Source organism: Marmota flaviventris, chromosome 3 (genome assembly GCF_047511675.1).
Source record: "Marmota flaviventris isolate mMarFla1 chromosome 3, mMarFla1.hap1, whole genome shotgun sequence".
Taxonomy (NCBI): Eukaryota; Metazoa; Chordata; class Mammalia; order Rodentia; family Sciuridae; genus Marmota; species Marmota flaviventris.
The window spans coordinates 42,513,113-42,585,201 of NC_092500.1; the positions used below are offsets into that span (position 1 = coordinate 42,513,113).

General features: G+C 39.6%; 1 non-coding gene across 1 annotated transcript; it reads right to left on the reverse strand.

Moving 5' to 3' along the window:
- Positions 1-25,198: 25,198 nt before the first annotated feature.
- On the reverse strand, positions 25,199-25,271 carry Trnae-uuc (transfer RNA glutamic acid (anticodon UUC)). The gene has a single exon. It is a non-coding gene; the product is annotated as a tRNA-Glu (tRNA).
- Between the last annotated feature and the right edge of the window lie 46,818 nt (positions 25,272-72,089).

Consider the following 72,089-nt stretch of genomic DNA (forward strand, 5'->3'; position numbering starts at 1 on the left):
AACAATGACGAGATTTGCTAACCACAGTCAGTATTTTAAAGGACCTGTGGGACAGAGTGGATCATTATGTGAATCAGCAGCATCGTATCTTTGTGAGGAATAAAGCCAAGACCAGCCAGGATGCGTGTAACTCTCCCTTTATGCTCTGAGAACATCAAACGCTTGCTGGTATGCTACGAGTAATGTTGCCCCTTGAACTTAAAAAAGAGAAAGGGTCAAACTTTAGTATTTGAGTTTAGCCAATAAAACTGGAAAGGTTAATAATACCCAGGGCCAATGCGAGTTGAAGGAAAGGACATTTTCCTATGCTTCTGATGGATCTCGGATACCACTATTCTACAAGGTAATTTGACAACATGTATTAAAAGTCTTTGAGAATATTCTTGGAGCAATTCCAATTTTAGAAATTTTTCCCCCCTAAAGAAATCATTGTAGATACATGAAAAGATTTAGCTCCAAAAGTGTTTATTGCAATGTAATTTATAATAACCAGACTGGTTAATATGGCTGAATGTTATATGGACATTAAAAAGTGTGATGCTAAATGAGAGGGTTTTTTTTTTTTTTTTTAAGTATTGAGTATTGAACCCAGGGCTTTGTGCATGCCAGGCTAGTATTCTACCACTAAGCTACGTGCCAAGTTCTAAATGAGAGTTTTTAAATGTTTTTAGTCTATATACTCCTTTGGAAATCTTATTGAAGCAGTCAACTCCCTTCTTGGGAAGGCAGCACATATGTATCTACATAAAATTTTGCATATAATTTCAGTGAATTCAAGGATTATAAAGTTTATGTCCACACTTGAGATGAAGACTCTTATTCTGTAGTAAAGAGTGATAGTGACATGGGAGAATAGTTCCAAAAAACACATGTGCATTGGCATCTGAGACTGGAAAGAAATATACCCAAATAGTCATCATCTTACTGGGTACCGTGGTGCACACCTGTAATCTCAGCAACTCAGGAGGCTGAGACAATAGGGTCACAAGTTTGAGGCCAGCTTCTGCAGCTTAGTGAGTCCCTGTCTCAAAAGATAAAAGGGGTTGGGGATGTAGATCAGTGGTAAAGTACCCCTGAGTTCAATCTCCAATTCAAACCTCGCCCTTCAAAATAGTTGTTATCTTTAAATAGGATTATGGGCTTGAAATTTTTCTTCTTTGGGCCTTTCAGTATTTTTCAGTTTTCCCCTGTAATATATCATTTCAATATGATTTTTAAAAGTTATTTTACTATAGAGCAATAAAAAAGAAGCTTGGGGAACTCTCTAGAAATGTAACAAAAATGACACATGATGAAAAGTACAAAGAAATATTTTCCTTGACAATGGTAATAGGTACCACAACGAGGAGGGTCCAGAACAGTTTTCTGAGTTAATGGAAAATTCAAGGCCAATGAATTGAATTTAAACTAAATGTTATGCTTGGACAGAAAATAGGATTTCTTAACTGTTGGTGCTGTAACACACTTAGATGGGGCCCCCAAGGACACGGTGGAACATTTGTCCATGGAAATGCAAAAGATGTAGCAAAAATTATTGATCTTGCTGGTTTCAGCATCTGTCTCCCTGAAGGTGTGAAACTGCATTAGGGGATCTGTCTCAAGGCTTAGGTTTTGCAGCTGGGCACACTGGTCTGCGCAAGGGAAAGACGCTGCCCTGCACAGCAATCCTTCCATCCTCACATGCTTAGTGGCTCGCCCTGCTCACACTCAGCATCAGGATGAGGCGTGGCAAGTGCTATTTCTCTAATAAGGGGATTCGGGTCCTATTAATAAATACTGGCAACCGAGGAAATTTGGATCTAATTTCAATAAAGTTGAAATTAATTTTTGTCCCTTAGTCTAGTCCACAGTACTAAGTGAAGTGTATAATGCACAAAGTCCAGTCAAGAAAATTATCCTCCATGTTCATTATTAGTTGCTCTCTTTGGAGAGAAGTATTGCATTCATTGGGCAGATGGAATCCTTTGGTAACCTGCTGAATTTGTAGGGGAATTTCTCTCATCTATCTGTAGGCCTGGCAATATTTCCACCTTGCCATTTTTTTTAAAAAAATCATGATTACCTTTTTTTTAATGACCCTGAAGTATTGTGTGCTAAAAGTATACATGTAAGGACAACTCAGGTTCTGTGACAAAATGACTGAAGATCATTGTGCCATCCACATGTGCATGTGCACATGCATGCATGCACACACATACATACACACACACAGATACTGTATATACAGATGTATAAATAGGCAATACAATGTCACAGTTAAGAGCAGGGATCTGTGGAAAGACTTTCTAGGCTGTGTGTTCTACCATAGCTTCATGAACTTGGGTAATTGATTTCACCTTGGTAAACTTTGATGTCTTCTTCCACAAAATGGGCATAATAATGGTTTCAGCTTCCTCATAGGATAGTTATGATGATTAAATGTCCTAATTCCAGTATGACTATAACATTATCTGGACTCTAGTGCACATTTGCTAGTTGCATCAAGATTAGAGGGTTTGTGAGGGACTCTGATTTACTGTCTGTCCTACTCCAGGTCATAAAGTCTTAGATGTTCCCAAAACCACCTGATTAGGATCTCCCTTGGATATTGTGCCCTTTCAAGGTACTAGCTTTGCTAGAGCACGTACACCCCCAATTGGCCCTGGATACTAGGTCAGTATATAATCAGGATTAACCAAATGAACAGATGAAGTAGATAGGGCTCCCACAGCTCTGGAGGAGCCTGTGGAATTGGAGTCCTGCTAGTCATCCCTAATTTAACCTATCTGCCAAAGCTACCTGCAGAAGAGGTTTCATCTTAATTCCTTAAATTTCTACTGGGTTCCAAGCTGAGCACCACAGACTCTCTTGGGATTATAGTCTCTTCTGGTCTATAACTTCATAGACTAGTTGATTTATCTCTTTATGTATTCTTTCTTTCCATTATTGGACCTGACTTCCTCTAGGGATCCTTGTTTTCTGAGACCCCAGGTTTACTGACTCTCCTGGATGAGCCAGAGAAACTGATTATATTGACATGTTGACAGGACAGTTCACAGAATTATGTGTGAGTGTATCTCCTTTTACTCTGAAGAAACTTTTTTTGAGTTACAACTCACATATAACCTTAAAGTTGTTGGGACAACTCTTTCTCTGGTAAAGATTCTGCCATTTTCTCAAATAACACATCACATAAACACAGATAACAGTGTTTTCTACTATAAGAACAATCTTATGAGGAAGTTATTAGAGAAGTATAAGTTATATTTGTTTCCATAGAGTCTGTGTTTTAATGAAGGAGTCAGGGAAAAATAAAAATGAGATTGTTTTTCAATGCATATGATCCTGTTTTGATTGCTCTACATTTTGGGGGAATAGAAATAGTCTCTACTGAAATTCACAGAGGCAAATCTGCAATATTTTGACTATTTTGATTTCCTGAAGGCTGCATTTCCTGAATTTTTTTGGAACAGCATCTACCATGTTATTTTATTCTATTCAATAAAAGTAATTTAGTAAATCCATAACCAGTACAGCTTAGCTGTTTAATTGTATACCACTTTCCTTGTAAATTAAAAATAATAATAATAAAACAATGTGCCTTCGATGGAACTTTAGCTATGATATTTGGTTCTGAAATGTGGTCTTTTGGAATCAGACCTCTTTGGGTTTCCTGGCTTCTTAAAAAAGTGTTTCCGAGAATGAGAAGGCAGAAGTTTTTGGGTGTCTGTCAGTTTCCATCGAGGTGAGGACAATGCTTTACAATTTATGCAGGACATCGTGGATTGAACCATGTCATTGGCACAGTTAATCATGGTGCATCGTGACCTCTGTACCACCAATTATTGGCTTGTCAGCCTCTCCATCTGTCAGGGAGGACCAAGAATAAAGTTTCCGTGACCCTGCAATTATTTATCCCTGACTTCTGCCTCTCCTCCTCCCTGCTTTCTGCAGCTGTTTATCATCCTCCACTGGTTTACTTCCTCACCTGGGACACTTGGAAAACTGGAATAGTCCAGAGATGAAGTGAGGCATTACTGTGCACCTGCCCCTGGTCAAAGGCAGATTCTGAAAGGCCTCTGCTCTTTTCTTTTAAAGGAGGTTGAAGGGGGCATTTGTGTGTGGTGTGTCACAATGTGGGTTTGGTCTGCAGTGCCCCCATTGTCTAAACTCGAGAAGCAGAGTGTTCATTGTTTATTTTCTTTGTGTCTTTGGCCTCACAGTTCTTTAGCTGTTTTTGCCTTTTGTCTAGAAAAGTAAATGTTACACACGAAGTTCAAAGGAATTTTCCTGCTTAGTATTTTATAGTGTAAATAATAACTTTAATGTCACATAGAAAAGATAATTTGATGACTGACAGGAAACCTTTAGAGTCAGTCTGATCCCTGGAGTGACAGAAGAAGGAGATGGGGTAGATCCAGTGTTTTAATCTCTTCAGATTGGAGCTCTAGTTTGTGAACGCTCCTATGCTTCATAAGCCATATCTGCTCCAAAACATTTTAGAAATCTTAGCACAAAACATTCTCTACTAGGCTTCAGAGTCATCTCAAAATAATTTCCCTTAATTAGCTCTAATGGATTGTCTGATGAACTGTATGACTCTCCATTCAGTCTGGCAGAGGTAATTAGCCGTGAACAATTGTACTTGGCCATTTTTAATTATACCGGAATGAGAATTATGCTTTTATTTTTACAGCTGCCATTTGAAGAAACCTAAAGACTTTACTAAAGTAAGTATCATATTACTTTCTTTTTCTTTTCTTCTTCTTCTTTTTTTTTTTTTTTGCAGAGCTGGTGATCCAACCCAAGGCCTCATACTTGCTAGGTCAGCACTCTGCCCTGAGCACCATCCCCAACCCTTTCTATTTTTTATTTTGAGACAAGGTCTTGTTAAAATGCCAAGGCTGGTCTCAAACTTGCCATTCTCTTGCCTGAGCCTCCTGATAGCTGGGATTAAAGGTGTGTGCCCAGCACTTTCTTTTCTTTCTTTCTTTTTCTTTTTTTCCCACAGCACCTATTTTAAATCAGAACTCCGACTTTTGATGTCTGCTATGTCCCCCTAACTCCTACCTTCAGCACGATCTTGGAAAATCATTCATACTGTCTGGTTTCTCACTATAAAATATAGTTTATAATGATACAGGAGTAAGTGAAATAGTATCATGATAATGTTTCATAGATAATGCTGTTGTTTATTTTAAAAAAATCTGCCAGAGGCTTGAATAAGCAACATTTTTTTTTCAAACAGTGGATTTTATTAGTGAGTTATAATCTACTATAATCTACTTTCTGTTTAGGATGAGCAGTTTAAAACATGAAATATAATAGTGTAGAAGAGTAGTATAGAAGAGATAATTCTGCTTTACAAGTAGTAATAGGAAGTTTTAGTTCACTGAAGGTTTTAAATGTATATATAAAATTAAGAATAAGAATATAATTTTTGTTTGCTTTTAATCTGCAAATAGAAAATGATGTTTGAGAGCCACTGGAGAAAATGTTGTTTGTAAATGGAAGCAACATTTATTATAGAGCCACTTTAGCCAATAGAAGAAAATAGAAAATTGAATGCAACTTTTCTAGCTGCCCTCCTGTAAGTTTCTATTGAAGATAAAATATCAAATTTTTGTCTTAGACTCACTAAATCTTAATTATACGCATCATTTGAACATTTGAAAGCACAGTATTTTCTCTCTATAGCAGCCAGTGTTGCCCACCTCATTTCTAAACCCTGACATCTTTTTTGTTTTTTTTTCCCCTTGACTATGACTTGTTCCTCCATTAAACTCGGGAAAGAATACCCCTGTATTTTTTTAGTCCCAAGAATTAAACCCGAACAGGTCTAAGCCAATCATAATAGTTTCATTTTCTTAATGGTGATTGGCTTAGGAAAGGACATGTGACATAATTCCAGCTAATGGGATAAGAGGAGAGCTCATTTGACATGCTTCTGGGAATGGTTTCCTTGCTGATAAAAAAACAAGTCACTGGAAAAAAAAAGTCCCCCTTTTTCTTCTTCCACTAGAATGTCAACCAATAATGCCTGGGTCTGTGACAGATGTTTTAACTCAGAGAGTAACTCTGAGAGCTGAACACGTCCCAGTGGATGGTAGAGTTGAAAGAAGGAAATAACCTGGTTCTTAGATAATGATGTCCCAAACTTTTCCTATCCTCCAGCATTCTACTTCAGGACTTTTTGCTACCTGAGATAATTAGAGCATACTCTTTAGGGTTGCAGCTATTCTAAGTCACGATTTTGTGTTACTTGGAGCTGAAAACATTCTCGCTTCTCTTCCCAGAATAACATCTGGATTATGTTCCTTAGTGATATAACCACGGTCACTGCATTTCCTTGGACTATATTGAGCTAAACCACATGGCTATTTCCAACTCCACTTGTGAGTCAGCAGGTTCTATTTCATCTTCTTCTAAATAATCATGTCTCATCCTCTTAGGAGTCAACTGTTTTTGCAACCATAGATAATACCTAACAGACCAGTCACTTTTCTACAGAGGTTGTTGGTATTAGCATGTGGGGGAAAAAGACTTTTACTGCCACATGTCAGTATTTTTACTTTTTGAAATAGTTTCACATCTATTGTTAGTGAGCATTCATTAAAAATTACTTATCAAACATCTACAAATGTCAGAGTGCTAGGCTTTGGCACTATAGTGGTAAATATGACAAAAAGGATTTTGTCTTCACAGGGAAACTAAGGTTATTGTTAATAATTTTGGAAAGTTGAAAAACTTTTATGAAATTTGTTAATTGTGTATTACTCATGAATTCGACTTGATTTTGATGAGATTCTGCTGTGTACCTGGAACTGTGTGAGGGAGTGAATGGTGAACCAGGCAGTCACAACTCTGGCTCACTCCAGGAGGAGCTTAAAGTCTAGCTCTTCATAAAAATCTTCCAAGGTAGATCATTTTGTTAACTTATTGACTTAACATTTACCAAATACCTTTTCTGTGCTAAGTACAGATAAGAAAACTGAAGCCAGAGAAGTGAAATGGCTTACCTACATAATACTATTTGGTGAGAAAGTTCCATCTGGAACACAGAAATCTTTTGTGATCTTAGTAATCTTCTCATGTGATCACATTATCTTTAAGACAGTGCAAGGGATAATTAGAATGACTTCCTAAGCATTCCTTGCTAAGTTTGTAAACTAGTGGGCATCAACATTGTCCTCTCAAAGAAAATGTAGAAAGTTAAGCTGGAAAATGCCTCTGGACTTTCAAAGTAATGTTTACTTTTATATTTAAGGGGGACCAGAACTAGCCCAAGTATTTTTAGCTCAAAATATCAGAACTCAATCTAAATAGAATGTTTGCATATAAATTAAAATGAGTACTAGGGTGCTAAGAGAAAAGTAAAAATCTAGGATTTGTGAAGAAATACAGATTAGTACCTTTGCAGCTATGGACTCTAAATGGATATTTGTCTGCAGTGTACTTCCCCCCAAATCTGAATACTCTATGTGTCTACAGTGGGAGTTCCTCTGATAACATTTGTGCCTTTCTTTACTTCCAGCCTTTTTTAAGATTCCCCCCTTCTCCTGAAGTCCTTTATGACCTCCCTCTATCTCACATCTCTGACTCAGATTATGATTCAGAAGGACACGATAGGATGCTTTAAGGCTATCAAATGTAGAATACTTCAGATTTAATATGATAAATGTTTCTAACTAGCATAAATCTCTAGAATTTAGAGATAGCATAGGAAATTGCCACTTTCTAGAATGGGGTCAAAGCTTACAGTGGAGCCGGGATTCAATTCTGATGCCAGGGCTCTGTGCCTCTGTGCTATGGTTCTTCCAAAAAGGTTCTCATGTTAAGATATCCTTAAGATTGTGCAATTTTAAAATTACATTTTAATTTTGCCTAGCTTCTAGAACATAGATCATCAGTATAATAGCATCACAGAACACAGAACATCAGTGTCGTAGAAATATAGATAAAAGACATCAGAAAAGAAACAGCTATTCATCCTGGCAGCCAGCAGCAAAGGTCTGGGGGGGTGGGGTTCTATGAAATTTCCTATAGGCCAGAGGCTGAAATCTCGATGACTCACATCAGTCCTCAGGCATTGTTGGCTGGCAATGTTGGGGACTGTTGGGTCTGACTAAACACCTGTCGGCAGGAAGGTGTAGCATTCTGGGCTTCATTCTGCTGCAAACGTGGTGGAGGAGCAGACAGGTAAAGCCTAGTCCTTATCTTTTGCAACTGCTCTAGGCTCTAGGATGGCATTTGGGAGTCTGGTCTTGTCTTAGTCTGAGACTTCCTAAGTTATTTACCTATTATTGCTGGTACTTGGTCTTTGGTTCTACCTTCTTTTCTGCAGTTCCAATACCTGCCCCACCTGTCCCATCTTGTTTTAGGGTTTTCTTCCTTTGATGATTTTAGGGAACACTTTCCCATTGTCTAATTTGATTGGATGCTTCCTGGGAGTGAGAGTTGTTAAGCTCCTTTCCTTGTCTTAAGGCCCCTCTGCTGAGTTCCTGATGACCCTGTAAAGGAACAACAATATGTGAAGATGAAAAGTTACTTTTGGAGCATCTGCCACATGCAAGGCATTGGAAAGAAAAACTGATAAATGGAACATAGTCCTTCCATAAGGAGGTGACTTTTTAGACTGAGAAATAAATCAAGCATATAATATTAAAAATATGTTCAATGCAAGATATAGCCCAGTTTTTCTCAAGGTCCCCGTGTCCCATCCCATGCCAGGGGAATCTAGTAGGTTTCAGGGGATTTCCATCTACTCAGGGGCCAGTTTAGTTTATTTAGCTGGCAGCAGGTCAGCATAAGAACAGGAGAATGGCAGTATTGAAGGGATGAGCAGGGGACTGAGCTGACACTACCCTCGTATGATGAGGTTACATCATGGAACATTCATGCCTTCCCATCATAAAGAAAAAGTTTCTTGATACCATTTCCTCTTTTTCTCGCTGTTGAAGAAAGAAGCATTCAAGGACACTTGTTAACCCATTATGTCCCAGCATCCTACATACAGGATACCTATAAAAACTTATATTGAGCAACAGAGTTATTAAAGTATGGTACAAGAGACTTTTTAAGGATCATTTTGATACACAAAGTTATTAAAGTATGGTACAAAAGACTTTTTTAAGGATTATTTTGATATGTATAGGAGCTACTGCAAAGGGATTTTGCAGCAGAGGAGAGAGATTGCACTAAACTCCTAATATATCATGGAAAAATTGAAATTAATAGTCAAGAAGAAGGTCAGTGGATGGAAAGTTGCTAAGAGAAAGGCTCAGAGGTAAGGGGAGATTTCTAACTGGTTTCTTGCTAAGGACAGACCAGTGTGAGCAGGCATTGCCTGGGGTATGGTGGAAGATGAGGAACCCAGTGTACATGGAGAATGATTAGATATTCAGGGAGGGATGTTCTTGCTAAGCTGATTTAGCAGAGCTCTTTGCTAAAACTGGAGTCTACAAGGAAGTATGAAGATGGACGTAAGAAGAAGGTTCAGGAGCCTGACTAAACTTTGAGTAAGCAAAGAATCTTTGTCATCTTCTTATTTTGATTAAAACCGAATGGGTTTGTCTCAAAATGTTTGCAAAGAAAATTTTAGAAGAAAGTGGATGATTTCTTGTCTGGAAGATTATTTTGAAGAAAGGGGATTCCTGGAGCATGGACCCTCAATGCCCAGGGAGACATCTGAGAAGAATGATGTAGGAACAAAAGACATGCCTACCACAGGGTCCATGGACACAGAAATGCTGTGTGGACCTTCCCCACCCAGGGAAGAGCTGATCCCAGGGGAAGATCATTTCACACACAGCAGGAACCCAAACATGGCTCCAACTTTTGGAACCACATTCTTCCCATGTCATCATCCGACCTTTGGTATGTCCTGGGTCTAAATGTCATCTATTATAATGTCTCCATTTATTACAAAGTTGAGAAATGACACAAAGGTAAGAGATGAAGATGTTGGGTAAATATCTTTCACTTTGTGGACTTTGATGAAAAGTAACCAAAAACAATGGTGGATAATAGTGGTTGAGAAGAAGGGAGGTTTTCTTTTCCGTTATTTATGTATTTCCACTCTGGGATAACTTTGAATGGAAGTGATTTTCTGAAATAGACACTTGCAGAAGTCTCCAGAATCCCCAAGGTAGAGGGTTGACTTTTGGAGAAATGTTGGGAGATAGTGGTCTTGGAAAGCCCTTGGGACAAGAGAGATTCTTCCAGGCCAATTTGTGTAAATATGAATCAGTAAAAAAAAAAAGACCACTAGCTGGAGAACAGGCTCTGTTTCTATGTTGTATACCCAAGCATAACTAGAAGAAATTATAATTTAAAATTTTTGGACAGCAGAGTTCCCAACTTGTGATTGTGACATTTCAATTCAATTTATTGGGTATATACCTGGGCCTACCTTGCCCTTGGCACTATGGAGGTACACCCAAACTCTTATAGGACCCTGTATTCATAAAATTAATCAGAACTAACCTGTGAACATTTTTGAGAATCCAGAGCTTGCTTGGTGGCAAATAGAACACATCTCGAGCCTTTAAACCCTGTCTCTGATAAGTTTTTTTTTTTTTTCTCTCTCAAATAAGAACTGAAATTTGGGGATGGATGTGAAAGAGGGTTAGCTGGAAGACATGTAGTAGGGAGAGAGGCCATTTCCAAATGGAGATCTGTTTACTGAATATCTGGCTTTTAACAAGAGTATTTAATCCAAAGTAAAATTGGTATATTTCACAGATGTATTTATCCCTCCCTCTATAATTAAAAGATCAGCCCTGCGGAGTTCTTTTCTTTTGGAGATTATGCTATAATGTGAATAAACCATTCTCTGAAATGACAGCTTCTCCCTTCTGAAACCTTTCATCTCGTCCTCAGCTGATTGAAAGGGCTGCTCATGGTCTTTTTTAGCTGCTTATAAGGAATATAAAGCAAACCAGTGCAGCAGAAAGAGATGAATAAAGATTCCTTTGTTCTCCATCACGTGCCTGCAGAGAGCGCGCCACTGCCCTTGAGGCTCGAGTGGGTTCAGGATCTTCCCCCTTCCTGTAGCAGCCTGGCAGTGCTCTCACAGAGCTGCATGAAAAAGCAGCACTGTTCCCTTGGGGGGAAGCTCCCCGCCAAGGATGCTGCTACCCGCCACCTCCAGTCGCCTTTACCCAGAGGACAGGGAAAAGCTACTAGCAGCTCACAGTGTATTTATTTATTCCCTCTGTCTAGTGGAAACTTATTTCCAAGAAGGTAACAGGGATTTCCTGGTATTGAAAGATCCAAAACATTGAAATACACTTGTAAAGTGATTTGGCTATAGTTTGTGACTATGAGTGGGGTCTGTTTGGGGGAAATTGCAAAAAGATTGTCAGGGAGGGTAGGAGACAGAGGGAAAGATAGATTTTCACACATGACTATAGTTTGTACATCACATCTGAATATCTGTCCAAATGATGTGATGTGTTTGTTTTGATTTCCTAAGCTTATAAAATGTCCTGGAAAAATAGGGCATCTGGTCTTTGGAATCTTTTTTTCCTCTTATAATCTTAAAATCCCAATCTCTACAATGTTTCACTCTTCCTTCTGCTTAGAAAAATCTTCATGATCTAGCTTTCTAGTGAGTTCTTCATATGAATTTTTTGATATGTTAGTGTTTTATTAGCATTTGTAGTCCTGGGCTCTACTGTTGATCCTTATACACACTAGGTGCTCAATACATGTTTTCTGAGGAAAAGGAATAAATAGAAAAATGAGGTTAAAATATTAAATGTTTTTGGTTGAAATTTGGTGAGTTTTTCTCCTTAGAAATATTCTAGTCTTGGTTCCAGGCTCAAATGTGGTTGTTCCTAGGCACGTGTGGGGAATTGCAGATACCCTGCAGATACCCAAATCTTTAGATGCTCAAGTTCCTTTTAGAAAGTGGCATAGTACTTGCAGTTGTTTCTAGATTACTTTTAATACCTAAAAATTGTAAATGCAATTTAAATAGTTGCTATACTGCATTGTATGGGGAATAATGAGAGATAAGTGTGCACGGTTTCATATAGATGCAGTTTTTTTTTCTTTTTCAAGTACTTTCAATCTGTGAGTGGTTGTATCTTTACAGATGTGGAACCTACAGATATGGAGGGCTGACTGTGTTAGGCTTCTCTGAAAGGGGTTCAGATTGTACTTGGGCTGTTGCTGAGCTGAACCCCTGGAACCTAAGCTCTGGAGACATAAGCAGTACAATGGCCACTAGGGTGAGGTTAGGGAGAAGATGACCAGCATAAATTTGGTTCTACTCTTCCTGAGGAATATCTTTAGCTATTTAGCTATCTACCTGAGATTTTTTAAGGATTCTTTGAGTTAAAAAAAAAAAGTAAAGGGAAATACTGAAAATCTAGATTATATTACCAAAGAATGTGCTCTTCTTGTAAAACTCTTAAATCTGTCCACCTCAGTTAGTGGGACTCGGCAGGAGGGTGTGACAATGGAATACCATGGGCCACCTGTATTGATTGTGCTGGACTGAGGCACACTTGCCCCTCTGGCCAGCAGCAGTGAGCATGGAGAACCACAATATCATTTTCTCCTCCAAGTTCATAGTCAAGAGAGAGGCTTTCATTGGTTTTACAGGGCTGCTGTGACAAAGTACCACAGACTGGATAGTTTAGACAGTAGAAATTTATTTTCTCTGGAGACTGGAAATCTGAGACCAAGGTGTCAGCAGGGCTGGTTTCTCCTGAGGCCTTTCTCCCTGGCTTATCGAAGGCTGTCTTTTCCTCTATCCTCAGATGGTTTCCCTCTGTATGTATCTGGGTCCAAATTTCTTCCCCATATCAGGACACCAGCCATCTTGAATAGGGCCCACTTTAGCCACTTCAGTTACCTCATGAATAAGCCTTATCTCCAAATACATTCACATTCTGTGGAGTTCAACATGGGAATTTAAAGGGGACATAACTCAGACTATGACGAGGTCATACCAGTCAGATCCTTGGCTCACCATTGGATGTAAGCTATTTTATGTCTGAAGGAGACTGATGCTGTGAAATAGAGTACCTAACTCCTGATTAGAGGCAAGAAAGACCAGAAAGGCCTGGAGATGTTGAAATGGAAAGCTAATGAGGTGGTAATGAGGCTCGGTGACAGAAGGCAGCTCTGTGATGTGTGTAGGGCTGCATTATAGGTTTTTGGATAACGTCAGCAGAAAGAGTGTTCATTTTTTAACAAATGTCAAAAGGTTTCTTCTGAGAAATTATAAAAGGAATAAGCACTCAAATGAATGGGGCTTTTGATTGATATAGAACTCAAAGGGCTGATTCTCAGGATGCTTTTAGAGAAAGCTTATGATGAATTTTGAGAGTCTTGAATTCAAACACAATAGAGAAATTAGGTTCAAGCCTAAATTCAAGAATAAGAAATCATTGACAATTAAGGCCAGAGGAGATGCCCCAGTCTTCTTTAGGTTTCAACCTGGGTCACTCTGCTTGTACACAGAATTGCTGTCACAAGTCTCATTTTTGTTCTTTTACTAACTTGTTAAATGGTCTTAGGCAAGTTATTTAAATACATAATATTAAATATAGATTGTAGAGCGTATGAACTGCAGGAAGGTATAATGAGAATTTAATGACTTAAAATATTGAGTCCTATGTGATTAAAAATGTACATGAGTCCCACTTGGCTCAAAAATCCTAGCATTTTAAAGAGGATTTTAAAAGAGGTAATTAAAATGAAAATGTGAACATGTGGCACTTTATTTAATGTCCTTTTTGTAGAACCAGAACTCGAGGGAAAAATCTGTGATTTGATTGCTCAGAGCACCCCATGTAATTGTGCTTTTATTGCAGCTATCTGATTTTCTAGTGTGGAAGCAGAAACCATAGCATTATTTATTGCAAAGGGACCTCCTATTGTTTCCTGCTTCTTTTTCTACACAAGTAGTTTTGGTTTTGCCTTTTGGAGAAAGTTTGATAATAAGAAAAATTTCGTGTTCCTTTTTTTTTTAAACACAAAATGGGCAGTATTAAAGCTGTGGAAGAGAAACCTTTGTGGCATACAATTTTGTCTATCTTAATAATTCCTTCTACTTTTGTTCCTTTCTTTTCTCAAATCTTGTTGCTTTTGAACAGTAGGAATCTGTGATCTTCTGTATCTTAAAAATTGTTATTATATTGCTGTAAAATTTGAAAATATACAACATGTTTATAGAATTTTAGACTTTTGAGACAGGATTTAAAGAGTACACTAATTGTCAAGTGTGGTAGCACACGCCTGTAATCCCAGAGCCTTGGGAGGTTGAGGCAGGAGGATTGCAAGTTCAAAGCCAGCCTCAGCAATTTACTGAGTGACTGTCTCAAAAAATATAAAGGGCTGGGATGTGGATCAATGGTTAAGCACCCCTGGATTCAACCCTCCAATAAACCTCCCCCCCTCAAGTACCCTAATTAACTTAGATGTAAGAGACATTTTTAAAAGGCATATACTGCTTTTTGAACTTGTTGATGGGTAAGGATGAAGTTAAGTGGAACAGTGTCCTTTTTTCATCCTGTTTTCTCTTTTGTACCACAAGTGTCCCAAGGGAGACCTAAGGTGGAAGCTCTAGGCTGACCACAAATCTTAGTGACATAGAGACCTGATGGTTGGCCTGAAATTTGGGCACCAGAGCAGTGGGTTCAGGATCGAACCATGATCCAGGCATGGTGGCACACACCTGTAATCCTAGAAGCTTGGGAGGCTGAGGCAGGAGAATCGTGAGTTCGAAGCCAGCCTCAGCAATGAGACGCTGTCTCTATACAAACAAACAAACAAAACACAAAATAGGGCTGAGGATATGGCTCAGTGGTTGAGTGACCTTCCCCCAAAAATCTAACAATGAGGTTTGTCAGCTTCCTGTGAAGTATTCTTCAGAGGCAGGGAATTCAACCTGGGGCAAGAGATTGGAGGAACTCATTCTACACTTTAGGATATTGGTTTCTTATCTTTGATAGTAACTCTATGAGACAGTTTCATTTTTTTTTTCCAAGAGAGGGCTAAGAATGGAGAGAGCAAGGACATCATTTTGTAAGTTTCATAAGAAGTCATAATTCATAAATCATAAAGTAAGTTAGTACTTTAACCTTAGGAATGTTCATTTGTTCATTCATTCACTCACACTATGTGACAGACACGGAGATAATAGATACCCTCAGAAAACAAAACTTGAGCCCTCAGAGAGCTTGCATTCTGATAGGGGAGAAAGAAAAAAAAAGGCATACAGCAAGAAGGGTTATAGACAGAAAAATAAAGCAGACAGTGGGAAGGAAGTGTTGTATTACCTGAGGGCTCAAGGTAATAAGCTATATGATGAGACCTCTATGATAAGATGACCTGACACAGTGTAGGAATGAGCCACACAGGTACCTGGGAAGAGAATACCAGTGAGTGAGAACAGGAATGTGCTTGGTGTGTGCAATGAGCCAGAAAGCCAGTTAAGCTGAGTCATAATGACTAGAGATGATGATGGTGTAGGAGATGATAAAAGAACCAGGGGGTTGTGGGTCAAATCATGAAGGATCTTGTAGCTTCTTGTAAGGAATTCTGCTTTGACTCTGAGTAAGAAGGGAAGCCATTTGAGGCTTTTGATCTGAACAGTGACATCATCTGGCTCTTAAAAGGACCACTCTGATGACTACATGGGAGAATAATTTCAAGAGGGCTGGGGAAGAAAAAGGGAGTTGAGTCCAATTGGGAGGCAATTGCAAGAATCCAAATAAGAGGCAATGACATCTTTCACCAGGGTGAAGATTTGAGAAATGGTGGGACTCTGGTCCCTGGGGAGGTGGTGTCAAAAGAATTTGCCAATAGATTGGATGACTAAGTGTGAAAGGAATAAAAGGGGGAAAGGATGCCTATGACTTTAAGGTTTGGGACTCCCTCCCTGAGATGGGGACACGATTGGAGGAGCAGATTTGTGTTGGTTTTGGGAAACAAAGTCTTAGAGAAGATGCTGACAAAGCAGTTAAATGGATGAGTCGGGGCTGAAAAAATGGTAACTTGAGAGTTATCTGTATATAGGAAAAGTATGAAAGGGAAGAGGAATGAAGAGAGGAACAGGGCATTTGGCAATAGTAAGGAGGTTGCAGGTTGGTACAGGATATAAAGTAGCTACCAGTCAAGGTTTTTGGCAACTGGTGGGGGAGCAAGTTCAATAGCAGCTGAAGGACAAGTGTTGGTGACAATGGAAGAGACTGAGTGGCCTTGCAAAGGGAAAGAAACCAGGCCAATGTAGGAGGGAAGGGGCCCAGTGGCACAGCTTGATGAAGACTTAGATCCAAAGATAACTTTTTGTGACTTTTACCCCAAACATCTGCTTGTTTTTCTTGGCAGCAGTGGCCTGATGAAGTACCAAGTATCTTCACAAACTTTGAGTTACAAAGCTACTTGTGTTTTGAATAGCACCAAGTCTCCGATTTCCTGATTGCAAGTTTCTTAAGAGAAAACTCCAGGTTACAATTCATTTTAATGTTCTGCATGAAGCTTGGAATAGACGACTTAGTATATGGCAGGTATTCAGCAAGGATGTGTCAAATGAATTAATGAAAACATTACCCAACGCTCTGGAAATCTCATAAAGGTGCTTGGAGTAATTCCATTGAGAATTAGCTATCTGGGCTCTGCTGGGCCAGTGACTTGCTCTGCTTGGAAAATGTCTGGGTGTGTCTAGAAGTATGGGGCCTCTTTTGAAATAGATCACTTATGGTGGGGTTGACTTCTTAGGAATGATCTTCATAAGACTAAAAATGATGATTTGTTTGGCAGTTTGTTGTAAAGTATCTGTCCCAAGAAAAAGTTTTTCTGTGTGTTATGACAGAATTATTCAAAAAATACATGCTTAAGTTGAGGTTTCTAAGTAGGCTCTTGTAAAAACAGGCAATTACTTGCTCAAGGGAGTTAATTGCATGCACAGATGGGTACTTGTGCTCCCAATTCCTCATTTGCACTTGCAATTATCCATTTGCGATAATTTGTGAAATCTAGGGGAATTCTTAGGTACAAGGAAAGGGTTTTGGCATTGTAAGAACAGATCACTGCCTTCAGAGGAGACCAGAATGAAACAAATAGCTCAATATAAACCTTATTCCAAATACTATGTATAGGGAACATTTTTTGAAGCTTGTGGTTGTCAGAGGTAAGAGGTTACCTATCTTGCTCAAGATTCCATTGATTTTTCACCTTTCAAAAAAGAAAACAGCATTTCTTACCTTTGTTTTATTGTAGCTTTCTGTTAATGGTAATCTCTGTTAAACTCCCTCTAATTTGATGGTAAGCCTGGTAAGAAGAGCTTTTTCTCCTGAAAGAAATGCACTCAAAATTATTTGAAATAATTTGAAAAATCATTGATCTGGAGGAAAAGTGGGTAAGAATCCCAGATCTCCACGTTTGCACTGAAACATCAAGGAGACCTGTAGTTAGAGGTGGTTATCATGACAACCCAGTGCTGTGATAAGAAACAGTGAGTACAAACAGAAAGTGAAAGGAACTCCTCTGCTCATCAAAATATGAACACTGGTTTTAAAAATACTTTTTTTGTTCAAAATAATTATGGAATAATTGTGAACCACCTGGAATAAAGGTTTTATGAGGAAAATTATCCCATGCCAAGCTGTTCTCATGTAAGTCAATTTTCAGGACTGAAAAGGAAATGAATCTGTCAAACTTCACATCCTGTGAAAGCTACAATTAACTTTTACTCTAAATTCCTTCAGGGGATTTGCATAATTTGCTATTTTATTCTGGCAGTTGAATCTAGTATCTCAAACATTTTGGAAAAGAAGATGAGGAGTAACCCATCCTAGAGGAGCAATTTTCTTGGCAGGACAATTGGTTGAAAGCCCAACAAATTTTGGATGTTCCTTTGGCTTAAGAGTACTGTATAGGTATATGGGGTTGAAGAGCTATGGCAGTCAACCTTAGGCCCTCTGAGAGTCTAGCTATAATCTTTGACTTAGAGAATTCCTAGTGAAAATCAGGTCATAGGGACTGTTGTAGTAATCCATTCTTGTGTGTATTCCTCTTGAACTGAGGAGATCCAAACTTATGGAGCTTTGGATCAGTCAGGATGGGTTAGGTAATGCTGCAATAATAAGTATCCCCAGGTCTTAGCAGCCTAAAACAACAAATGTTTACTTCCTTTGTGTGTATTGTGTGTTCGCACCTGGGAAGTAGACTTTGTTCATCAGAGTCCCTAGGCCATAGATGTAACACTACTCATTGTTAACACTTTTGCCAGGGAAATGAGAGACCTCTTAGAAGGCCTTGCATTATCCATTGAATGCTCTGTTTTGGAAGTGACTGATTTCCCTTCTATTCATAGTCTTTGGTCCTAACCAGTCACATGGATCCACACATCCATAAAGAAGCCAGAAAAAGCAATCTTATCCAGTGCCTGGAAATAACAAGAACCAGAAATATTGGGCAAAAAGCACAAATTATGATTGCAAATGGCTTTAGACTTAAAGGGACCCCATAGGTTGCCTTTCCATTGGTTCCAGGAGTCAGAGAACCATCACCTGGTCTAATAGCCAGACTGGTGCCCATGAAATGCCTGCTTGTTAGGTTTCCTACTACTTTTCTAGTAGGAAAATTGTACTGATGGTACTGAATGCTACATGGGGCACATTTAAAAAACTTTCGTCCCATGATAAAGATTAAGACTATCTCTTAGAAATTCCTGACATTTGAGAAGAAATCTGGTAATTTGGGCTGACATTTGCGATGTCAGATGTGGAAATTCTAGCCCCTACTCTCAACTAAAGCATTCAAAAATTATTGGAAGCCTGGAGCACTTGGGCTGTTTCTCTTTGGCAGGAGGCAGCTTTTCATATTCTGTCCTAATTTTGAGGCATTTGCTCATTTTGTTTTTGGAAAATGTGCTGACTCTGAAGACCCAGAGTAGAATTGAATTGCACAACTTGTCAACTGAACCAACTCACAAAGTAGAAAATTTAAGGTGAAAGTAGTTGGGAAGAATAGGAGAGAGAGATTAATGATTTCTTGTGTTGCAGTCTTGGTGACAATGTTTCTTCAATAAGGTGGATGGATAATGGTGTAAAAAGAAATCTGAACTGATTCCAGTATTGATATGGTTTCTCCCCAATAGTCTATTAGGTCTTCTATTATTAATAGTAACACTACTGGTATGGCCAAGGCAAGGTCTCTATTTTAGTCCAATATGGTCCATTTCTTTTTATTCTTTGTGGCTAAGTCTAAGCAATTCCCTCTGGTTTATGATCTTTATTGATGAGTTTTAATCTTTGCTTAATTATTTGTTTAAGGGCATTTTATATGCTGGGTTTTTCTCAGTTAGTCTCTATGGTAGCCTTCACTCCCTTGGAATGAAAATTACAAATTCTGTGTTTGGATATGCAACCCTGCAGATCACTATTTTCTCAGTCTGAACTCTGTTTTTCACTTTCTACCCCAGCAGTTGCTTGCTCTTTAGGATTTGTGAAAGATTTTTAGGATTTTCCTTTTCCAAAATCTATAGACTCACTCAAATTCTCTGAAATTGAGAACAAAATTTGTAAACTTTGCTTGTGCTAAAACATAACCCTCATGAAACTGTACGTGAGTGGATACTTAAGTTCATGTTTTACTTTTTTTTTTTAATGTTGGAAGTGATTATCTTAAAGGAAACAATCATGCCTGAGCCAATTTCCCATTTTGTACAGTGGTCTGCATTAATGAACACAAGCTCTGCAGGAAATTGAGTCTATAGGCATCGAGAGAAGTCACAGAGTCAGAGAAAGTGAGAATTGGAAAGGATGAAGATGTTTTCTTCAAACTTATAAAGCTATGAAGACCTTTCTCTATGAAAAATCTAAAGTGGAAATCTGAGCTGTAACCAGTTTTAAAAACTGACTTGTTGTGACTGAAGTGTGGTGGGGGGAGTGGGGTTCTACAGGTGCCTGTCTTCTCTATAACTTCATGGTGCACCATTTGAAAACCAGTCATGCTTAGTCCACTTTTTGTAGATGGCAAGCCTGAGTCCAGAGAAGACGTCTTCTCTATGATCATGGCCAAGCCAGTACCATATCCTGATCTTCTCATTTGCTCTCTTTATTCTTATCTATTATACTGTGTGGTATTTTAGCAGTCAGAGGGTGTTTTCATGCAGACAAGGAGGCAGTGAACACTCTGTATTATTACAATTGCTACTCAAAAAAAAAAAAAAAAAAAAATCATGTGAAAGAAACATCTTTTGCTGGGTGGTGGTGCACACCTGTATTTCCAGGGACTCAGGAAGCTGAGGCAGGAGGATCCCAAATTCGAATCCAGCCTCAGCAACTTAGTGAGACTCTGTCTCAAAATTTAAATAAACAAACAAACAAACTAACAAATAAAAGGGCTGGGGATGTATCTCAGTGGTTAAGCACCTCTGGGTTCAATCCCCAGCACCACAAACAAACAGAAAAAAAACATCTTTTGAGATCCTTAAATAACAATTTTATGCTGAGACGTTATCTCAGTCATGAAAGAGAACAAAGTGGGCTTTGGCAAGTCCCTGTATGAGCAAGGAGATGGAGTACTTTCTGTGCAGCCAGCCTTGTGACCTTCCTCTTCTCCCTGAAGCCTTGATTCTGTCTTTCCTCTGATTGTGTGTGACCCAGTGTGAAATAAACAGGAATTTGTCCAAACATGTCGGTGGAGGTTTCCTGCTCAGAAAGGGCTTGTTTCAGTTCTTGGGGAGAAAAGAAAAAAGAAAGAAAAATACAAAGCAAAACAAGCAATACCCCCACCGTTGCCATATCCCAAACAAGAAACCCGAGGCTGTTAATGCATTTTAACAACTCCCAGCATAGAGAAAATTATGTGTATTTCAATTAACACACAAATCAATAGTTGTCCGCTGTGATTGAACTATGCACTGGAGAACTGTACTGTAATTATATTCATGCCAGGCATCAAGGACAAATCTCCTGGGTTTTGAGTAGGTGTGAGACAAGAAAAAATTACCAGCTCAGCTATAGAAGATTAAAAAAATAAAAAAGCACCCACAAAGCCTTTCTTTTGAATGGGTGGGTTTAATTACATCGTCTCCATCTAACAAATAACAGTTCTCAAACTCTTGATCAAGTCTTTTGCATTAAAAAAATACCTGTCTGGGCAAAACAATGCTACGAAATAGTTTCATTTACCTCTCTGTGGAATCTCGGTTGTCTCACCTTTTTCTATTTGGATTAAATGTTTTTCTGCGTCTTAAAATTGATAAACTGTGGATACTAGATTTTAATTTTTCATTTTTCTTCTTTTCCTTCATTATGATAATTTAAAGAAGAACAATAGAGTGTGTGATTCTGATATTGCAACTCACAGCTCTGCCCTGAAGTGTTAAATTTCCCATTGTAGTTTACTGGGGAGGCTTCAAAGCTAGAAATCTATGATTGGCTTGGGAGTTTTCCACTCTCTGTCCTGTGATACACAACTGCTCTGTTTTCACCTGGTGGGGTACCTACTGCATGTCAGGTAGAGTGATCAACTCTAGGAGTACAGAGATGTAGTCCTGTTTTTGAGAGGGCTTACAGTTTACTAAATAATTTGGGCAATAATTAATCTCTCCCATCTTAGTTCAGATTGTGCTTCTTACACACAAATAGGCTGCCCCCTCTCTCCTTCTCTGGCAGCCATAGAGTCCTCCTTTCTTCCCCTGCTGTCCCTGGGAATTTCCCTACCATTTCTCAGTCCTCAGGCTCTACCATTGCAAACTCTTAAGAACACATGGGATCCTGGTAAAGGATAATGAACCTCACCTGGGGCGAAGGGTGGGTTCCCTGCTCGCTCTGCCAAGCAAATTGAGAGATGGAACATGCTCGGGTGGATATGGAGCTTTAAGATGTGAGTACCAAGTGCATATGGCTTAGCTTTCAGAGACGTTTATGAAGATGGTTTTCTGAGGCTGACTGAAGTTTAGTTATATGAGTTTACTTTCTCAGAATTGGGTTTGGTTTTCACCAGCTTGTAAGGGAGTCAGAGGTTCGAGCCCAGGTGAATGTAGTTAGAAGCTGTTTTCTTTGACCTATAGAGTAGGGTGGTGGTGGTGGTGGTTTTTAAAATTTTTGCTTTAGAGGCCAACTTTTTATATTTGAAATCTAAGGTTTGGGTTGTCCTGAAAAATATGATGGTCTGGTAATCTGACAGGGTAAGAGTCAAGTGGTAATGGTTGTCTGGTATAAGGATTCTGTTCTTTCCATTTTGCAGCCAGGGTCTTATTGATTTGCTTTCCCTGTGTGACACCTGAAGCCTTTTCAGAGCCATCCTTTGTGGACTGGGGGTGGGTTCTGTTCTGGTCAGTAATCAAGGAGGAAATTAAGTCACTCCTGGAATTGGTTTTCCCCAAGAGGTTTCACTGGCCCCAGGCATATATGTTTCTGAAGTTAATATTTCTGCATGAATCGGATGTGGTATATTCTAGCTAACATAGAGCACCCAGAGCAAGTGGGAGGGATCGTGGATGACCCAAAGCACCATCCACCTCTCCACCCAACTCGCTTGGCTACAGTTGCTCTTCTGCTCTCATAGGCTGGAATATCCACTAAGAAAGAGCACTGTGTCTGGCAAGACAGACATTTAAGAGCAGAACACACTGGCCTTGGTGTTATGGTGAAGGTAGCTGGAAGTTCTTTTTATATTTTTTGACAACTACTATTTATTGAGTTCATGTGTGTGTGTGTGTGTGTGTATACACACATGACTCTGAAGATAGAGTTGTGAATAAAAAGGATAAAAATATCTGTGTTCCGATATTCTAGAGAGAGAGACAGATGATAAATGACATTTTATTAGATCACCTTAAGTGTATAAGGGATTATGTATAGCATTGAAGTGGCTGGGGAGGACAACTCAGGAAGGGGAAAAAACATATTGAGAGTGAGGAGTTGTTATTTTAGATGAAGTTCCCAGGGAAGGCCACACTTAGAAAGTGACATTTGAATAAAATCAGAAGAAAGTGAGGGAACTTGCCGGGCAGATATCCAGGTTAAGAAGAAATAAACAGCACTCAAAGTCCCAAAGGAGGAGAAGGTCTTGTGGTAGGAGAACTAAAACGTTCATGAAGGGCATCTTCTGGATTTTGGCTTTTGCTCTGGGTATTGGACAGCCATAGTGGCAGTGGGTGGTGGTTAAGCAGGGGGAGACATCTTGTAAATGAAGTTGCTCTGAGGTATCACTTTGGCCATTGTGTTGAGATTAGACCCATGGGCAACGGCGGGGGAAGAAAAGTTAATATGTTGCTGCAGTGATTCAGGGATGACAGTGAGTGGGACCACGGTGGGAGTATGTTTTGGGATATATTTTGAGAGTACAACTGACAAGTGAATTGAATGTGAAATGCTAGAGAGGAAAAATGGAGGAGCCCAGGGTGACCCCAAGTTTTGATCCAAATGATTAGAAGGATGATTGCCTTTAACTGAGTTGGGGAAGACTGGAATGCAGGAGGAGCAGGTTGGGGATGGAGGGTGGAGAATGTCATTTGGCTTTTTTGTTTTTTAACCTCTTGGGCCACTCACTGTCATTGGACCATGAGTTACTGAGATGCTTATCAGGCATCAAGTGGATGTGGAGAAGGCAGTAAATCACAGCTACTTCAACTAAGGTACAACTTCAAATCTTTGCCTACACAAATGTGCTGTAGAAATTCTAAATAGTAATTAAGTGTAATTTTATTCTCATGCAATTAAAGAAAGATATGGAAAAAAAGAAAAGAGATCTTTCCAACATTCAGAAAATTTGAAAGGAGGCCAATGTTAATAACCTTCAATTTAACATTGGATTCTTCTATTATTAATGCAAATTTTTAAAAATCATCATAAAAACTAAATAGTCATTAGAAATCACCTTGGGCTGAGAGCTGGGAGAATAATTTTTTACTTCAATAGACTTTAAATAAATATTTAATGCTCATAATAGAGACATAGAAAGTCAGTGGGAAATTTGCACGATTCACAAAGCAGGCCTGGTTTTTTAATCAAATTGAAACCTTTTATAATAAAAGTTCTTTGAATTTTTCTCTGATTTCTGGAACCAAAGGGTTCCCTAGAAATAATCTCATTAAGCTGTAGTGAGACTAGCCAGGACACATAATATTATTTCTAATTTATAGATCTGGCTGTGGAAGAAGAAAGGATGCACAATAGACTTGCTGTTTCTCCAGGCTCCATGACTAAACAAGGTTCAGAGCCTGCAGTTTTTCGTTTTAGATGACATATTTTCAAGCTTAGCTACATTGTTTTCTTTTCTATAATAAACAAAAAAGTTGCTTGTTTTGCTTCCTTTAATGTCTCCTACCATTTTAGCTCTAAAGAGTCACATGCAAAAAGATTTTCACATTCCTGCTGTCAAATTAGAGCAAGAAAGTGACATAATATCAAGTGTGGACAGAGATGGGATTTGTCTGGACCCAAATTTCAGAATCCCCTTTAGAAATTATGTGTGTCCAAATTGAAGGGATTCATTCAATGAATATTTGTTTAGCACTTACTAAACAGATTACCTCCAGCCAGCGAGGCAGTGGACTTTGATAGACCAAAGCCTAATGTGTTGTAAGAACATAAAAGGGTTCTTTAGTTTTATGATGGAGATTGTGGCTATAAATAACCTCAGTGTCACATCCTTCTACTTTTGTGACTCTAAAGACAGTGGGACCCCTTCCTTGCTACCCTCAGTTAAAACAATCCAAAGCAAGACTCCTTTTTTTTTTTTTTTTTTTGATATGGAGAATTGAACACAGGGCTGCCTTACCACTGAGCTATATCCCCACTCCTTTATTTATTTATTTTGAAACAAGGTCTTGCTGCTTTGCTGAAGCTGACCTTGCATTTGTGATTCTCCTGCTTTAGCTTCCCAAGTTGCTGGGATTACAGGCTGCACCACCATGCAAAGCAAGGACTCTTTTTGGCTAAACTTGAGTCCACCTCTTGGGTCAATTACTGTCATTGGAACATGAGTTACTGATTTGTTAAATCTTGATCATGTAATTGGAGGGCAGCAAACTGTGGTTGAAGACACAGCAGAATCACACAGAATGGGTAATGGGAGGTGAACCATTTCCCAGAAAAGGAGGGGTAAGACTATTCAAAGGGAAGGCCACAGCAGTAGATGCTTGCCAACAAGTGACCATGGCAGTGCACCTAAGGTGGGGGCCATGTCAGACATAAGAAATGGCTTCCTGGAGATATTTAAAATGCAGGGTTTTTTTTGGGGTGGGGGGTGCTGGAGATTGAACCCAGGGCCTTGTGCATGAAAGGCAAGCACTCTACCAACTGAGCTACATCCCCAGCCCAAAATGCAGTATTTAAATCTGATTAGCTTAAAAACATACCCGAGTGTTCAAGAGTGGTCATTTTCCAGGTTTTTATGAGTGTATTTGTATGTAGAAACAGAAGAGGTTGGGGTGGGGGATGGGGGTGCTGGGCATGGAGATATATCCCCAGAGAGAGCTGTGTATATAAAGGCACAAAAGTAAGAAAAAATAAATTTACCTATTCAGGGAAGTAAGGATCTCAGTATGGCTGGAGCAGAAGGGAAGATGATCATGTAGCAAGAAGTGGCTCTGTATCCCATGGGCTGGGGAATCCCTATTGAATTGAATTCAGCTAATATTGATTGAGCACCTCTCAGTGCCACTGCTATTCCGTGCATTTCACATACATTAGCTTATTTCAACCTCATGCCCGCCCTATGAGGTAAGAAGGGTGATGTGAAAATATTTAACAACTAGTATGGCACACTCAAGATTAGTTACCATCAAATCAGAATTGACACCAGATATAAAGTACCTCTGCCCACCACCATGTGTATCAATAACTACCAGCCCTGGATGTGGTCACTCTCACTCTTCTTGTTTTACCAATGGACAAGCACAAGCACAGGGTGGTTAACCTGAGCAAGCATGCGTGGTACAATGGAGGAAATGGGCTGAAAGCCAAGTGTTTCTGGCCCCAGGCCCAGGTACCTAAGGGAGGAATACCAGATTTATTCTTTAGAAAAAGGAGAGAAGAGAGAGTAAGTCCCACAAAGACAGTATTTGTTTCTCATTATAGTCCCAAAACCATTTCTGACACACAGCAGACCCTCAAAAATAGTTATTGAATGAATGGCTAGAAAGCTTGTTGTGGATTTGAGAAGGGCAAATGAAGGGCAAAAGAAGGGCAAAGTCCAGAGGAGTAAACAACAGAGGCTTAAAGTAAGGAACCATATCAAGGGCACCAATAAGAAGATATGTAAGAAATATCAACACATAGAATTTAATTTCCCTATAAGAGTGAGTCCTAATTTTCTCTTTTGAACAACTAGGTGGGTGGTGTTGTCAATTATTGAGATAAAAAATATAAGAATAATTTACTGAGATAGGAAGTACAAGAAGAGCAGTCAGGTATGGTGGTGCGCAACTGTAATCCCAGTTACTCAGGAGGCAGAGGTGGGCGGATCCAAGTTTAAGACCAGCCTAGACAATTTAACAAGACCCTGTCTCAAAATAAAAGAAATAAAATGGGCTGTGAGCGTAGCTCACTGGTAAAGTGCCCCTGGGGTTCGATCCGTAGTTACTAAGACACACACACACACACACACCAACAGGTTGTTAGGGTGTTTAAAGGTGGATAAGAGCTCCTTTTGTGGATGTGGAGTTTGGAGGGTCTGTAGCTGCCTAGGAGACAACTGGATCTGGAATTTAGAGCAGAACCAGCGCTAGTGATGTGGTTCAGTGAGTAATCAGGACAAAAGGGGAAGTGTAAAGTGTGAGGATGCATGAGATCATCCAGAAAGAGTATGTGGAGAGAGGAGGCTGGAGGCCAAACCTTGGGGCCAGGTGGGAAAAGAATTCCAAATAGAGAATGAAAATAAACACAGAGTTAGGGGAAGAGAAACCAGAAAGAGTGTTGTAGGTGAGGTCGACGTCATTAGGAGAATGTGGGGTTTTCTAATTTTCACTAAGAACACTGAACATCTTGGCTCTAAGGTGGAAAAGGTAGGCAGGCAATGGGGTTGGTCCAGAATTTGGATTTTGCTGGGTGAAAGTGGCTAGCTGTGGGCAAGGGAGCTGAGTATAGTGACAAGAGACACTGAACGATGGACCTGGGCCCCTGGCAGGTAGGGCAGGAAGTGGGTAGAGGAGGGCCTTAATTAGAAGTTGGTCAAGAATGGGAGGTCTCAGTGAGTCAAAGACAGGGTGTGGTGGGTGTCAAGGACTCAGGGAGCTGAAGGGATAGGAAGTCATAGTCAGGATGGGGTGATGAGTTTTAGATCCAGGTGATAACGAGGTCCAAAGGTGTGGCCATGGGTCATGGGTGGTGTGAGAGCCTGAAGTGCAAGGGAAATGTACTAGTCAGGATTCTCCAGAGAAATAGAATCCACAGTCACTCATTATGTACTTGTAGATATTTATTGTAAGAAATTGTCTCATGCACTTAGGGAGGGGAGAACACCTAAGCTCTGCAAGAGGAGATATCAGGCTTGAGATCCAGGAAAAGCCCCTGTTTCAGTTTGAGTCCAAGAAGAAGAGAAAAAACAGTGAACACCATTGGAAGTTTTCCTGAAGTTAGTGAAATCTGTACAAGTGGTACCTCCAGCTCCATGTAGTCCATGTCCTATAGACATGGGAAAGGGTCAAAATATAATCAATCTGAAGCAAAATGAGAGAAAAGAGACTGGGAATAATATTACTTGCCTCTCTCAAGCCCTAGTCCCCAAATACCTGTCCAGTTATTTCTAACTTTCTCCTAAGGGTCACTTATATAAAATCACTCATTGGAGGGTCAGAAGACATTTTGGACTTTTTAAACACCTTGTCTTAGAACAGAGAACAAAGAACTCTTATATTTTGAGAACAGAGAACTTTATTACTAATCTTTGTTACATTTTGGGGCAACAAGAATCACTTAACAAAGGTAGGTTTTTTAGTCATGATTCACACATACCTTGAAGCCTCCAGTTTATTACAATATCCATTACTTCTATGAACACTGCTCTGATTGTAATCTTGTCTCTGGGTAGCCCCAATAGGTGAACCCTGTCCCAGCAGCCATCCTGCAGTGAGGGAGTTAGGTTTGTGCTGGATGGAGCTGATAGCATCTGTTATCTGTTCCATTAAGCTCACCTAAAAGGTGACACAGAATAATATACCTGCAAGTCTTGTCTTTGGTCCTCAAATGCTCCAAGGAACCAATCTGGCCTTGATTTTCCCTGTAGGAATGTGTACTGGATACAGACAAAACATTGATATCAAAACTTTTAGATAGCCCTCTTAATAAGTGGCCCCTGCTAACAAGCATTCTTTATGAAATTGGGTTGCAACTCAGGCTCAACCCTCAGGCCTCAACCCTAATGTGCACAGAAACATCTCACCATCATTGTAATGAAGTAGACTTGCTTTTCTAATCAATAGCCAAAGTAGAAGCTGAAGTGGGAACTTGGAGCCAGAAGGTCAAAGCCAGAGCTAGAGCTTGGACTTCTATTTTTTCATTTGTGTGGGATTGAATCCTGGCCTCATCGTTTGCATCTTTTCTTGGGAAAGTTAGTGAACTTTTATGTCTATCAGTTTCCTTATTTTAAAAATGATGATATCAATAGAATCTACCTCTGGGGTTATTGTGGGGATTTAATGACATATATTCTGTGTCAGTCGGGATTCTTTAGAGAAAAGGAACCAATAGGATATACACATGTAAATATAAGAGGGGATTTTTAATGGGAATTAGATCACATGATTAGGGAGGCCGAGAAATCCTTGACATGCTGTCTGCAAGCTGGGTAATTGGAGAATCAAGTAGTGTAATGCATTCTGAGTTTAAAGCTCTAAGAACCAGGGAACCATGGTATAAGCTTCATTCTGAGGTCAATAGCCTGGGAACCTGGAATTCTGGTGTGCAAAGGCAGGAGTAGGTAGGTGTCCCAGGCCCAAAGAGATCAAATTGATCATTCCTCTGCCTTTTTGTTCTTTCTGGGCCCTGTCTTTCTTACTCAGTGACCTGATTCAGATGCTTATCTCTTCTAGAAAAACCCTCACAGGTGCACCCAGAAATAATGTTTTGCCAGCCATCTGGGTATTTTTAACTCAGTCAAACTATCACCTGAAATTAACCATCACGTATTCCATATAACTGGTACAACGCTTGGCAAACAGCAAAATGCTCAAAAGATGTTAGCTCTAATTTTTATTTTGCTATTCTACACCTCACATTCTTTCAGATTGTCTTTATAGGTACATAGGTGATCTACATTTATTGACTCACTAACAATAGAGTGTTTATTTAACTGTGATTCATGTTTTATTTCCTAAAGGTGACTGTTTTATATTTGAAAGTGGAAACAGGAAAGTCTTGCTTTTTATAGTCTGAGTAATCTAACTTCATTTGATTGAGTGCATTTGAGGGGAATGAAGTGGGGGAAGGAACATTTGGGCTGTGAGTCTCAATTCTCAAACCCTATTTCTCAGCTTTCAGCTGTGCAGGAAATCTGTGATTATATTTCTGACCCTGATGACCTTTTTGGTCTTGACTCATCTCCAGTGATGCCATAAGAAAACCATGGATCTGGCAAATGGACATATATTTTTCCTTGGGTTTAATAATGTATGAATTGGATTCTCTGAGTACTAATCTTCCTAATAAGGACAATTCCTGATTGCAAATTATTTAGTCTGTGTACTCTTGGGAAGCTGGAAATGTTTAGATACTCGGCTGTTTCACAAGCTAGACTATTCATGTTCAGAGAATGTTTGCTGAATCCTCTGATTTGGTTCAGATTACATACAAGCTTAGGCAACTCTTTTGTAAAATGTATTGAACAACAAAGCAGTGAATCACATGGGTTGGTCAATTCTGCTGTAGGTCGTTCACTCATTCATCAAACATTTGCTACAGAACTACTGTGTGCCAGCCGTTGAGCTCTGGATTGAGGACATACATACAGATGGTTGTGATCCTGTTTCTGTTCTGTGGTGGCTCAAGGGCAGGTAGTATCTTTATAGGTGATACTTTGTGGTAAGAGCAGGAAACAGCTATTTATCAATCCATTCATTCAACAATGCTCATGAAGCATTATATAAGCCAGGCACCAAGGTAGGTATAGGTGATTCAGCAGTAGACAATACAGATTCTCCCTGTGCTCCTAGACCTGTTACAACTCATCATAGAGATAAACAATTAAAAACAGATTTCTAATATCTTGTGATAAATGTGAGATAAGGGAACCATTTATAGTGTATTGTGGTACTTGCAAATAGTGATGAAGGTTAGATAGATACTCAGTCGAGAGCCGAACTCTGTCTCATCTGTCTGTCTGCCTGATGCTGAAAGAATCTGAAGCTCTGAGCTGGACACAGTTCCATTCATATGGAGTCAGGTAGAGGGCTATACCTTTTGACGTTTCTTTCATTGTGTAGTTTTGCACAAAAACAATTAGGAGTATAGGCAGAAACAGCAATGGAAATATAGTTGGTGACCTAAGTGGAAAAAAAACCCTGTATATTAGGTATTGGATTTTGAGTAATTACAGACACAAAAAGCTGAGAGTTCTTTACATCAGCATATTGGCACTGACAATAGGAATTAGCAGAGTGGGGGCCGGGAGACCTATAAGAATTAAAATGATAAAAGAAGATGCAGATTTGGATACAAATGACCACAGAGTTTCTCTTCCAAGTGGCCCTTCTAAAGCCTTCACCAGTATCTTAAAGAAGAGGACATTTATACCTGTGATTAATATTTTCCTGTATGTATTTCTGCTTATCGTAATTGTAAGTAAGGTATATTTAATTCCTTTCATCATAGGGGACTGTATTCCCTTAACATTGTCTCATTTCCATCATCAGGTCCAGAGTTAAGAACTTCTTCTCCTACTTTGTGAAAATATCTGAATAAATGGAACTAACCAACACTGATGTCCTAGGATCCTGAGCAGGTACCTGGGCAAAAAGCCCTCACTCATTTTAGGCACTGGACACTGAGAGTGTCTACAAAGTCAGAAAGTTCTCAAGTCTACTTACACGTCAGAAACACCTGAAGAACTTTAAAAAGTAGAGACAGCCAGCTCCACCCTGGGAGATTCTGATTTAGTAGGTCTTGGGGAAACATATATTTACAGACTGGTCTGGGAACATATATTTACAGACTTCAAGGTAATGCCCATCTACCTGTTCCACACAGGTTGCTATTTTAGCACCTCTGTGCTAGGCTGACTATGTGATTTCTCATTGGCTCCCACATTAGGTGGACCACTCATATTAAAACGTAAGAACTGACCTCTATCAGTGGCAATTTAAAATTCTTATTCCCATCCTTTGGTTCACCTTCTTCTCTTTGATCTCTCCCACATTGTTTTCACAGAATCTTAAAATTGGTAAGACACATTGGGACCCTGTTGTCCAAAATCTGTTTTTAGATAAGAGGATGAGTAACTGAATCATTTAAAGAAATCATTGACTTAATTAGCCCAGTAAAATTTCCTGGAAAATTGTGGCATTGGGTAACAGTTTACAAGCAGGACTACCTTATAGAGGGCTGGGTGATGGCAAAAGATGGAGTCTGAGTCCTGGGCAGTCTGCTGGCATCAACACAGCTTGCAGCTGGCTTTTCCAGACCGTGCCTTGTAGCCTTGATGTGTTCTTTCAGTAGATTTTGCTCCATCCCATGAATTGACTCAGCTTTCGTGACCTGGCAACCTTGTCTTGTGGCCCCTTGGCTTGGCATTTTGGATTTGGCTTTCCTTCCAGAGCAGGGGGTCAGCTTGGGCCATCTTCTTGTCAATTTGGATTTAGCCTATCAGCCTCCGTTGTCCCCTGACTTCCTCATACCTCAGCTCCCTTGCTAGGAAAATGGCCTTCTGAAGTCACAATACCCAGCTTAGTCTCTTCTGAGATCTCTTTTGTCCTAATATAAACTATTATCTCCTTATCTGGTCCTCTGAGGACCAGTATCCTCATAGAATCAATTTTCTATTTCTTTCATCTTCTCTCCCACTCCTTTCTAAATTTTCACCGCTTTAGTTAAGTGAATGAACACATATAAAGCCCTTTGAACAGTGCCTGACAGTAAGCATTGTGGTGGTATTATCACCATCATCATTATTTTCTTCACATCCTCTTCATGGTGCTGTGAACAGAGGTGGATTTATTTCTCTAATAAGCACATGATTTTCTAATGAGGACTGTGATAAGCATCTGGGTAAGATGGCATCATGTTCCTCTTTCCACACTACAGTAACCTGCCGACTTCCTCTTCCTCCGTCACCTCCTCCAGCCTCAGCCTCACATACCTCTGCTAAATTGCTGACTTCTAATTTGCTTTTAACGACAATGATCTCCATGTTCTTTGCCTCCTTTATTTATCACCCCTGAGCACTTCTTCCTCTTGTTAAATCCTATGTGCTTTGGCAGTAAGTGATTTTCCCTTTTCATTTTCTATAAAAATTTCTTATTGTGCCATAACTTGTTTATGATAGAAAATTATGGTTATGCAAACTCCTATACAAATTTACATTGCCCAGAAGCATTGTTTGCCAAACGGCAGATGTTTCTAGTTTCATTTTCCCTAAGTTGTTCTTTTACTCAGGGGTAGAATTTCCCTCCCTGAGACTCATCACATAAATAAAGTGTGATGAATGAGTTTGCTTTGAAATAATTTTTGTGGTGTGATATTAAACATCCTTTGTTGTCAAGAGTTGTCCTTCTATAAGACTGGGTTGAGTATGAAGATGGAGGAACCATTGTAATTTTGGTCAGTCAGGTAGAGAATAGCTGTTGATTGGTTAATTGATAAAATCTTCTAAAAAGGAGAATTACAAAAAGTGTATGTGTGTATATATATGTGGTACACACACACACACACACACACGTAAAACCTTTTAGTTTAAAATGCATGGATAATCTTTCACTAAGGTCCAACTTTTTCTTGCCATGAGCTCATTGTTTGGAGTTCCATGTCCTCATTCTTACATAAACCACCCTCGTCATGCATCATTTACAAGATCCAGTTTCAATTTCTTTAAAGTGGAGCAAGATTTTAAAAACACTTAAGCAGTACACTGAGTGAGGTCTGTCCAGACTTTAATGTATTTTCTTCCAACCTTTTATGGTGTACCCACATTCAAAAGCATATCACTTTTGAGTGTTTTGAGACATTCAATGAAATTGTTACAGAAACAACCTTTTCTTTTTACATTTATATTTTACCAGTTTATGTAATATTTAGTACAGTTATGTAATTCTGATAACTAATAGCAAATACAATAGGCATGAACAGGCCTGGGAATGAATACAAGTGATTCTTTCTTGTGTAGATTTCAGTGATGCCCAGAACTGTGGGGGAGGATCAATCCTTGGCCACCAGTCAGTGATTTTAAAGAGGAACAAGAAAGTGTAGGGCGCAACTACATGACCCAGTTTGTGCCCTGGTTTAATTATTAAGAGCAACTTTTTTTTTTACTCCTGATGGGGTCCTGAGAGATAAATTATATCATCATCTAGTGTTGGTTAACTCAGTTTGGCTAAGAGGAGGTAAAATTTGATTAAGGGGATGGTCACTGTTGAATTTGTTTAAGTTTTGCCCTAGTTGACTTGAAAATGGTTATAAATGCTTGCCAACTGGTTGTTGTTGAAATTGGAACTGCCTAGAAGCTGGAGTTCTTGATAAGACTGGGAATGGGACAAGGGCCACTGCATAACCCATATGGCTGCCCAGGGCTGTGGCCAAGGGTTTCCCAGATCAGCAGTGCTGCTTCAGTGGGCCTTCCCAGGCCACTGTGGGTGGACCCTCCCCCCATGGTTGTCATGACTCTGGCAGGTATTAGATACAGCTCTTGGGTAGAGCACCAAGCTGGCTTTCACTAACATGGCTCCTCAAGGACATCATCTTCCTGTGGGATATGTGTGTGCTGAGCATTGGTAATTGTGATGCTAAAGTAACAGCCTCTGTCTTTATTCACTGGCAGTGTTTCTGGGGCTGGGTCTCCTCAATGACACTGTCCATTTTCTTCCTCTCTGTATCCTTCCACCCTCAGTCTCTGTGGACACTGCTTCTTCCTCATCTGAATCAGAGTTCCTGAGAGGGTTCTGGTCACACGTGTCCTATCTTGTGGAGAACCAACCCTGCTCCACCCACCCAGCACAGTAATTCAGGTGGCCTGCAGACCATCCCTCCTCTCCTCAATCTCCCTGACTCTCATACACCCCACCATTTTGCTTTATGACCTCAGTGTCCGTTCTTATACCTGGAGGACAGCCCGAAACTATTGTACTCAGAGTAGATTAAGCCTGTAGTTGGCTTCAACCCTGGCCTCTGGAAGATCTGACCTCAGCGATAGAATTTTCCATGTGGTCTGCAGTTGATCACTGAGCTTGGAATGGGGTGGGATGCTCTATGTGGAAACATTCATAGACCTGGGCACTGCGACTACATGAATGCTTTTTGACACTGAGACTCAGTTCCAGATTAGACAATTATTGAGTATTTGGGTACTGTGTCCTGGGGCACAATGCTGGTTACATTCATAAGTACTATAATTTTAACACACTAATCCTGAGCTGATATTACACACACACACACACACACATACACACATACACACACACTTTTGGAAAACACATGATGATATTAAAGCTAAGAAGATATAAAGAAATGTTTAGAAGCACATGAAGGTGATAAGACTGAGAGGGTATGAAGGAACTTGCTCATGTCCATGTAGGAAGCAGGTGTGGACCTAGGATTTGAACCTGATTCCTTTGGTTTAGTGTCCTGGGCTTTGCAGCAGACATTGGTGTTCCTCTTCTGTAAAAGACTGCTCAAAACGAGTTGCTATTTACAGATTGTAAGTAAAGGGATTAGTGTTATGGTTTTCAGACTTTAAAAACACCATAAAACCTGTTATTTTGTGAAGGAGCCAAGATGTAAAATGGCTAAGACAAAGCTGGTAGAGCAGGCGGAGGGTGTTTGCAATCCTCTCTGTTCCTTCCCCATCTCTCAGACTATAGCCCCTGGAGGCCTGCTGAGGAGTAGGCTTTAGTGACATGGATTAGTGTAATACACATGTGTACATATGTATCTATTTAATTTAAATGGCTCCAAAAGGGTGTGCTATGAGACATCACCGTTCTTCTCAGAGTTACTCTCCCTGGAAGCAATGGACTTTGGTTCTGTGTTTCTCTTCTAGTCTTCTTTTTTTTTTGGGGGGGGGGGGGCGAGAAGGGGAGTGTACCTGGGATTGAACTCAGGGGCACTCAACCACTGAGCCACATCCCCAGCCCTATTTTGTATTTTTTTTTTTTTTTTTTAAATTTAGAGACAAGGTCTCAGTGAGTTGCTTAGTCCCTTGCTTTTGCTGAGGCCGGCTTTGAACTTGTGATCCTCCTGCCTCAGCTTCCTGAGCCTCTGGGATTACAGGTGTGTGACCCTGTACCCATGTACCTTGTACCCTGTACATTTCTTGTGTATATATAAACAGATGCATATATATTATTTCTAAAATAGTACTTTTTTGGTGAACAAAGTGATATAATTTGCATTTATGATCTTATCCACTTTCCTAAACATCTTTTGAAATCTCAGGGACCAAAATCAATAGTTTATTGGTATACTTTGAGAAGCAGTAACTGTGCAGTAGGTTGACCAGCCTGCCTTGTTTGCCTGGGACTGAGGGGTTTCCAAACAAGGACACTTGGTCACAAAGCTGTGAAGTTACAAGAATCTTTCCTTAAGGATTCCTAAGCAGAGTCTCATAAAATCGCTGCTCTTCCAGTGTGATTCCCCCTTGATTCCTGGTCTAGAGCACCAGGTGGATTATGAACTGCTGCTTGTTTAAAGAGCCTAGTTAACACTAATTATTTATTACTGGATTGGAACTTGAACTGAAAATCTATCCCAAAGAGGTAAAAAAGCAAGACCTTTCATTTTTAAAGCCTGGTGAGAATATAGGGACTATCTTTCTGTTTATTTTTAAATCAAGATATATTCGATATTAACAGATGAGCTTTTAAGTTTATCTAACAGATAAACATTTTTGAAAAATTTTAATTGATTTAATTCATCTGTATTATTTTTACATAATTGGTCATAAATAAATGAAAGTTGGCTGAAAAACAGCAACCACAACCCCAAACTAAAAGAAGCCCTTACAAAGGGCAGAAAGTTGTATTCTGTGGCATTGTGATTAAATGGAGAAAATCCCCCAGTCTCTGCAGTTACCAACAGGCAGTAAGACACTGGAAGGTCCCTTAAACTCTCAGAGCCCAAGCTCTTCACTGGCTAATGGGATGATTACACCTGACTAACAGGATCTGCATGGAATGTCAAAGTGCTTGACATTACATTTACATGATAAATGCTAGTTCTCCTTTCTCCCGGAAATGGTCAAAGTTCTGTTTAATCAAATATTCCCATTAGAGGAAGTCAGTAAAATGTAAAGATTAAAGTGTGTTTACCATTAAAAACCGCACCAAGCAGGTTTGGAGAGAAGAGGAAAATTTCTGGGTGGAAGGGAATATTCTGTTTTCATCTGTATGGTGGTAATAGGGTATTTAGATATGTAAACATTCATCAAGCTGTATATATAAGAGTTACATATTTTGCTAAGTCTAACCAATTCTTTACCTAAAAAGAGAAAAAAAAAAAAAAGGATTTTAAAAAATGAATTTATATGATTTTTTTTTAGTTTTTTTTTTTTTTGTGCTGGCAATTGAACTCAGGGTCTCACACATGCTAGACAAGCGCTCTGCTACTGAGCCACACCCTCAGCCTGATTTATATGATTATTTTAAGGGTAGGGAGGTCTCAAAGTAGAAATCTATTGTTACCTTACTCTTAATAGAGAAGAATATTATTTATTTGGATGGTTTATTAATTAAAATGCTGGTTGAGCTTGATACCACAACTCATGCTTGATACCACAACTAATTTATGTATATAATTTATATATTATCTATATACATATATTTTATTTATATATACATATCATTCATATCTATCTACCTACCTATCATCTATATTTTTTTAAAGAGAGAGAGAGAGAGAGAGAGAGAGAGAATTTTTTAATATTTATTTTTTAGTTTTCGGCGGACATAACATCTTTGTTTGTATGTGGTGCCGAGGATCGAACCCCGGCCGCACACATGCCAGGCGAGCGTGCTACCACTTGACCCACATCCCCAGCCCCAATCATCTATATTTTTAAGGAGATGGGCACTGCTGTGTTCTGTGTGCAATGGTGAGAAATAATGCTTACTCCTGGTCTAAATCAGTTGCATTTTTATTCTCTGTGGAATGTATAAAAAAGTAGTGTTTATTTATTTTTTTCTCCTGCTATGTGACTTTCCAGGGAGTCTTGGCTAACCAAATATATGTGGGCCTGGTGTTACAAGGCACCTGAGATAATTAACTTTATAAAGAGACAAGGTTTTGGAGCTTCAAGTTCAAGATCAAGTAGCCCTCTTGACTTGGGCCTGTGATGAGGACAGCACATCATGGTAGGAGTATGTGGTGGAGCAAAACTGCTCACATCATGAGTCAGAAATCAAAGAGGAAGAGAGGAGACAAGCTCCCAATTACCTAAACATCTCCCCCAGGCCTTACCCCCAAGGTTCCACCACCTCCATTAGTTCCACCAGGCAGACCAGGCCTTTAACACATAGACCTATGAGTGACATTCAATATCCAAACTTTAGTGCCAAACTTCTACAAGAGTGTAGTGCTTATCCAATATTGGAGTTTGAGGAAGGGAGTCAAAGTCTGTGCTCCACAGAAAAAAAATGGCCTTATAAATGATTTTAGAAACTGGATTTGGAAGAAAATTTTGGTCACAGGTCCTACACAGAATTCACTCATGGGGGGCCCTGGGTGACATCACTGAGTATAAGCAATTGGCTTAAGAAAGGAAAATATACTGATATTTTGAAACTGATTTTTACATTGCACCATCGATTACAGTGTCTGTCTCTGAGTGTATTTTTCTGGTATCCTGTGTTTCAGGAAATAATGTTATCATTTATTTCCAGAAATGGTTTGGATAACATCTTCTTGGAAACCCTTCCCACGCATTTGTATTTTGGTATTTCTTCATTATTTCCTACTCTGGCAGATAGACCACAGGGACACTGGAAGCGTCTTTCCCAAGCTCTGGAATGCACCAGCCTCCTACTTTCAGGTTCTGAGACACATGGGATCATCTAGGAAGGGTGTGTGTGTGTGTATACGGGGTCATGACATGGAGGGAAACCTAATAGCCTGTGGCCCAACTGAGGAGAAACCAAAACCACTACCACTATTAACAACAACCATAATAACTGCTGGTAGTATAGGGAGAGGAGAAGATTCAATAGAGCTTCCCAGGAACCTATTATGATGAACATTGTCCTCTTTCTCAGTTGATGGTGACAGGTGATCTTAGAGTGGTAGCTGAGAAGCAAGCCAGAGAGCAACCATTCTAGACTGGAACAGGAGAACGGAAGCTCTGGAAAGGTGTGGTGTCTATAGGAATATATGAAATGGAGAAATGTGTTTCAGCCTATTTCTTTTTTAAATTTTTTTTTTGAAAATTGTAGATGAACAGAATGCTTTTATTTTATTTGTTTATTTTTATGTGGTGCTGAGGATCGAACCCAGTGCCTCACGCATGCTGGGCAAGCACCTGCCACTGAGCCCCAGCCACAGCCCCAGCCACAGCCTATTTCTTATGGTTGAGAGTTTGTAGATGAGTTATTGATTACTGAAAAACTAAACAAGAGGGAAAAAATTTAAAAATTCTAACAAAACCAAAAAGTTTGTAAGAAAATAAATATAGAAAACTATATGATGCAGGTGGGAGTAAGTATTACATAATCACTACAATGCAATACTGGATATTGACTATTAACTTTGAATTACTACAACAATTACTTCAGACAACTAAATGTATAAAGAGAAAAAGTTTATTTAGCTCACAGTTTTGGAGGTTAAAGGTACAATGTTGGATGACCTCATCAGATGCCTCTGATGAGGATGGCAGATGGTAGCACATCATGGCAGGAGCCCAAGCATGCATGAGTGTATAAGAACATATGTTCTCAGTCAGCAAGAGAGACTCAGGCCCTACAACCTAAGGTCATACCCCCACTGACCTAAGGACCTTCCACTAGGCCCACCAAGCCCTCAATGGCAGTGAACCTTTGGGGAACATAGGTAAGCAATTAAGCAGCATTGAAACTATAGCATTGACTTCGTTATAAGTTATTATTAGTGATAATCATCAACAAAACTTATATTGGAAGGATCAATGGAAAACCAAGAGTTATGTGCTTTGATAGGTATTGTGTTCCATACAAGAAAGCTAATTCTTGCCTAGTGTGGAATAACTAGATAAATTTGAAAAATCATAGAACTACTAGTATAAGGATACTTTTGTGAAATATGGAGGTAAGAAAGAGTCTTTGAACTGAAAGTAACTGCTTCTCAGGAAATAGGAAGTAACAATATAGCTGCGATGATTGAAATTAAGTTAAATATTTAGCAAAGATTGACCTTAGGATATTTCAGCTAATTCAGTTATTAAAATTAATACCTTTCCTGAAAAACTTAGAGTAAGCAGAAAAGAAGTTAGGCAATCAAACAAGTAAGAATCTTCATTGAGAGTGGAAAACAAAAGACCAGAGTTCTTGCATAATTTGTTAATTAGAGCTGTTAATATATAGGCCTCTTAAAAGGAACTCTGGTAAGAATAGCAAGGGCTGGGAGGAGATTTTTGCAACATTTTTTTTTTCCTTCTGGAGGCTATTGATAATTTGAACCTGCAAAAATGTACCTCAGCAGGTACCCAAAAGCTTCAGAATATAGATAGTCATGGTGTGCAATAGTTGCCAGACTCTTATTCTGTGGCTTTGATCTCACCAGATGAGTTATTGATTACTGAAAAACTGTAGCTACACTTCTCCCACCCTCTACCACATCCCCAATATAGAGTTCTCAGTAGTGATTACATCTATTCCTATGCATTTTCCTAAATTCCAGACTATTAATAGTGATCATCCCTGACTATGCTTTTGGGCAGTGTTGGTCTTGCACTCTGTCACAGGGCTAGAAGACTGAGAAGTATGGTTCAAGAATTCCTGGCTAATGGTGTTACCAACTAGAGTTTGTCAATGAGAAGAAATTTGAAAGATCTGGAGGCATAAGAGAAGCAGAAATGATACGTTTCATTCCAAATCAGTGAGGGGTGGATGTAAAAATTTTAAAGATATAAGGTTTTGAGACAAAACTGAACCTGAAGTAGTAGAAATCATCTACATAGTGGTAGTAACATGTGATTCATGCACAGTTTTGAGTCTCTGAAAGCAGTGGCAAACTTGAGAGCTAGTGGTATTTCCCCTAAACCTTAGATTCACAAAGACCTGGGTTTGAATTATTACTCTTGTTAGTAACTGTGTAATCATTCCTGTTTTTTTTTTTAAATCTTATTATTATTATTATTTTTTGCAACAGTACAATAATGATGATGTTTACCTCTTAGGTTATGAGGAATAAATATGTTAATACATGTGAAAATGCCCAGTAGAAGAACTCTCCCCATACTAGGCACCAAACTGAAGGCAGCTATTGCTATTGTGATTTTTATCTTCTATTTTCCACCTGCCACTGTTGATACTTATGCTCTAGCTGTTGTACAAGTGCTAGGAAAGAAACCTATGTGCAGGTGCTGGACTCAGTGGCTGGGGGCCTTGACCATCGCCTTTTCCTTTTGCAGCTGGGAAATGCCTTTGTCTTCCCTTCTGTCTGCCTCCAGAGTAGAAGCACTGGATTTGTCTGGATGTGGGAAACCAGGACTGATAAGTCAGCTGTGACCCTGGCACATGTCTTTTGTTTCCCATAGTTTGCCTCTTTTCATAACTCAGGGATAAAGGGTCACCTTTTTGCTCCAGGCAGTGAACTGACATTTGGTTGACATCCTGGTTCTGCTTCTTTTGGGGATTCAATCACTCCTTTGCTGTCCTGAGGTCTTCACACTTGAGGCTTATGCATCCTTTACACAGCAAACCCCACCACAAGACATAACCCTTTCTGGGCAAAGTTGTGGGATGCCTGGCATGGAGTATTTCTTTCTCATTCCCCATTATATATGTGAAACACCAGATGTTCCAGCTGATGAGCCCTATAAGTGATTTTTTCCCCCTCATTGATTTAAAAAATTGTACCCTTTCTCTATATGGCACATGATCAAGCACTTTAAAATATATAATTAATTAAAGTGTTTACTGAAACTAGCAAGCAGGCAAAATAAACGCCAACGAAGTAGGGAATCTATAGAAATGGCCCAGGAACTGCCATCGGGGCACAGACTGACTAATAGGATACCCTGAAGGCAAAGTAACAGCGGTGCTGGTAGATCAGGGAGGCAGCCAGCTTAGATGTGGAGGCCTCCCCAGTTAGAATGCACTTTTTTCTTGCTTGAGCTCAAGATTCCTGGCTGAATCTCTGGCCTCTCTCTGTCACCAAGAAAGATGGAAGGGGAAAAAAATGAAAATGAATGGAGAGAATAGTTGTTGTGTATCATGGCTCTATTCTATTTCCTCTGCTGTTTCTAGTTTCTTCTCTCTGTCCTGCGCTTCCAAGATGCTCCCATAGGACCTAGGGGAGATCAGGGTACCATGCAATGAAGGGGCCCGTTCAGGTCTTGTTCTTCTCTTTCTCCAAAGGCCCCAAACTAGGATGATGGCATGTGGCACATTAATAATCAAGATCTGCTTTCCTTCCTGGCAAGCTATAACTGAAAACCGAGCAAAGCAAAACACATTTGTTTTTCCTCTTGATAGAAAAATATAAAATACATCTTAATTTAGGAGGCAGATTTTGGGCATAAAATTTAAAGCTAAAAATAATTTAAAAATTCCCCTTTTGCCTATTGTGATAAATGTCACAGAAGGGGCGGGACAGGGGTGAGGGGAGGATTAAGTGTGGAGGTTCATGTTCAGTGGTGATGGAGCTGGTCAAGGTGATTGATAGTATATTATCGTCGGATGTGGTTTGCAGTTCTGTGGTAACTACTGTTCACAGATCTTCTATGACTTTAAAAAAGCCCTCCATGATTCTGGGGGCAGAGTGTCAGAACAGTACACTGGGATGGGTGTAGATGTCCTTTTCTGTCAGAGACTGGGTTGGGAGGTAGGCCAACTCTAATCTGTGGGTGCAATCTGCTCTGCCGTCTGTTTTTATAGATAAAGTTTTATTGGAACCCCTCTATGCTCTCATGTTTCCATATAGTTTGTGGCTTTGTTTGTGCAACAGTGGTGAGATGGGGTAGTTGTGACAGAAATCCTCTGTTTTGTGAAGCTGGGTCTTTCTGCTGTTCCAACCTTTGGTCCAAGATGGAATGTCACTGTAGCCAGCTGGCTGGTGGGTGAGTGTGGTAGAATGGGAAATGAACCAAGGGCTACATTTAGATTTTTTTTTTTTTTTTTGCTGTTGTTGTTCTGGGGATTGAACCCAGGAATGCTCTACCATTTAGCTGCTCTCCCAGCTCTTTTATTTTTTAATTGAAAGCAGGATTTTGCTAATGTGCCCAGGCTGGCTTGAGACTTGTGATCCTCTTGCCTCAGAGTCCTAAGTAGCTGGGGTTCCAAATGTGTGCCTCTGTGCCTGGATTGATAGGTTTCTTTTTATCTGGCAGTACTGGGGATTGAACCTAGGGCCTTGTGCATAATAGACAAGTTCTCTCCCCCTGAGCTACACCTCTAGCCCACATTGGACTCTCGAAATGCTTCTAAATATTGTGTGTTAAGTAAAGACTAGGAGTTGCTGGAGAACTGGAAGTTTGCTGGCTTTATGCAGAGAAGATAACCTGACATTCAGTCATTTGTGGTGGCCAATCAAGGTTTGCACTCACATCACCATGCCTGGTGTTGGATGTGGAGTGGGTGCCCAGCAATTGTGGGAGCAAATAGATTGCTCTTGCCAGCATCTAAATACCAAGCAAATGAGTCTGAAAACTGAATCCTTTCCTTCTAGGAGGAGATGGAACTATTTTAGGAAGGCCTGATAGATTGGGAAATTTTTATAATTTGTGAAAAAATGGAAACTAAAATATGATTATTTATAATTATGCAAATGTACACTATAAAATAAAATATCATTTAAAAAATATCTTCATGTCCATGTTGCCCCAGTTCTTCTAAGGGCAGGCTTCAGAAAGCAGGGAGTAGAATAAGTAAAACCTCTGGAGTTCTAGGGCTTCGCTCTAGGGTTTGAGTTCTGTCTCTGCCATTACTAGCTGTGTGGCCTTGGTCAAGTTACTTAACCCCTCTGTGTCTCAGTTTCTTAATTTAAAAATGTGGGTGATAATACTAACTACCTCCTGGGGTTGTAATAAGGATTAATTGACAGAAGGTAAGCAATGACTTAACACTGTGATGGTGGCTTGAGAGCTTATATTTATATTACCCTTTCAGAAAATCTGACCAGTTTCATCTGAATCCTAATTTGCTATACTTGTTTCTCAAACTCCCCCCTTAATTTGCCTGAGATGTCAAAGGCATGGTCTCTTTGTCTGAGTCGTATGAAAACACTGCTCTGATTATGGAGAGAGTGATCACTACGGAAATGAGAGCCCCAGTGGCATAGAGCACCCTGCAATTATTTGAGCTAGCTACTCATATCCTGGCAGCGCAGTCTTTCTGGAAGAGGACCCCATGAGTCAGAGAGGGAATGGGACCATCTCGCTGTGTCATTGAACTGTGTCCAATGACTTGCCAATCACAAGAACGGGTCCTCTATCTTTGCTCAGTACCAGTCTTTACCTGCTTTATTGTTCTTCTGACTTGAGCCTGTCTTTAGTTCTTTCGTCTAGAAAAATCTCTGACAAGGGGAGTTATTAAGCTGCTCCTTCAGCTGGCAGGAGGCTAATTCCATCAGACTTGGACGGTTGCACTGTAATTGCCTCTGCGTGAGGCCGAGCCCACTGGTATTTTCACATCTGTGCTTTGGTCGAGTTCAGGTCTTCCCTGGGTTACTTTTTGTCACCTCCTTTTGCTAAGGTACAGGTGCTGGAATATACAAGATTTTAGCCAGGTGCTGGTGAATCACATGGATTTTGAAGGAGAAAACGCCCCCGGCAGGCTCATGATTAATAATGGATTTGCCATCCATCTTTCTTACCATCCATCCATTTGTTGTGATATTGTGAAAAAATATTGGGTTCGACTTTTTGGTCCTACTTGAAATTCCCCAGTTAGCTATTTACATACCTTCTTTTGGCCTCCTTTTTCTCATATGTGAAATGGGAATAATAAACACTCATCTAATTACTTTTTTCTCTCTAGATTTGTGAGTTACTACCACCCTCCCTCTTTCCCAGTCCCCTTCACAACAACACTCACATATCTTAATAAATATAAACATTCTGCAGTCTGCTGATCATTGCAGGACTGTTGTGGGGTTTAGATCAGACTGTAGAGGTGAAAACTTTGAATGCCTAGCATACGTATTTCTATAGGTCACAGAACACAGAGGCTTTAGAAGACTTGTGGTAGGTTCCCAGCAGTGTCCCTTAACAGTTGTGACACTTTGAGTACATAGATCATTTACCTCTCCAAACCTCAGTTTTCCATCAATAACATGATGAAAAATCGCCCTGGGTTATTAGAGAGATTAAATAAAAATATATGCAAAATAGATCTCTAAACTATAAAGGATGATCCAAATGTTATGCTATATAGGTGGTTGTGACAATTGCAGTCGTTTTCATTTGGAAGCAATAATAAGAAGCTGAGTGATGTTTCTTATTTTTAGTTCAGCTTTGCTCAATGGTCCAGGACACTCATCTAAATGTTAATAAAACAGAAGAGCTCTTGACCTTGCTTCACAATCAAAGCAAACATACACACACACACACACAAGTCTGTACACAGCCATCAAATGCTTCTCGCCCTGAGTTGGGAGAAGTGGACGTGACATTCATAGCAACAGGAGTATGGGCCATTGGTACCCAGGTGGCCCAGTGCTGACAGCAGAAAGCCAAGAGGAGAGTGTCAGGATGGTATCAGTTTCACTCAAAGGGGAGAGGCTGCTTAAGCTCATGTCCTAGACAGTGCCCTTCTGTTGCCTCACTTTAAAAAGGGTTAATTATCCAAATTACCCAGATGTTTGCCCTGAGACTCTCATTCACTTTGCAGTAGGGGAAGGAGGGAAGGTGGGAGGTCTGCTGGGTCTGCTACTACTCATTCCCTTCATCCTCCAATCCAGGGAAATTGGAGAGAGAGTGGAAGGTAGCATAGACATCCAATCCAGGGAAATTGGAGAGAGTGTGGAAGGTAGCATAGACATCTGTAAGAGACACTTGGTTTTTTCAGGGCTTGCTTCCCTATGCACAGAGGATGCAACTCCAATGTCATGAACACTGAAGAAAATCAATATCACCATCTTCTTCATCTCAGGCATCTTATTTCATTTTCTATCTATGTCCTAGAGATCAGCATAGGATTTCAGAGGGGTCCTGGGAGAGAGAGAAAAAAAGGGAAAGAGAATGAATGTGGTATACTAAGAAGTGTTCACAGCCAGGCAGGCAGGCTTAATATCTTAAAAGTAAGAAGAATCTCTGAGAGGCTACGTACTTGATGATTTGGGCAAAGCTAAGTTACTAATTGTTAAAGAAAAACCCTAAGGTTTCTGGTTGTTATTGCAGCAAAACCTAACCTTTCCTGACTGATAAAAGCAGGAAATGATACATTTCTTACCATTTATGACTTCAGGAGATGTGTTCTTATATTGGAAGAGAAAGAATGGAGAAAAAGGGCTGGGGATGTGGCTCAAGCGGTAGCGCGCTCGCCTGGCATGCGTGCGGCCCGGGTTTGATCCTCAGCACCACATACAAACAAAGATGTTGTGTCCACCAAAAACTAAAAAAAAAAAATAAATATTAAAAAAATTGTTTAAAAAAAAAAGAATGGAGAAAAAGCCGAACTGGAGTAAAAAGAAATGTGAAAACTCAACTCTCTTTTGTCTGTATTTAAAACTGGTGCACAAAGTCTACTAAATTTTAAATTGTGCATGTTTTAGGTGATGTGTGGTTTCTGAGAAGAGTGAGATTAATGACTATTTTATGAGCTTGCTGAACTGCCATAATAAAATACCACAGTCTGTGCAACTTAAACAACAGAAATTTTCACACAATTCTGGAAGCTGAAGTCCAAGGTTGAGGGACCAGCAGGGTCAGTTTCTTCTAAAGCCTCTTTTCTGGGCTTTTAGATGGCCATCTTCTCCCCACATCTTCACACTGTCGTGTTTGTGTTCTGATCTCCCTTTCCTACAAACCCACCATTATTATTGGATTAGAGCCCACCAAATTAACTCATTTAGCCTTAATTACATCTTTAAATTCCCTGTGTCCAAATACAGTCACATCTTAGGGTACTGGAGATGAGCAATTCAACATGAGTTTGGAGAAGACACAATGCAGTCGGTAACAGCTATGGAATTAGACCTACTACATACTATATGCTCAAAAATGATTTTTAAGCATCTTTTTCCTTTCTAAGATGTCTCTTAGATATCCAGCTCTGTCAGGCTCTGGTCAGAGGTCCTAAACAGACCCTATCCCAGGGAGACAGGCAGTGTCCCAACCTTCATTGATTTTCTGACCTCACACGAAAAAGGTCCTGGATGGGAGAAGCCTCTGAAGGGTCCTGTGATTGTAAGGAGGGTCCTCTACTTCCTTTCTAGTGGTTAAGGCTCTGAAGCTCAGAACTGAGAATTATGTTTCTGGATTCTGAGCTCCTAGACTCATCTTTTCATCAGGTCAGACCTCTTGTGGCTCATGACAACAGAGCTTGAGTTTGGAATAAATGAATTCTAGTTTTCAGAAACTTGCAGGATGGGGGTAAGGGGAAAAAGACGGTATTCTAAGTGTGTGGAGGAACATAAAGCAGAATCAGGAAAGGTAAAGTGAAGGGGTCTTCTTCATTTTAGCTACTGTCCCTTCTCTAGTGGCCCAGTGACATGTAGTACTGTTCATGTTGAGGTTCAGCCGATGGTGCCTCTCTAAATAATCTAAGAAATAGTGAGACACCTACGATGTATCATCAATTTATTTGCTGGCTCATTGGGAAAAAAAATAATGGGTTGTTGTAGTTTTGATTTGACTTCTCTCTAGCAAGTCTGCAAGTTGTTGCACCCGCGATGGGAATATCTAAAGACATAAAGACATTAGCTCAGAGCAGCTAAGAGCAAGAGCTAGGATTAGGAAGTGGAAACTTCAGAGGCTTCCTCTGTCTTGCCTCCAGGGCTGGCTTTTTCTGCACACAGGCTTCTGGGAAAAAGAATGATGAGGGGATTCCATGAAGAGCGTGACATTTTCTATAACCCTCTATTGAAAACGCAAGTCATCAAATTAGAAGAAAGGCATATGAGGGAAGCAAGGAGACCCACACTCCGAGCCAGGGTCCTGGACTGGGTTCTGTGTACCACATTTGTATTGACGACCATGAAAGGATTCAGCATCTTGAATGAGACAGCTGCTTGTACAGAGGCGTTTTTTATGAGCTGACAAGTTAGCCAGGAACAAAGCATGTTTGTAGGAAGTAAATCGTTGCCAGTTTTAATCTGAGCCTTTCATTCAGCTGTAGCTGGAGACAATTGAGTTTTGAATGTTCTGCGTGAAGTTTCTCGTTTCAGATTTTGGTCAGAATGAGGCCTGGGATTTGGTTTGGCTTAAATGCTCCATTTTCAAAATGTCACCAAAAAATCAATGAGAACAAAAGCGATGCTGGTTGTTTTCATTTCCTGCTGATCATAACTTTTCCAGAGGACAGAGTCTGAACAAACAAAGCTGCCTCGGTGAAGGATGTTTATGCTACTAGCTCCAAGACTGAGCTTAAAGAGGGCAGATAAACAGTTGACATGTTATGATATGAAAGTGATTTAAAGTCCACACTGAGATGGGAATTGAACTGAGATCCCGGGGAAACTCGGGGTCTCAAAGAGGCAGAGAAAATAGATTTGTGTCACACTAACCAGAGTGAAGAATGGCCTATTCTGTCTGGTTTCTTTTGGTGAGAAGATGTTTATCCTCAGAAAAATTTCCAGATAATGGAGGAAAAAATATTTTAAAAACATTAAAAATAAAAGAACAAGTACTTCCATTAAAAATACTTTTAAAATGTATCCTTGCCTGCCTTATCAATGAATGGGGACCATAACATGCCTATTCTTGACTCAGGGTGGTCATTACCTTCTCTGGTTCCTAGCTACGTGCTTTTGAGATGCCTATCTTTGTACCAGTTCACAGGGAGACTGGCAGAGTGAGTGGATGATGGTTACGTATCCCTGGGGATTTATATATTATTCTAGACCATGAATGGAATTAGAAACTTCTATAGGCTAAAGTAGTGTCTCTTAAGTAAGCCAAAGCCTTATTATGGAAAAATGATAACCAGATGTACTTTGTCAACTAAATGAGCATTTCAACTAAATACAAGTTGACCAGATTGGCTTGGCCAGCCCAAGAAGAGAGTTGTCCTTGAACTTGGGAGTGGCCCATTGCCAGATGATTTTCACTGTTGATCTCTTCATAGACATGTGCAGGGGCCATAGAAACCACCTCTGTGTTTGTGTAATGCCTATTTATTGTAACATAACTCAATCCACGACAATTCAAACCATAAAAATTTTGCTACTTTTTAGACCATACTTAACCAAGTGATGGTTTGGCTCTGGACTCTCTAAATTCTTCTTTGGGATTTCATGTCAAGGATGAAACTTCCACCTGCTTAGGGATCCCACCCCGGCTTCCTGAACAGGTAGTAACCACAGTGGCTGAACCACTCTCTGGTCATGCTGGATTCAGTCTACACAGCATACTGCCTGTGGTTAACCGGCCTTAATTGTCTTACCACTTTCATAGGGAGTGTAGACATTATCTCTAACTGCATTTTAAATGGAAAAGATTGATTTTGTGGTTAAGTGACACTAGGAAGCCTCTTCTGTAGGATAAAAGTAACCTAATTTATGGTCTTTCTAGATTTCTTTCTTTGAAATAATCTCTTGATCCCATGGGAAATATCAAAAACAGAAACCAATGCCTTTGACTTATTTGAAACTATTGCTTTCCCAATAGTGTATCGTTTTGACAATTTTGAAATGCATGATGTTCTTGTCTGCAGCCAGACCCTGTAATATCTATTTTGTAATGCCTTTTTTCCCAATTGTTGTTGTTTATTGTATATTTGAATTTTTTTTTGATAAGTAAACCCTGGAGAAGAAAGACAATATTCTTCATGATTTTAACTGACTTTGTTTGGTTGTTTGCTATAGACTTATTAAATCAAAGATCCTAATCTTACCCCTCAAAGATATCAGGCCCTAGTCCCAGGAACCTGTACAAGATCCCTTATAAGAATAAGGGTCTTTACAAATGTAGTTAATTTAAAGATTCTAAGAGGAGGAAATTTATCTTGGATTAACTGGGAGTATGCTAAATGCAATCACTAGTGCCTTTTAAGAGGCAGAGGGGGATCTGATACAGAAGAGTAGAAGGCAATATGTCCAACAGGCCAATGTAGGATGATGTGGTCACAAGCCAGGGAATGCTGACAGCTACCAGAAGCTGGAAGAGACAAGAAAAGGATTCTACCCTAGATATTCTCTAGACTAACTCTGTGCCTGTTGACACCTTGATTTTGGCCCAGTGGCACTAATTTGGGCTTGTTCCCGCAAGTAAAAGAGAATATATGACTTTTGTTCTAAGTCACCAAATTTGTGGTAGCTTGGTACACTAGTCATAGGACACTAATGCAAAAGGGGGTGAGCTACTTTTAATTTTTATTTGAAAAGTAACCAGTTATCTGTAATACATTATAAAAACCATACTGAGTTCTGTGCTAGACCACTTGGAGGCAGAGAAAAAATTAAGGATATGGGCTTTATGGCTTAGCTGAAAAGACAAAAGTTGACATTCATGAGACAAGAACAGGTGATACAGGACGATCATGAAGTGCTATGTTACTTTTACAGGCTTTGAAGAGTTGATGAGTTTCAGAGAATAGACTGATGAACCAATCAGTGTATAGAGGGGAGGTTTATTGGTAAAGGAGGGATGGGGAGAATTTTTAGGCAAAGAGCAGGAAGGTGAGCTTTCCCACAGAGGAGAATAAAGGTAATGGTAGGAGTGGAACCAAATCTGATATGAGGGCAGGGACTATGATCATGTCCAAGGAAACAACAGGTAACACTGTGGTTTCCCATCACCCAGTAGAGAGCCTGGCGCACAATACATACTCTATAGTGGAAAAGTAAACTGTTGGTATCTTTGTAGGATATCATATTTGTAGGGCAGTGGGGCCTGTGGGAGCAAGGAGATTCTTTGGGAATAATGAAGAATAAGTTTGGGTCTGTAAGGTGGGATCTTAAAAAGCCAAGATGGTGAAAATCAGCATATTAGAGCACTGATTTTATATATATATTTATTTGAGAGAGAGAGAGAGAGAGAGAGAGAGAGAGAGAGAGAGAGAGGAGGGAGGGAGGGAGGGAGAGAGAGAGAGAGAGAGAGAGAGAGAGAGAGAAGAGAGATAGAGAATTTTTTTAATATTTATGTTTCAGTTTTTGGTGGACACAACATCTTAATTTTTATGTGGTGCTGAGGATCGAACCCAGCGCCCAGCGCATGCCAGGCAAGCGTGTTACCGCTTGAGCCACATCCCCAGCCCATGCACTGATACATTTTGATAGGATTTGCTTCTTTAGAGGGTCTGGAAAGACATATAAGAAATATGCCTTCCTGTTTCTCTCCCTCCTTCTTTCCTCCTCTTTCCCTTCCTTCCTCCCTCCCTCCCTTGATTTTCTCTTTCCTCCTCAGTCTTCTTGGAAGAAGATTGTAGGTTGGAAAAATCTATAAAACTACTCTGATGGTCTGTTCATGCAGTTGGGATTTGCTTCAGTTTCATGTGGAGAGTGGAGGTGTGGATGACTTTTCAGGATCAGCCTGAATCCCGTCCCACCTGCCACAGCTTCTGAAATCTAGAGGCTTGGGCTCTCTTATGTTGCCCTGTCTTCACTGAGCCAACCTGAACAACCAGAGCTGGCAGTTTTACCAGGGTGACTGGATGAATTCGGGCTCTGGGTGTTGTTATTTGTGTGTGGAAGACACTAGCCAGCTTCCAAGTCATGAGAAACTTAGGAATGCGGAATGCCAAATAAGTTCCTTCTCACAGAAGGGGGGTTTCCATTGCTTGAAAGGAGAGGGACTGGTTATGCCGTGACATGTCCTTTACCCATGGTGACATTCTCCATTGATAAGCACAGGGACTCTTGTTTCAATAATGAATTGTCCTGACGGTGGGGTCTATAGGGTTGTCAACCCCTTATAGGGAACTGCCTCTAGCAAAGGGGGCAACAGCAGTATATTTCATACAATCATTACTCATTGACCAATTAATTCTGAATTATACTTCACAACGATCTTGTTCTCCATGATTTTTTTTGTTCTTCATTATTATTTGTAAAAAAAAAAAAAAAGTAGACCCAAACACAATGAAATAAAATAAGCCTTTATTGTTTCAGCTAGCACTACCTTTTGTGCAACTTCCAATCTCTTGGATCTCTTCCTATTGATCCTTAAGACATCTTCCTGTTGGCCAAAAAAATAAAATAAAATAAAATAAAAAGTCCAATTCTTCATAATCCTAAAACAAACACCCCTTTTCTCACTCCAGCTCTGCCAAGTCACCCTTCTACTTTTCTCCATCTTTTAGTGGGTTGAATTAATGTCTGCAAGCCTATTCTGTTGGATCATACCTTTTTTTTTTCCCTCTGAGCACTTAAAAATCAGGGGATTTTCATAAAAGTGTGGTTTCTCTGGCAACACTGGGCCCAAATTCTTGCATGAGCTATCTTTGGAGCTAAATTTCTGCCCTGCCTCTCGAAGGGGCATGTATTCTCCAGCTTACCGCAGACCCCACCATTCTCTATTGTCTCCACCTCTGAGATGGAGAGGCAGTTGCTGTTTGTTACTGCCTTGCACTCTTATTTTTCTTAAAGAAATATTCTTTCTGTACCAATGCCTGTGTCAAATGTGGGAAACAAAAGATAGGCCCAGAGGGCTGCTTGATCTTCTACTCAGCCTGTTTTTCCTTGTAGGTCATCTGTCTGACCCATCTGGCATCTGAGTTGGCAATCCCTGACCTGCACTATGTTTTGTCAATCTTCACCCTTCTTCAACTCTTCCTTGCTGTGTTTTTTCCTTTCATACACCATCACCTATCTTAATGGTTGCCTCTAATTTGGTAGATTAAGTAGCCTTTGGTCAGTTCTCTTTCTCTAACTCTCACTCTCTCCCTTCTTTTTACACTGGGTCTTATCTGGTAGCCCAAGCTGGCCTTGAACTCATCCTCCCACTTCAGCCTCTCTAGGAGCTGGGATTAGAGGCCTTCACCATAGTACCTGGCCAGTTCTCTTTTTCAAAGCCTTTTCTATCTGCCTTTCCTCTCTCAATTTCCCTTCATCTTAAAATGTCTTTCTTCTTGACTTCATTGATACCAAACTGCCGTTTTTCTCTTTCCTCTTCTTGCATCTGTCTACCCAGCAACATTGAAAAAGCAGAGTTCACGTCTTAGGTGAACGTCTTAGCACCTGTTAAGCTGTTTGAACTCCTGACCCACAGAATCTAGGAGTGTCACCCAATGGATGACATGGATGACGGGAGTGAGAACAACCCTGGCGCTGGTCTCTTTAACAACCTCTTCCACTCTGCTTTATGTGTCATCTCATTGAATCCTCACAGAGATCCCATGGGCTCCTGGTTATTTTTCCAGTGTCTTAGAGCAGTTTAAAATAGCCCCTGATTTATCCACATGCCAGAAGTCCACAAAACCTTGACACCAAGAGAACCAAGACCAAGTAGATCAAGATAAAAGATCCTTACACACAGCATGGGAGTCCCTACACTATGCATATCAAGCAGCTTAACAGATGCTGAGGATACAAACCCTAAGATGTGAACTCTGCTTTTTCAATGTTGCTGGGTAGATCCTGACCCCTCTCCTGAGTCCTCACCCTGCAGAGAGTTCCACTGGGGTTCCTACCAGCCCGTGAACCTGTTCTCCCACATCCCTACCAGATTTATTATATCCCTCCTTTCTCACATTACTGTTCTTGCAGGTATTCAGAAGTGACATTGATTCATGTCTGCTATGTCTTCATGTTTGTTATTTATTTCCATGGTTATTTGTCATATTCAGGCTCCTCTTACCCCTTCTTAAATTTTTTCTTCTCATGTCTTGGTTACATTCCTTCAATATATCTCTCTTCCAATCTATAATGTATGCTGCTCACTACTTGGCTAATCTACTATTAAAAAATGTATTCATTGAGTCACTTATTAATTCATTGAGTAAGCAGTTAATACCTATAAAATATATCACTCCTTTCTCCTCTTCAAAAATCATCTGTGGCTCTTCATTGCTAACAGAACCAAGGTCAGAATCCCCCTCCTGGCTTTGAAGTCTTTTACTATCACGTCCCAACCTATCTGTCTGGTCTCATTTTCATTATTCACAGGTATAAATCTTTGCTCCCTGGATTAGTGTCTGTGACTGCTTAGGCGTAAAGCCCTAGAGTCTGGTTTGACTAAGTCTCAGCTTTGCCACTTCTTGCCTGTGTGACCTTGGGCAAGTCATTTGATTTCCAAGGCCCAGTTTCTTTATCTGCTTAGCCCATAAGGCTATTTGAAGATTTTTTTTTTAAAGCCAAGTGATATAATTCCTGGTGCCTAGTAAGAGCTTGACTCATGTTAGATAACATTATCCAGCCAAATCACAGGGTGCCCTGCGTTCTCATTATTGAATGCCTGCCTCTGCTGTTCCCTTTACCTGTATAACTCTTATTCATTGTTTAAGGTCTAGGTCAAATTGTACGGCTTCTGTAAAGACTTCTCTTACTCTACCCAGTAGAATCTTCTGTCTTCTTGCATCCTTAGTGTAGACATTAGCATTTTTATCATTTTCAAGATCGTACTTATATACAGGTCTCATCAAACCTGCAATACACTTTGCCACCCATGTCACCAGGGAACCTTGTTCAGTAGATGCTCAGTAACTGTTGAATGACTAATCCTTCTTTGGAGTGGGTGTTTCCTCATGGTTCTTTATTTTTATCCACTTAAAAATAACAAAGAAGTCTTAATCATTTCATTTGAAAAGCGTAGCACATTTTTTCAGTAAGTTTTTCTCTTTACTCTTATGTGATCCCAACACAGGTATCTTTGGAGGAACTGAACTTGATTTATTCAGAATTTATACTCCACCTTCTTTTAAAAGGATTGGAAAGAGCTTACAAAATTAAACCCAATGTGAAATAGGTCAATTATGGCTAAAAAGAGAACAGAGACCATCTCAAAGAAATAGGGAGCAGATGTTACCAGGCACCTGGGATGAGCTAATTGCTATACTTGGTAACTGAATTTGGCTCTGCATTTCTTGGCAGCTAAAGCTGAAAGGAAACACATTGGCTTATTCATTCAGCAAACATTTGTTGAATATCTTTGATAAATGGGGCACTGTGCTAGCACTGGGGATTCTAAAGTGAATGAGCCTGGGTCCCTGGCTTCAGTAATCCATGCGCTAAGGGCCGGGAAGGGAGTTAGGTACAAAGGGCGACAGGAATGCAGGGAAAGGACACCAACTCTGCTTGGGAGGGGGAGAGTTGGGGAAAACTTGTGAAGAGCACAGGTTTTTATCAGGCTGCTCAGAGTGGAGGGGCTTTCCTGGATGAGGAACAGCATATACAGAGACTGGGACATGTTTTCTGAATGAACCTTAAGGTGAGGGAGTAGCAGAAAGTGAGGTGGAAGAGGTTGGTAGGAGCCAGAATATGCCAGGCTTCCAGTGCCATGGGAAGGAGTTTGACATTATTCTCGTGGCCAGCGTTTCCCAACATGGCTGCAGGCAGCAACCGCAGGGAAGCCTGCTGACTCGGAATCTCTGGAGGAGAAGCTCAGGAACCTGTGTTTTTTACAGTGCATCTTAGTTGATTTTCATGCAGCCAGCCATCCTTGGCAGCAGGAATAGGACCAGCCTTGTGAAGTACCCAGGGCTGGGCGAGAGGGAACCCCTTGGAGAGTTTAAGACTCGTTCATTGTCCTTAAAAAGCCCTTAACCAATGTGAATTCTAAAAACTACCTGTGGTGTAGAAAAGAGATGGTGGATGAGGATAGATATGAGATCGGAAGAAGAAACCAGATACAGGTTTATTATGTTCACGAATATGAATCAGGATACAACGCGGGGCACGTATGATGCTCAAGAAGTACCATATTGTCAAATGTAAAATCTGATTTTACTAACAGCGGTTCTGTGGTTTCTTGAGTCTACTATGTGGCTGAATCTGGACACTTGAGCAGGAATGAGACGAGAGAGAAAGTTCTACGGAGTCAAATAGCCCCAGGAGCAGGTTCCAGCTTCATCTCCTAATGAGTTATTTTAAACTGCTCTAATATGTGGGAAAAATAACCAGGAGTCTATTGGATTTTTGCGAGGATTCAATGAGATGACACATGAAGCACAGGGTGGAAGAGGACTAGCGTTAGGGTTGTTCTCACTATCTCCATTCACTGAATTACACTCGTAGATTCTGTGGGTTGGGAGTTCAAACAGTTGCACCTAAGTGTGAAATGTTGTGTTTTGAAATCTGCACACATTGTGAATTGCCTGAATTCAGCTAATTAACATGTTTTGCCTCGCTTGTGCATGTGTGTGTATATTGTAAAGACACTTAAAATCTATTAATTGATTGTGAAGAATATAACATATTGCTATTATCTGTAGAGCTCTAGAACTTATTCTTCCTATTTAACTGAAGTTTTGTATCCTTTGACCAGTACCTCCCCTATCCCTTCTGCATCCAGTGCCTGGTAACCAGCGTTTTACTCTTTGCTTCCCCAGTTCATCTTTTTTGAATTCCACATATAAGTGAGATGTGATATCATGTGGTATTTGTCTTTTTGTGCTTGACTTACTTCATTTAACATAATGTTCTCTGGGCTCCTTCACGTTTCCTTCTTTTTTGTGCGTGTGGGTGTATTCATAATATTTCATTTGTCTTTATCCATTCATCCAATGATGGTCACTTAGATTGATTTCATACCTTGACTCTCATGGATAATGCTACAATAAACATGCGAGTGCAGATGTCTCTGATGTTCTGACCTCATTTTCTTTGGATATATATACCTGGTAGTGGGATTGGTAGGTCATATGGTGGTTCTATTTTTAGTCTTTTTGAGAAACCTTTATACTGTTTTCCATAATGGCAGTACTAATTTACAGCTGACACCGTGCAAGTTTTCCCTTATCTCCACATACTTGCCAGGACTTGTTACCTTTCAGTAGAATCCTTTCTTGTCTGTTCTAACTCCTACCCCAAGCCGCTGACCTCATTCATCCTTGTGTTTCTCAGTATACTTAAAGCAAAGCCAACCTTTATGTTGCATGAAGAACTACTTAAAACCTGTACTCCTTCTGGAATTCCATATTTAGATAATATAAAACATGCTTTTTAAAAAAAACTTAAGCTCATCCAAGGGAAAGAGAGTAAATGAATGGAACCCTCCTGGTATTTACCAGGGGCCTTGGCAGAAACACTCCTGATGTGTTTGGCCTCAGTTTCTCTATGTGCTGGAAAGAGTTAGAGGAGTAGAGATAAAATAGAAAGATCATTGTGTCTGTGTAGATCTCATCATAGAAAAGTAGTGCATAGTTAGTGACCTTTTGTGACAACCTTATTCTTACAATCTAGTGGGGCCATATGTGCCCTGCAGAGACAGATGGTACAAATCTGCTGTTGCCAGATAATGGCTTGTTTAGAGGCTCGGGGGTGACTGTGACAAGTCTCGGCTGGACCAGCTGTTTCCCCTGTAACTAAGGCCTGATCTGGCTGCATGAATGCAGGAAATAGGTTTTAAAAGATGTGCCTCCACTATATGGAAGTGACCACAATTTCTCTGGCAGAAGAATTAGTTAATGTATTTCTTCAAAAAAATTTAGACCATCTCCCTGCTTTCCCCCACCAAGGTACTTTTAAGGGTCAAGAAATCTGGATTTTAATAGCATCCTGCGACTAATTAGCCATTCAAACATCAATACATAACATGAATTTTTTGAGCTCTTATTTCCTCTGGTGAATCTCATTTAGATTGTCCTTGAGGTTTTCTAGTATTTTGCTTTTTTGAATTGTTAAATTTGAATTGTGGAAGAAAAAACATAGTGTTAAAATAGCATTCATGAACTTACCCAGGTTTGGGGTTCTATGCTGTCTGTACTCAGTTTTATTTACTTATTTTTTTTAAAAAATATTTATTTTTTAGTCGTAGTTGGACACAATACCTTTATTTTATTTATTTATTTTTATGTGGAGCTGAGCATCGAACCCAGGGCCTCACACGTGCTGGGTGAGCACACGACCGCAGAGCCACAACACCAGCCCCATACTCGGTTTTAAAGATGGGGAAACTAAGTGACAAAGAATCACATACGTCTCAAGTCAGACGACAGAGATTAGACAGAACTGGGATTTGAACTGGCCCATGCTCTTTATCCTCTTGTTAAAATGTCTCCATGTGTGAGCTGCAGAAGTGGGCAAGGCGATAAACAACCAAGATTTAAACAAACAGGTCGGTAATGTGATAGCACTTCTTTCCCTCTCCCTGCAAGTGATTGTCCCTATTGCTCTATTCATAATAACTTGGGGCACTGTCCTCATCCATTTCAAGACCTCATCACACCAACCAGGGACTTGCCTGACCTAGCCACCAAGTTAACCCTGGGAAACCAGCCTGCTGGGGTTCTCAAAGGCCCATTGTTGGGTAATGATAGGGGATGCTTTCACATGGGATGGGCTTGGTATAGGAGAGTGTCCTGTTTTGGGAAAAAAAGCAAAGGATTCACGATATGTCATGAATATATCTCTGGGGCTTAAATCACATGTACAGATTTGTCATCTTAAGTCTACTTTATTTAGTTCACATTTCTGAAACCTCTCATTATATTAGTCTTGTGTTTCCTGGTCATATGAATTTTGAGACAGTGATCCCTTTCTGTGAAGAATGACCTCATTCTCCTCATGGAAAAATTATTTTGGCATTTGAGCAAATAAGAATTAAATTGAAACCCAAGCCCTCTCTGATTGTGGTAACCTTCTCTACCCTGCAGCTGTACAGTATTTTGCTATGAACATTGAGTTATAATTTTTCTCTAGGCTCAAGTTTAGTTTAAGAATGTAGTATAAACATTGTTGAAATAAACCCCCTCCTTGCCAAGCACAAGATAAAAAACTTGATCATGCTGTGAAAAGAGACTAGATATTTAGTTGACCTTAAAGTTTGCATATAGGCTCTTTACTGCCAGCTAAGTTTTCAACTGGGATTTGAGTCTTTTTATTATTATTATTATTATTGGTTGTTCAAAACATTACAAAGCTCTTGACATATCATATTTCATACATTTGATTCAAGTGGGTTATGAACTCCCATTTTTATCCCGAATACAGATTGCAGAATCACATTGGTTACACATCCACGTTTTTACATACTGCCATACTAGTGTCTGTTGTATTCTGCTGCCCTTCCTATCCTCTACTATCCCCCCTCCCCTCCCCTCCCCTCCCATCTTCTCTCTCTACCCCATCTACTGTAATTCATTTCTCCCCCTTGTTTTGTTTTGTTTTGTTTTCCCTTTCCCCTCACATCCTCTTATATGTAATTTTGTATAACAATGAGGGTCTCCTCCCATTTCCATGTCTTAAGAAGCCTTTTTTTCTCTTTCTTCCTTGTCATCTCCTCCTCCCCCTCCCCCTTCCTCCTCCCCCTCCTCTACCTCATCCCCTCCTCCTCCTTCTCCCCCTCCTCTACCTCCTCCCCTCCCCCTCTCCTCCTCCTCCTCTTCCTCCTCTTCTTCTTCCTCTTCTTCTTCCTCCTCCTCTTCTTCTTCTTCCTCTTCTTCCTCTTCTTCTTCTTCCTCCTCCTCCTCCTCCTCTTCTTCTTTTAAATGAAAGACAGCTTGTGGGTATTTTCAAATGCTGCCATTATTGGGTCTAGGAAAGAAGAGGGCCTTAGGGCTCCCTTAGGATGCTGCCAGTCTCTTTGTGTATTTGCTGATGATTTTCCTTTGATCACTTGTTCTTCCATCTGGCATTATTGGGTTAGCCCCTCCTGTGCCTGGCATGGGGAAGATAGAGTCCTTTGGGGCCTGCAGGGCTAAGCATGGGATTTAATTGGTGGCAAGATCTTTAGCACTGTGGTCAGTATCACATAAAGCCTGCTTTCAGCTCTAGGGCAAACAGGTGATACCAGAAGACCATTTGAATTAGGAAAGAGAAAATTGAGTCCAGGAGGTTAGGTGGCTGATACCTTCATTTATTGAAGTTTGCATGATACTAGACTACAATGATAAATACTAAGTTGACATTTCAAATTTAGGAAATGATTTTCTGTGAACATCAGCTAGCACGGGCAGCTGTGTGAATTAGTGAACTATATCACTGCCTTGTCTCCCACCCACAGTCCACAGTGTTCCCGTGATTACAGTATAAATCAGTTACATTGACAGAGCCGGCCAGGCCAATAAAGTTGCTGTCCCATATGCACTGTCTGTGGAATATTCAGCTAGGCTTGTGCTCTCCACCTCAATGCTTTGGACATTTTGGATCAGGAAGTCCTTGGTGTGGAGGGAGCTGCCCCATGCATTGTAAATACATGTTCAGTGGCATGTCTGGGCTCCACCCACCAGATACTGGTAACACTCCCCATTATGATGACCAAAAATGTCTCCAGACCATGCCAGGTGTCCTTTATAAAGCAAAATTGCCCTTTTCCCCAGTCAAAAACCACCTCATCAGATTTACATCAGAGGAATAAAAGTATCTATGAGTTTGTGCATGTTTATACAAATGTATGCACATGAAAGTCTTATTGTTCAGGTTCCCTCTAAATTCATGTGTTGAAAACTAATTACCAATGTAATTATATTAGAATATGGGGCTTTGGGAGAAGTGATCTGGGGAGGGCGCTGCTCTCTTGTATGAGATTAGTGCCCTTATAAAAGAGGCTCAAAGTGTTTCTTTTCCCTTTACCATGTGAGGACAAAGTGAGATAGTGCCCTCTATAAACTAGGAAATTGTCCCTCATCAGACACTGAATCGGCTGGCACCTTGCTTGATCTTAGACTTTCAGAATTGTGAGAAATAAATTTTGGTTATTTATATGACATGCAGTTTATTGATTTTGTTATAGGAGCCCTAGAAGAACAAGACAAACATTCTTCTTTCTTTTTCTGAGACATGAAATTAAAAGCAATGTCTTACACATATGAGCTGTGCACAAATAGAATGGCAATTCTTTTTAAGTCTTATTTAATCAGATTATGCTACCTCCCTTCCACTTGGAGAGCTGACTCATCTCAAAGAATGGTGTGCCACCAGGACTGATGGAGGTTGTTAAACCAGACCAGCAAGGCCTTCTATTGAGTGAGGTAATTCACAGAGTGCCATCTGAGAAGACACTGTGAACACCAGGTTCTACCAGGGAATCCCTGCAGTGGCACTTAGGAAAAAAAAAAAAAAATCTTTGGAAGACCTAGGGTTAAAGCAGCAGATTGACACATTTCACTTACCTTTCCTTCAAGTAACATCCCTCTTTGTTTTGAATTGGTGGGAGAAGTGAAGACAGTAAAAAGAGCCCCTAAGAAATTTTTCCTTAAGGGAGGAGATACTTATAGCTGGAGGCAGATCATCAAATTCACAGAATCATAAGATGGGAAAAGACTTTAGTTTTTATTTTTATTTAATGTTTTTACAGACACACAAATTTATTTAGGAAAGTTAAGACACATTCAAAGCAGAATGTGGGCTATCTCAAGAGTGAGAAGTTTGGGGGGAATAAAACAAAGAATATACATTCAAGGGAGAATATAGGCCATTTTGAGAGCAAGGAACAGCTGGCAAAAGACTTCAGAAGTCCTTTCACCCGTGTCCCACACTTGGCTGCTGCAGACCCTGTTGGGGTCTGAGTACTGTGTATTGACTAACCTGGGACTAAATTTTGACACTGTTGGTTGTCCCTCTTGCAAGCATCTTTCTTGGGCTTTATCATCTTACTCTACCTCAGTGACATTAGGTTTGTCTCACTTGCAGGCTCCTTTCTAAAAGGCTGTCAGTCATGGAGTTTTCCAGAATTGTGTTTCTTTTCTTTATTCTGTCCTTAACTGGACTCGTGTGGTCCCTGGGACTCTCAAATGTGTGCTTCTTAAGCACAGAACGTATCCTTAAGCTTGACTTATATATTCCACTGTCTGATTGTGTAATAGGTACCTCAAACTTAATGTGACCACAAGCAAGGTGATTCTGCCCCTCTCCTTCATCCATGCCTTGTAAATCTTCCCCGATATGGACAGTGATCCCACTGGTCACTCTCCCCTACCTACCTGCAGTCATTGCTTTTCACAACATTAAGAATGATCCTGAGGCTGGGGCTGGGGCTCAGTGGTAGAGCACTTGCCTGATGTGTATGAAGCACTGGGTTCGATCCTCTGCATTACATAAAAATAAATAAATGAAGTTAAGGTATTGTGTCTATCTGCAACTAAAAAAAATATATTTTAAAAAAAGAATAATCCTGTGCACATCGTACCAAGCTGTTTCCTGGTTCAGTCCTCCAATAACCTCCCATTGGACAAAAAAATAAAATCAAAACCTCTTCATATTGCCCACTAGACCTAAAATATTCACTTCCCAGTTCCTTCTTTGGCATTATTTTCCTGAACATCTCCTTGTTCCTGAGTCTCCACCCAGCCCTGACCTTCTCTCCACCCCTTATCTAGACATTGGGCTCATGGCCATCTCAGGGCCTCTGTACTCTTTCTGCCTGCGCTGATCTCCCCTAGTTCTCTACATTGCTGTCACTCATCGTCATCAAGATCTTAATTAAAGCTTCTTCCTGTTATAACATCCCATTTCTCTTCCTCTTGGTGCTTATTAGTATCATAAATATCTTGTTTGTTTACATATTCTCTAGCTCTTCATCTAAGGAAGGGTAGCTCCCAGAGAGACTGTTTCCTCAGTAGCTGGCAAACAGTAGGTGTTTAATAAATACACATGTGTTGCCTAGCTGACATTTCTATAATTCAGTGAGACTCAGCCATGTTCTGACCTCAGGCTTGGCTGGCTAAAGGGAAGTAACTAAAGGGAAGTTGGCTGGTTCAGAAAAAGTTCATTCACATGTCTCGTGGGTGTAGACAGGAAAATGGTTGATCTGAACTCTTAGGTGACCTTTAAGGAACTTGAGGGAACAAGCCATTCCCAAATGGGACTGAAACTTTGAATAGGGTTTTGAGCATCTGTGTGTCACATCCTGAGATTTCTCTTCTAGTTATTTCCCATTCATGTAAATGTAAGAGAAAGCAATCCTTGTTGGCCTAGATTTCCAGAACAGACCTTTTCTTTCTACCATTTAAAAACAGAAAAATAAGAAAAGCCAAAATGGTTATTTACCCCCATATTGTACTTCCATAGAGGGTCAGGACATTCTCTCCATGCTCCAGGAAGGCAGATTTCTAGGTTCTCTTGGCCTCTTTGTTCAGGATCATTGGAGCAGGGCTTCACAGATTAATAAGTTTGATTAATGCATATGCTCAGCTAAGCTTTCACATGTCTCTCTCCCTCCTGTCTGTCTGCCCACTAAAATGGTATGTTCTTATTTGCTCTGTGCCTCAAGGCAAGCTGTCCACTTTGGGCAATGCCTGTGGATATCAAATAATGCCAGTAATTGGAAAATAAGGCTACGTGATGGGGTGGCACATAAGGAAGCTCACTGAGGCTACAGAGCCTAGTGTCACCCTTCGGTCTCACTTCTATCAGTAATAAGTAATATCTATATGATCTCCATAGGCCCAGGTTGTGTTTATTGTTCTGTTTATTCTGACCTTGGGTGGGGCAGATGCTTTCTGTCCCCTTAAACACCAAGTAGAAAGACTGACTTAGTCTCATAAACCCTAATGTGAAAGTTGCCAATAGACTTAACATAACAAGTATTTGAAGTTTTTCTGAATCCTGACAGCCAAAACTTTTAACCATAACCTCAAAGTCCCAGATAATTATGCATAACAACAATCTATAACCCATAAAGGTAGCAGAGGGTTGGTGAAAAGATCATGGGTTTTGAAATTAGTAAGACATGGTACCAGATCTTAGCTTGACTCCTTCCAAATAGCTTTGGGTATGATATTCATATAGCTTCAAAAAGCTTTGAGTAAGTGATACCACATACATGAAGTGCTTGCTTAACATCTGGCCCATAGTGGGTACTCAATAGAAGGTAGTTCTCATCTGCCTCCCTCATGCCACAAGCCTCTTAGTTAGCCAGAGTTGAGTCCCTCATAGCATCCACCTATCATAGTCATTATAGTTTATATTATTTTTTTTACGCCTATTAAATGCATTCACATATTCAATTTGCCCTCTTGAAATCACTAAGCGAACATATGAGGTTGGTGCAGGGGTAGGGGTGATCTTATCTCACACAGACAAACAAAGATAGATCACATAGTTGGTTGATTTGCCTAAGATCAGTTCTCAAACTCAAGTTGGACTCTAAATCCAGTACTGTTCCCACAAAACCTCGCAGTCCCGTGCCTTTCTATTTGAGAAATATGTTGACATTTACTGGCTATTCCAACAGATAGGCGAGCTGGAAGATGGCAGGGTACCCATATAAAATCCAATGCAAGTATTAGAATGTCTTTGGATAAGTTTCTTCACATTATTTAAATATTTCTTCCCCACTAGGTCCTTTTCTTATAATGTTTTACTCTATCTAAAAGTTTATTTTTTTCCATCGATTTATTCATTATTTGTTCACTCACAAACATGTCTTGAGTCCATTCTCTGTATATCAAGCAGCATAACATACTATGTGTATCAAGTATATAACCTAAGATAGAGTCTCTGCTTTTTCATTGTTGCTGGGCAGACAGATGGGCAGACAAATAATCATAATATAGTGTGGTAATTTCCAGAGAAGAGTAATGTATCAGTGTAGTGCAGCTGTGAAGCAGGAGGGACCGAGAAGCCTGGTGGAGTCAGGATGTAGGTAGAAGCTTCTTGGAGAAGATATTTGAGTGGAACACTGATGGTAGAGGATGAGTTGGCCATGTCCTCTGTGGTCACCCCTCAATATATGACGCTGTTATTACTGTCATCATTTGATTCAGGAAAAAGCCATTTTAATTTATAAATTGTATTTTATATAGGACGGTAGGATGAAAAAAATACCCTCAAATTCTTTAAATGTTGGTTCCTGAGATATGCTTAAAAGGGCACACGTATTTGAACCCAAACTCTAATTTAGACTAGAACAATAATCTTTAAAATTTATTTATAAAATCTTGACATAAACGCCTTACCTGACCTTTTTGTTTCCCCTCAGTTTTTTTTTTAATAATGTTTATGGCTGGCAATATAAGAGGTTTTCTAATTTCCTGTCCAGAAACTCTGCTGTTTTTCCCAGAGTGCTTCTGGTACCTCTGAGGCAGTTAATCTCAGTATGACTTCTCCCCTCTAACCTCTGGGATCTGGTTGACTTTTACTAATTTTTTCTTTACCATGGATGTTTAGATGTTAAATTGCAATGTAAAAAGACTTTGGAGTCCCAGGGAATGCTAACCTAGGAGGGTCATTGTATAAACGTAGCTTGATCTTTGAAAGCACGCTTGCTCACAAGCTAAAGGGCTTCTCAGGGTAGTTCACTTCTCAAGGGTTTGAGGCCACCCTAGGCCTTTGTGAAATGAAGTTTCATAGTTATGTATATATTTATCATTCCCTTTCTTGCCACTTTCTCAAATTGCCTCAATAAAGCAGAGGCACAGGCATTGGAGGTGCATGCACATGATGTTGAAGACTGCAGGAAATTTTGCCGAGTCCATGTTGCTTAGTAGCTAAGGTGGGATGAAATGACAAACTCAAGAAAGACTGCTGAGCAAAAAAGGAAAGCTAAGGTCACTTTGGTATGTCTTTTCTGGGAATAGGGGTTCAGATAAGTCAGTGGCCTACAGTGTCAGCCCAGTATTTTATCTGACTTCCTCTTTGATAACAATTCACATCTCCAAAGCCCAGCATAGAAAGCATGGCTCAACTGGAATTTAGAAAATCCATGGAGTGAGTTGGTGTGCCAACTATATCACATTTCTCTGCTTGAGAGAGAAAAGGTTGGGCTGTCAATAGCAGTAGTATTTAGTATTAGTGGGGCCAAAAGGTAGAACTCATGAGGAATAGACTCAAAACTCTGTGACTTAATTGTACATTGTAATGCACTATTTAACCTTCTATCAGTCTACTAATTTGAATATATCCTTCTTCTTCTTTTTTATTTCCTAGGCTTATCTGGTGATACTTTTGACATGAAATATAAAAAAGTCAATGTGCATACATGAATGAGGTTATGAAATATAAGCTTTCCCTATTATAGAGATTATATTTTTTAATCCCCACATACTGATGATAAATCTGATATTTTTATTTTAATATATATTTTATTTTACTTATATAATTTTCAGTTTTGTTAACAAAAACAGAAGTTACCCCCAGAGAGGATAAAAGTTGATTTGGAAAGGAATTGAGTATTCTGACAGTTACTGTATAAAAGGTCAGCTACTGAAATTAGCAGGAAGATGCCTGTCTTACATTTTATTGCATGCCATATTGCATTGTTTATCCTGTCTATCAGTGCACTTGTTAAGCAAGATACCATTAGGTATGAGGTTTGATGACATCTTATTTTTATTACTGTAGTATTGATATCAATGGCATTTAAGAAATTTATTGTTTCCAAACAAAAAGCATTTTCTTTGCTTATGGAAAAACATCTTGTTGTTTGCTTCAAAAATGTTGAAACTAAGTGGTACAGACATCTAAAGGCAATGAAAGTAGAGTCAGCTTCAATATCTTAGAAATTGGGAAAGAGATGTATCTTCTATTGGATTAAAATATTTGAACTTGAAATAGATTTGTTTTAGAATTTAACTCATTTTTTACACATTGAAAAAATCAGCCTAATGGCAGCAGGAAGACCACTTTATTTCAAACCCCTTCGGGTAGTATAGGAGCAAGAAAGTGTGGGAAAGAAGGCTGACTTGTATATAAAATTGACATGTTTGGGGAAGCAAAATCTATATTGTTATTCAAAATTCAGACTTCAGCTCTGGAATTGGACAGGATTTGATTCAGCACAACTTACTGTGTGAAATTAGACAAGTTTTTGATAAGCTTCAGCTCCTTCTTCTGTAAAAATGGAAATAATAAAACCTTCTCTTTTAGTTGTTAGAAGGATAAGACATTTAGTAGACTGCTTAATAATAGTAAGCATGACGTGAATGGTAGTTCCTATTAACATTATTTTGGATGGGAGGCTTAAGTCTGTTAAGAAACAGGAAAATGTCATGAATCAGTTCCAAGATTACTGAATGTTTTAAAGAAGGACTTTATCTTTTTAAAAAGAAACACTTTGCTGTGTTTCTGATGTCTGTGGAATTCTGAAGAGCTAGGAATACCATCATAAGAATGTACACACAACCCATATTTGGCATGTTATAATACGGATAAGCTGTCAGACTTTTTGTTTATGAAAATAATTAGAATGAAGGGGTGACTAAGTGAAGTTTATTTCTGTGCCCCACCCCAAAGTTGGGCTTGAGGCTTAAAGAAAATAATCAATAGCATAGATGAGCTGAGTAATTGTAAAACTAACACAAACATGGAAATCATGATATAGAAGGGCTCTTGAATTGAGGTTTCACATCTGTCTATTCAAACAAGTTTGGACCAAAAATAACCAAAAAAGAATGACTTCTGTACTGAATATGTACAGACATTTTTCTTGTTATTATTAGCATTCTAGCTAGTCATAAAGAATTTACACCGTGTTAGGTATTATAAGTAATCTGGAGATGATTTAAAATAGATGGCAGGATGTGTGGAGGTTATATGAAAACACCATCTTATATAAGGATTTGAGCATTCACGAATGTTGATATGGGAGGGGGGTTGTCCTGGAATCAATTCCCTGCAGAACTAAGTGACAAACTACAATCAATTGTTTATATTTTTTAAAAAAAATATGTGCCATAAGTCTGGTTTCCATAAGAGAGTAAAACTAGCAGCAGTAGTAAATAAAGCATATGATAGATAGAATAAGTGCTTTTAAAGTATAATTTTTATATTTGAGGGCACATCTTCATTCTGTAGTTTTCATAGTTATCTGTATTTATCATCACTCTCTGTGTCCCATCAGGTCCTTAGTGTCTTCTAAAAAAAGAGCCCCAAGCAGCTCAAACTGCTGAAAGTTTCTTTGGCTTAATCCATGAGCACCCATGAAACTAAATCCTGATGTCCTGGTCCTAATTGTAGACAATGACTGATACCTGAGCCAAAGTCAACCTTGTGTGATTTGACATGGGAAAGGCCAACTGTAAAGGAAGTGGCTCTGTGTCAACTGCCAAAGGGACTGATTCAGACCAGATGGACACACACCCCTGTTAAGTTCAGGGATGGGTAAGTGAAAAGAGCACCCCGAATAGTGAGTTCCTACAATGTCAAAGTGATTCTATGCTATTATGTCTCTTCTCCCTGAGTCCAGTTATACATTTTAATTTCAGAAACACTTGGCAAAAGGTAATTGGACATGTTCATGATCACATCCTGGATCACAGATCACATCTTGATGTTGGGACAGCAAGGACTTAGGAGACTGGACCTCATTCTGTGAACTCTTCTGATCATTGCCCATAACTATTTCCACTTCTTTTTCCCCTTCCAAGTAAAAGTTCCCTTGAAATTCTGGCCCTGCTGAAATGTGCCCATAAGTATGTGCAGAACCTGAAGCCAGAGAACCCAGATCATCACATTCCCAGTGCTCTGCTGGATACTTCTGGTTGTACCTGTTCAATACAATTTAGAGGAGCCACTGTCAGTCCTGGTATTTCAATGCAGTGGTGTGTCATTACCATTTATGAACCATGTCACAAGAATTTTTTCCCTAATAGCATTTAAGTAATACAGTTCACAAATGAATTTACCTAGATTAGAACTTATTAGATTTCTCAGAAGTCTTTTTATTTTTTTAAAAAAAGCTTTATTGAAGTATAATTGACATACAAAAAGCCATCTGCTTTCTGTTATATAGATTACTTTGCATTTTCTGGAATTTTATAAAAGTAGCATATACAGTATGTATGCTTTAAATCTTCTAGAACTTTATATAAATGGAATCATTCAATGTACATTTTTGTCTTCTTTCACACAGCATAATTATTTTGAGATTTATCTTTGAGTCCACACACATTGAAAGTTTGAGTCTAGCCTCAGCAAATTATTGAGGACCCAAACAACTTAGTTTATTTATTGCTGAAGATTATGTAAGTCTGCATATGTTATCATTTACTTATCCATTCATTTTTGGATACAAATTTGGGTTATTTTCAGTTTGGGATTTTCATGCATAAAAGTGTTATATAAATGTTTGTGTATGATTCTTTATATAATACATACTTCCATTTCTCTTCAGTAAATACCCAGGAATATAAGGCTGGATCAAATAGTACGTATATATTAAACTTTCTAAGAAACTGCTAAAATACTCTTTACATTGGTTGTACCATTTTTCATTTCCATCAGTAGTGCGTGAGAATTTTGACTACTTTATCTTCTTACCTACACATAGTATTATCGGTCCTTTTGATTTTGGTCATTTTGATAGTCATATTGTAATATTTCATTATGGCTTAATTTGCATTTCCTTAAAGACTAATGACATTGAACATATTTTCATGGCTATTTGCCATCTACTTATTTTTTTTTTGGGGGGGGGGGTCCTGGGGATTGAACCCAGTGATGCTTAACCACTATGCCACATCCCTGGCCCTTTTAAATTTTACTTATTTGTTTGTTTATTTATTTGGTACTAGGGATTGTACGCAGCAGTGCTTAACCACTGACCCATGTCCCAGCCTGTTTAAATTAATTTTAATTTTAAATTTTAAAACAGGGTCTCACTAAGTTGCTTAGGTCCTTGATAATTTGCTGAGGCTAGACTCAAACTTTCAATCCTCCTGCCTCAGCTTCCCAAGTTGCTGGGATTACAGGTGTGTACCACCATGCCTGCCTATCTACTTATCTTTTATGGAGACATTTCTATTCAGATCTCTTGCTTACTTTATTGGGTGATTATCTTTTTATTGAGTTTTGATTTACTTATATATTTTGAATACAAATCTTTTATTATGTGATTTGCAAATATTTTTTCCAGTCTATGATTCATCTTCTCATTCCTTTTAACAGCATCTTTTGAAAAGACATTTTAAATTTTGAGAAAAATCAATTAAACTTTATCAATTTATTCTTTTGAGATCACATATCTGTCATGATATCTAAAATATCTTTTCCTATTCCAAGGTCATAAAGGTTTTCTCTAGTGCTTTCTTCTAAAAGTTGTATGGTCTGAGGTATTACATTTTAATCTGTAATTAATCTTGTTTTTTTTTAAAAAAATTGAACTTCAACTGAGGATTGAATCTTGAAGTGCCTTCCCACTGTGCAGCATCCTTAGTCTTTTTTATTTTTTCTTTTGAGATAGGGTTTTGCTAATTTCCCACACTGGCTTTGAACTTGTGATCCTCCTGCCTCAGCCTTCCAAGTGGCTGGGATTTCCATGCATAGTCACTGAACCCAGATCTTTGAACCATTTTAATTTTTATAAGTGGTGTGAGGTATGGATCAGACTTCATTTATTGCATATGGGTATCCAGTTGTTTCAGCACCATTTGTTGAAAGATTGTTCTTTCACTATTTTGTACCTTTGTAGAAAATCAGTCATCCATACAAGGAGTGTTTACACCTAGACTTTGCTGCATTTTGATCTATGTGCCTATCTTTAGGCCAGTTCCATACCATTTTTAATTGGTTTTATTTTTTAAATACATGACAGCAGAATGCATCACAATTCTTATTACACATATAGAGCAAAAATTTTCATATCTCTGGTTGAATACAAACTATATTCATACCAATTCATGTCATGATAAATGTACTTTGGATAAAGATGTCCATAACATTCCTCCATCTTTGCTAACCCCCTGCTCCCACCCTTCCCCTCCCACCCCTCTGCCCTATCTAGAATTCATCAATTTCTCCCATGCTCCCTCTCCCTACCCCACTATGAATCAGCCTCCTTATATCAGAGAAAACATTCAGCATTTGGTTTTTTGGGATTGGATCACTTCATTATCTTCTCCAACTTCATCCATTTACCTGCAAATGCCATAATTTTTTTTATTGGTTGTTCAAAACATTACATAGCTCTTGACATATTATATTTCATACTTTAGATTCAAGTGGGTTATGAACTCCCATTTTTACCCCAAATACAGATTGCAGAATCACATCGGTTACACATCCACATTTTTACATAATGCCATATTAGTAACTGTTGTATTCTGCTACCTTTCCTATCCTCTACTATACCCCCTCCCCTCCCCTCCCATCTTCTCTCTCTATCCCATCTGCTGTAATTTAATTCTCTCCCTTGTTTTTTTTCCCCTTTCCCCTCACAACCTCTTATATGTAATTTTGTATAACAATGAGGGTCTCCTTCCATTTCCATGAAATTTCCCTTTTCTCTCCCTTTCCCTCCCACCTCATGTCTCTGTTTAATATTAATCTTTTCCTCCTGCTCTTCCTCCCTGCTCTGTTCTTAGTTGCTCTCATTATATCAAAGAAGACATTTGGCATTTGTTCTTTAGGGATTGGCTAGCTTCACTTAGCATAATCTGCTCTAATGCCATCCATTTCCCTGCAAACTCCATGATTTTGTCATTTTTTAGTGCTGTATAATACTCCGTTGTGTATAAATGCCACATTTTTTTTATCCATTCATCTATTGAAGGGCATCTGGGTTGGTTCCACAGTCTAGCTATTGTGAATCGTGCTGCTATGAATATCGATGTGGCAGTATCCCTGTAGTACGCTCTTTTAAGGTCTTCAGGGAATAGTCCGAGAAGGGCAATAGCTGGGTCAAATGGTGGTTCCATTCCCAGCTTTCCCAGGAATCTCCATACTGCTTTCCAAATTGGCCGCACCAATTTGCAGTCCTACCAGCAATGTACAAGAGTACCCCTTTCCCCACATCCTCACCAGCACTTGTTGTTGTTTGATTTCATAATGGCTGCTAATCTTACTGGAGTGAGATGGTATCTTAGGGTGGTTTTGATTTGCATTTCTCTGACTGCTAGAGATGGTGAGCATTTTTTCATGTACTTGTTGATTGACTGTATGTCCTCCTCTGAGAAGTGTCGGATATTAGGGCTCGATCTGAAGTGTGAGGAGTAAAAATTTGTTCTCAAGATGTAGGCTCCCTATTTACCTCTCTTATTGTTTCTCTTGCTGAGAAAAAAACGTTTTAGTTTGAGTAAGTCCCATTTGTTGATTCTAGTTATTAACTCTTGTGCTATTGGTGTCCTATTAAGGAATTTGGAGCCCGACCCCACAATATGGAGATCGGAGCCAACTTTTTCTTCTATCAGGCACAGAGTCTCTGATTTTATATCAAGCTCTTTGATCCATTTTGAGTTAACTTTTGTGCATGGTGAGAGAAAGGGATTCAGTTTCATTTTGTTGCATATGGATTTCCAGTTTTCCCAGCACCATTTGTTGAAGATGCTATTCTTCCTCCATTGCATGCTTTTAGCCCCTTTATTAAATATAAGAAAGTTGTAGTTTTGTGGATTGGGCTCTGTGTCCTCTATTCTGTACTATTGGTCCACCTGCCTGTTTTGGTACCAGTACCATGCTGTTTTTGTTACTATTGCTCTGTAATATAGTTTGAAATCTGGTATCGCTATACCACCTGATTCACACTTCCTGCTTAGAATTGTTTTTGCTATTCTGGGTCTTTTGTTTTTCCATATGAATTTCATTATTGCTTTATCTATTTCTACAAGAAATGCCATTGGAATTTTGATTGACATTGCATTAAACCTATAGAGAACTTTGGGTAATATCGTCATTTTGATGATGTTAGTTCTTCCTATCCATGAACAGGGTATATTTTTCCATCTTCTAAGGTCT